The sequence below is a fragment of the Tursiops truncatus genome, chromosome 1, assembly GCF_011762595.2.
Source record: "Tursiops truncatus isolate mTurTru1 chromosome 1, mTurTru1.mat.Y, whole genome shotgun sequence".
NCBI lineage: Eukaryota > Metazoa > Chordata > Mammalia > Artiodactyla > Delphinidae > Tursiops > Tursiops truncatus.
The window spans coordinates 73,398,376-73,450,524 of record NC_047034.1 but is presented as its reverse complement, the minus strand read 5'-3'; the positions used below and the strand labels follow the sequence as shown (position 1 = coordinate 73,450,524).

At 48.0% G+C, this 52,149-nt stretch overlaps 5 protein-coding genes and 1 non-coding gene across 17 annotated transcripts; 3 read left to right on the top strand and 3 right to left on the bottom strand.

Moving 5' to 3' along the window:
* The first annotated feature begins 14,502 nt into the window (after window positions 1-14,502).
* TRNAD-AUC (transfer RNA aspartic acid (anticodon AUC)) lies at window positions 14,503-14,575 on the top strand. The gene has a single exon. It is a non-coding gene; the product is annotated as a tRNA-Asp (tRNA).
* A 2,806-nt stretch (window positions 14,576-17,381) lies between these two features.
* Window positions 17,382-23,354, bottom strand: S100A16 (S100 calcium binding protein A16). Of its 4 annotated transcripts, none has more exons than XM_033858780.2 (3): window positions 23,197-23,352; window positions 18,428-18,605; window positions 17,382-18,113 (listed from the first exon to the last, which is right to left on the bottom strand). In XM_033858780.2, the coding sequence occupies exons 2-3, from the start codon at window positions 18,578-18,580 to the stop codon at window positions 17,955-17,957; spliced, it is 312 nt and encodes a 103-aa protein (XP_033714671.1). In that variant the 5' UTR covers window positions 18,581-18,605; window positions 23,197-23,352; the 3' UTR covers window positions 17,382-17,954. The 4 variants fall into 4 exon arrangements, with proteins under 4 accessions (XP_033714671.1, XP_033714681.1, XP_073663505.1 ...); XM_033858790.2 differs by having other exon boundaries at window positions 23,193-23,333; XM_073807404.1 differs by lacking the exon at window positions 23,197-23,352 and adding an exon at window positions 19,281-19,463.
* A 1,029-nt stretch (window positions 23,355-24,383) lies between these two features.
* On the bottom strand, window positions 24,384-26,095 carry S100A14 (S100 calcium binding protein A14). The gene is made up of 3 exons (XM_033858764.2): window positions 25,997-26,095; window positions 25,410-25,556; window positions 24,384-25,186 (listed from the first exon to the last, which is right to left on the bottom strand). Exons 1-3 carry the CDS (start codon window positions 26,024-26,026, stop codon window positions 25,049-25,051), a joined length of 315 nt encoding a protein of 104 aa, XP_033714655.1. The 5' UTR covers window positions 26,027-26,095; the 3' UTR covers window positions 24,384-25,048.
* Window positions 24,947-36,716, bottom strand: S100A13 (S100 calcium binding protein A13). 2 transcript variants are annotated; one of them, XM_033858736.2, is made up of 5 exons: window positions 36,565-36,716; window positions 35,364-35,557; window positions 26,494-28,948; window positions 25,997-26,095; window positions 24,947-25,186 (listed from the first exon to the last, which is right to left on the bottom strand). In XM_033858736.2, the coding sequence occupies exons 2-3, from the start codon at window positions 35,514-35,516 to the stop codon at window positions 28,805-28,807; spliced, it is 297 nt and encodes a 98-aa protein (XP_033714627.1). In that variant the 5' UTR covers window positions 35,517-35,557; window positions 36,565-36,716; the 3' UTR covers window positions 24,947-25,186; window positions 25,997-26,095; window positions 26,494-28,804. The 2 variants fall into 2 exon arrangements, with proteins under 2 accessions (XP_033714627.1, XP_019775682.1); XM_019920123.3 differs by lacking the exon at window positions 36,565-36,716 and adding an exon at window positions 35,722-36,014.
* S100A1 (S100 calcium binding protein A1) lies at window positions 36,289-40,969 on the top strand. 4 transcript variants are annotated; one of them, XM_073807416.1, is made up of 5 exons: window positions 36,289-36,305; window positions 36,436-36,546; window positions 37,558-37,616; window positions 39,554-39,706; window positions 40,664-40,969. In XM_073807416.1, the coding sequence occupies exons 4-5, from the start codon at window positions 39,566-39,568 to the stop codon at window positions 40,805-40,807; spliced, it is 285 nt and encodes a 94-aa protein (XP_073663517.1). In that variant the 5' UTR covers window positions 36,289-36,305; window positions 36,436-36,546; window positions 37,558-37,616; window positions 39,554-39,565; the 3' UTR covers window positions 40,808-40,969. The 4 variants fall into 4 exon arrangements, with proteins under 4 accessions (XP_073663517.1, XP_073663529.1, XP_033714641.1 ...); XM_073807428.1 differs by lacking the exon at window positions 36,289-36,305 and adding an exon at window positions 38,891-38,935 and having other exon boundaries at window positions 36,411-36,546; XM_033858750.2 differs by lacking the exon at window positions 36,289-36,305 and having other exon boundaries at window positions 36,417-36,546.
* A 1,747-nt stretch (window positions 40,970-42,716) lies between these two features.
* On the top strand, window positions 42,717-51,348 carry CHTOP (chromatin target of PRMT1). Of its 5 annotated transcripts, XM_019919755.3 has the most exons (8): window positions 42,717-42,995; window positions 43,477-43,518; window positions 43,983-44,064; window positions 45,411-45,564; window positions 46,182-46,265; window positions 48,105-48,291; window positions 49,116-49,253; window positions 50,942-51,348. In XM_019919755.3, exons 3-8 carry the CDS (start codon window positions 44,000-44,002, stop codon window positions 51,145-51,147), a joined length of 834 nt encoding a protein of 277 aa, XP_019775314.1. In that variant the 5' UTR covers window positions 42,717-42,995; window positions 43,477-43,518; window positions 43,983-43,999; the 3' UTR covers window positions 51,148-51,348. The 5 variants fall into 5 exon arrangements, with proteins under 5 accessions (XP_019775314.1, XP_019775315.1, XP_019775313.1 ...); XM_019919756.3 differs by lacking the exon at window positions 43,477-43,518 and having other exon boundaries at window positions 48,108-48,291; XM_019919754.3 differs by lacking the exon at window positions 43,477-43,518.
* The last annotated feature ends 801 nt before the right edge of the window (window positions 51,349-52,149 follow it).

Genomic DNA, 52,149 nt, shown 5'->3' with positions numbered 1-52,149 from the left:
CCTGTCCTTAAATAGGAACTGAGGCCAGGACCGTGCCCATCAAGGGGCCATATTCCTGAGACTGATGAAAATCACATAATTTGCCACTAACTTGCTGTGTGATCTAGAGCAATTCCCTCCCCCTCCTGGCAGAACAGGAGGGTTAGATAGACCGACCCCTAGATTCCAATCCCGCTCTACATTCTCCACTTCTCCATGAAGGCAGAGAAGCCAGGACACAGGCAGGCAGTGGGCACATCCTGGCAGTGACTGTGCCCATGCCCAGACTGGGAAACTGGGTGTCTGCTTTCCGTCCATTCCCTCGCCCCAGCTCCAGGTGCCAGAGGTTTCCTACCAGCGGCTCCTGGGCTTTGCCTGTCTTGTTTATGCCTCCTGGTGGTTGCGACGTGGCATTGCAGGCTGGTCTCTGGGCTCTCCTTTCCCTCCCTCCTATCCGGCCGGGTCTGCCTGTTCTTGCCCTGCCCTGCTCCTGACTCAGGCAGGAGTAGGCAGTGCTGATTCATCTCCAGCGAGCCTTCCCACACCCACACCTCTCACACCTGCCTGATGTATGAAGTTTTTCCAGCCCAGGTGAACTTCTAAGATGGAAACTGTACGCCTGTAAACGGTTTAAAAGCCACAGGGAGGAGTCAGGAGGGAACTAGGTGGCAGAAGTGAGGGGCTGAACACTGCCAAGCTCTGCCAACCCACCAACTATCCCGGGGGCAACTTGGCGGGAAGAGAAATGGTCTTGCTATTGGGACCCCAGATTTAAGCCCTGGCTTTCTCCTGACTTACTGTGTGACTTTGGGGGAGTTGCACCAACCTCTGAGCTTAAACTTTTTCACTACAAAGACCCCTTTTATTCTTCTTCTCCCCCCCCAGCCCCCCGCAAATATGCTTTTAAATATTTTCTCTTAACAAACTTTATGAAATAATTTATCTACTATCCCCTGACAGCCTGCTCAGCATGAGAGAACCTGCATTATCACACTGGGTGTGGGTCATTCTGGATCTGCCGTGTGTAATGCATTTGTCATTCCCTTTGCTGGAGGGGTGCAGACTGACATTATGGGGCACCTGCTGTGTGCTGGGTAACTGTCCGTATATCATCCCATTTAATTTACAGAACAATCCCAGGAAATTAGTACAGTCTTACCCCACTTTATAAAGGAGAAAAATGAGGTTCAGGGAAGTTTCCCCAAGCTCACACAATAAATGAGGCATGACTTAAACACAGGTGATCACAATGGTAAACCTCCCCTATAATGTCCAATCACCAAGAATCTCCAAGAGGGGCTTCCCTGGTGGCGCAGTGGTTAAGAATCCACCTGTCAATGCAGGGGACACGGGTTCGAGCCCTGGTCCGGGAGGATCCCACATGCCACAGAGCAACTAAGCCTGTGAGCCACAACTACCGAGCCTGCACTCTAGAGCCGGCGAGCCACAACTACTGAGCCCGTGCGCCTAGAGCCCGTGCTCTGCAACAAGAGAAGCCACCGCAATGAGAAGCCCGCACAGCAAAGAAGACCCAACACAGCTAATCAATCAATCAATCAATCTTAAAAAAACAACTGAGAGTGAAATTTGAAAAATTACATAAAATAGGCAGCTTTGCAGGGGGAATATATATATTTTTAATATATATATATATATAATTCACCAAAATTGACTAAGAGAGAGGAAATCTGAAGACCTATAACTATTAAAGAAATTGATCCATAGTATAAATCCACACAATAATGATAAAAATTAAAAATAAAACAGATCCGGGCTTCCCTGGTGGCGCAGTGGTTTAGAGTCTGCCTGCCGATGCAGGGGACACGGGTTCGTGCCCCGGTCCGGGAAGATCCCACATACCGCGGAGTGGCTGGGCCCGTGAGCCATGGCCGCTGAGCCTGCGCGTCCAGAGCCTGTGCTCTGCAATGGGAGAGGTCACAACAGTGAGAGGCCCGCGTACCGCAAAAAAATCAATTAATAAATAAATAAATAAAACCGATCCAAATGATTTTTGCAGGCAAGTTTATCAAATAGCCAAGAAAAAAAATCTTATACAAACTTATATTTCTAGAAAAAAAGGAAAGAGTGCCCAGCTTATTTTATGTGGCAGATACGAAATAAGCTTTGCAGTAAAGACTGCTGGTTGCGCCATTACCTATTCTCTTGTCTCTCATAGCAAAAGAACCTGTACTTTTAAGTTCAAATAAAGGCCACACTCCCCAGCCTTCCTTGCATCTAGGAGTAGCCACATGACTGAGCTCTGGCCTAGAGAAGTAAACAGAAGTGATGTTACTGAGCAGGACATTATGGACACTTCCCCGGACAGACCTCCCCCACACCACCATGTCCTCCTCCTGCCTCTTATTTGTAGAAAAGCTTTGGTCTCCAAGGCCTCCCATGAGTCACAAAATGCAGGCTCAAGAGTCAAGGACTGAAAGAATGGGAACATATAGTAACAAAAGATAACAGTTTGGCCAGGAGAACTGGTAACAATTTAAACAGGTCAGCCACATGGCAGTCACAGAATCGCTCACTCCTCCCTGAAGGACTTAGAGAACAGAGTCTGATGCACATTCCTGAGTTGTTTTGCAGTTACTAAAACCACCACCAGAGGGAAAAAGCTAACTACATGGTAACCAGACTATAGCCATGATACAAGCGGCTCCATCCTGAGCAGTACTAAATCTATGGCTTGCCTAATTCCAGAAACTGGCCTCAAGGAAATGCGAACAAAGCAACCCTGGAGCTATAGATTGACTGTTCTTAAAACAATCAAGATGATGCTGACCAGATCACTGCATGACCAGTTCTGAGATGATTGTCAGAGTTGACTGTTACTGTTCGGCACATAGCCCCTGCCTGCACACCCCTGAATCTTCCCAGTTTTTTCCTATAAAATCCTTTTCCCTCTAACTGGCAACTTGGAGATGGTTTGGGGGGCACTAGTCCACCATCTTCCCAGGTTGCCAGCTTCCTGTATAAAGCATCTTTTTCCACCAACCCTTGTCTCTCGAACATTGACTTTTGAGCCAAATCTGAGTTTGATTCCAACTCTGGCCAGTAACAGCGATAGATGCAACTTCTGATTCATGCCCTTAATGGCAGAGAACATGCTGTTCTTTCACTGCTGTTTAGAATACAGATGAGCCATTTGGACCATACAAACCAGGGATAGCTGGGCAGAACCCCCAAACTAGCCCTAGAGCACAAACCTCCAGACAGTACGTGACAAAGCAGTCAACTTCTTCCTACTTGCCTCTGCTATTTTTGGTATTTGTTATACACAGCCAAATCTGTGTACTAAGTAAATCACCCTGCATGTGAACACCAGAAATGTACCATACGAGAAAGGAAAGTTAGAAAACAATCTCAATTATGCTTACAGATACAAAATCCTCAGTAAACTATTAGCAAATGGAATCCATCATTTTACTTAAGAAAAATACATCATGCCTAAGTTGGGTCAACATCATGGATGCAGAGATGGTTTTAACATTAGCAAATGTATTAATGTAAGTCACCCCGCTAACAGATTAAAAATTAAAATTATATGATTATCTCAAGAGATGCCAGAATAAATTCAATACCCATTCATAGTGAAACTCTTAGTAATCTAGGAATGGAAAAGAAATATCTTGACCAACAAAGGGCATCTATCAAAAACTTAGTTCAATTTCATTCTCAATAGTAAATGATTTAAATTATTTTTTTAAAAAATGTAAATTTATTTATTTATTTATTTTTGGCTGCATTGGGTCTTCGTTGCCGCACGCGGGCTTTCTCTGGTTGCGGCGAGCAGGGGCTACTCTTTGTTGTGGTGCGCAGGCTTCTCACTGTTGTGGCTCCTCTTTTTGCGGAGCATGGAATCTAGGTGTGCAGGCTTCAGTAGTTGTGGCATGTGGGCTCAGTCGTTGTGGCACACGGGCTCTAGAGAGCATGCTTAGTAGTTGTGGCGCACGGGCTTAGCTGCTCCGCGGCATGTGGGATCTTCCCTGACCAGGGCTCGAACCTGTGTCCACTACATTAGCAGGCAGATTCTTAACCACTGCGCCACCAGCGAAGTCCCTAAATCATTCTTATTAAAGTCAAGAACAAGGAAATGATTCCCACTATTATCACTTCACTCAACGTTAAACTGAAGTGTATGGCCATTTTTCTTAAGGTCTAAGGATTAGGAAAAAATAACAAGATGATATGATTGTCTCCATGGAAAAACAAGAACCCTGACAGCTGAGTACAAACAGTGCAGCATAAAAGCCCTGTTGGGATAAGAAGCAGATGAACATAGGTGTGGGCTGACCTGGGGCAGCAAAACCCCCTCCTGCAAATCCCCAGAGCTGGAGGATTACGACCTAAAGGGACTGCCTCTTCCCAGAGCTGTGTTTTAGAGTTTGAAGGCATAGCCCTTCCCAGAATGTTGCCTAGTAGAGTGACAGCAAAGAGAATAGTGACCCTAGTTCTCTGGTGTCTTTGGCTGTCCACACTGAGGGCCCCAATACCCATCACCAGACACAATAACTGAGAACAAACCCCACCCCAGCCCAGGAAACATGTACTTACAAGCCAAAATAATCAGAACCTGAGGTATATAGCTATTATAATGACATAATAAGAGCAAGCTAAACCATTTGAAGTAGAATTGTTGAAACTGATGAACCAAGAAATTAAAATAAGATAATAAATATCCTCAAAAAGATAAAGAACAACTGATAGAAATAAGAACAAGAGGTCATAAAAAAAGAACCGAGTAGACATATCGAATATAAAAAATGTATTTGTTGATATTAAGAACACAACAAGTGGAAAAAATAAAGGATGGATACAGCTGGAGAACAAATGAGTGAACTGGGAGATCAGACTGAGAAAATCTCCCAGAGGGCAGAAGAAAAGATTAAAGAGAGAATACTTCAAAGGGAGCTAAATGACATAGAGAATAAAAGTGTGAGATCGGGATAATAGGATTCCCCAAAGAGAGGAAGAAAAAAAGGTAGGGGGGAATAGCTGAAGAAATATGGTAATACATTTCTGAGAGTTAGAGTAAGGTGAAAGTTCTCAGCTTGAAATGGCTCACAGAGTGCTAACTGGGGTGACTAAGGAGGGGAAAAAACACATTTAGACTCATACTGAAATTTAAGTGTATCAAATCAGATAAAATTCTAAACATCTCCAAAAGAAATACAAAGGAACAAAAATCAAACTGCATCAGACTTCTCAACAGAAACACTAGATGCAAGAAGACAAAGTAGCAATGTTTTTAAACGTTGAAAGAAATCTTACATATAGCCAAATAGTCATTCAAATGTGAGGGTATTAAACCCTGGTGGTCCAGGGGTTGGGACTGCTCTTCCGCTGCCTGGGGCCGGGTTCAATCCCTGGTGGGGGAAATAGGATCCCACAAGCAGCCTGGCACAGCCAAAAAAAAAAAAAAAATTCCTCAGGCATAGTAGGCCTCAGGAAAAAGACCAACATTAAAAACACTCTTCGGGGGCTTCCCTGGTGGCACAGTGGTTGATAGTCTGCCTGCCGATGCAGGGAACACGGGTTCATGCCCCGGTCCGGGAAGATCCCACATGCCGCGGAGCAGCTGGGCCCGTGAGCCATGGCCGCTGAGCCTGTGCGTCTGGAGCCTGTGCTCCGCAACGGGAGAGGCCACAACTGTGAGAGGCCTGCATACCGCAAAAAAAAAAAAAAAAAAAACACTCTTCGGGACTTCCCTGGTGACACAGTGGTTAAGAATCCGCCTGTCAATGCAGGGGACACGGGTTCGAGCCCTGGTCCGGGAAGATCCCACATGCCATGGAGCAACTAATCCCGTGCACCACAACTACTGAGCCTGCACTGTAGAGCCTGCAAGCCACAACTACTGAGACCTCGTGCCACAACTACTGAAGCCTGCGCACCTAGAGCCCATGCTCTGCAACAAGAGAAGCCACCACAATGAGAAGCCTGCGCACTGCAACAAAGAGTAGCCCCTGCTCACCACAACTAGAGAAAGCCCGCGTGCAGCAACAAAGACCCAACACAGCCAAAAATAATAAATAAATTTATTTTTTTAAAGAAAACAACACTCTTAGAGAAAGTACTCAAATAAGAAGAGAGAAATGAGTATGATGCCTGAGACATGGGGAGTAAAACTGGTTAAATAATATAATAAAACTGATTATTTTTAAAAGCCAAAGGGCAAGGGAGAGAGAGAGAGAGAGAATGAAATGGTTGGGTGGAGAGCAGCGTCTCCAGTTGCTGCAGGTTATATTTGCAAAAAAAGGACTTGGCACAAAATTTTATTAGCGGCTTGAGGAAAAGTACTTGAGGGACAAGACAGCTAGCCTTTGGTTGGGGAATTACACAAAACAAGAATCAACCTGAATTTTAAGAACTGTCAAGATGATGAGAGAAGAGAGAGGAAAGGGCAAGACTAAAAGGATATGAGGGTGTGAAAAAGTACTTTTGCTATTAAGGGAAATATAAAATGAATGATACATTTAGAAATTATTCTAAGGAGGAACTGGAGTTAAATTAAAGCAATCACAACATTGTAAAAATATAGAATATATAACTTTTAAAATATAAGAAGAAAGTTGGCTCCATCCGTTGGAAAGCAAGAAAGAAAAAAACGACAAAAAAGGCACAGTATACAGAAAATTAAAATGTCAGAATAAGTCCTAATACTATAAAGGAATCTGTAATAAAGATGAACAAAATAAACATACTTGTTAAAAGACAAAGATTCCCAAGTTGGGTTTAAAATTTTTTTCAGCAATATGTTGCATACAAGAGAAACATTTAAAAGAAAAATGTATTAAATGTTTAAATTTTAAATATTTTAAATAAAAGAACAGGAGAAAATACACCAGGGAAATACAAAGCATAAGAAATATCAGGGAAGTAATTTTGATATTTGATAAAAGAGAATTCAAGATGAAAAACTATGAGATAAGAGGAACATAATACAAGAAAATACAAACATCATGAACATTAAAACACCAATAATATAGCCTCAAAATATATAAAGCAACAGCTAACAAAACTTCTGGAAGAAATAAATAAATTATGGTTAGAAATTGTAATGCACTCTTCTCAGAAACTGATCAAGGAGACAAAAAAAAAGCAGAAATATAAAATAGCTGAATAATGTTATTGGTAAATTCAAACTATTTGGTATATATAGAGAATCCCACACCCAACAAAGAGAACATAAACATTTTTTTCTAGCACATGTGGATCATGTAATATTGAATAAGCTCTAGGACACAAAAGAAGTATCAATAAATTTCAAAGAATCATTATTACACAGATTATGTTTTCTTACTATAATACAATAATAATTTTAATTAATAGATAATAAAATAGTTTTAAAAGAAACAGAAAAAAAGTGAAAACAACCCTACTGTTCATCAACAGTATAGAGAAATAAATTAGAGCTTTTTTTTTTTTTTGCGATACGCGGGCCTCTCACTGTTGTGGCCTCTCCCATTGCGGAGCACAGGCTCCGGATGTGCAGGCTCAGCGGCCATGGCTCATGGGCCCAGCCGCTCTGCGGCATGTGGGATCTTCCCGGACCGGGGGCACAAACCCATGTCCCCTGCATCGGCAGGCAGACTCTCAACCACTGCGCCACCAGGGATGCCCTAGAGCATATTTAAACAATGAAATATGACACAGTAATGTAAATGAGTGAACTTCATCAATATGGATAAAACAAGAGAGGAAGTTGCAGAAGAATCCATGCATTATGGTACTATTTATGTAAAGTGCAAAAACATGCAATACTAAATAACATATTGCTTAGGAATATGTACACATGTGATCAAAATTATTTTTTTAATCAAGGGAATCATAAACGCATAATTCAGGATAGCGGTAAAAAACTATAAACTCATAATTCAGGAGCAAAATTTGCCACCCCAAAATGTGTCTCTTTGGCTTGAAGATTAATTTAATTTTAAGAAACATAAGACTCAGGAAGTCTTTCTATTAACGTCCCCTTTGCTGCCTAAAGAATTTGGATAAAAGCCAGAATAAAGCTATCACCAGAGCTACCTGCAAAGAATATAGGCTAGGTGTGGTAGGGAGAGATCAGAGTCCACTAGTGTCCGATTGTCTCTGCATGGCCCAGCAAATATTTATTTACAAAATATTTGCTTCTCTCTCTCTTACTGAATTGTCTTCCTCTCCTTTGAAGCTCCAAACAACTACCCCCAAATTCCTTTTGTCTTTAGCTGAAGATGGTATTTAAGGTGAGGGTTTTGACCATTTTGGTGAGTTACTTAGTTTTCCTAGGTCTCGCCCATGTATACATCTCATTAACCTTCTGTTTGATTTTCTCCTGTTAATCTGTCTCATGTCAATTTAATTCTTAGACCAGCCAGAAGAACCTAGAAGGGCAGAGGAAAATTTCCTCCTCCCAACAGTGGCTACAGCTGTGGAGAGGGCCAGTGCAATATAGGATTGCATGTGGAGGCCTTCACCTAGATCTGTAAATTTTGTTTGTTTTAAGGGATCTAAAGCAAATATTTCTTAAATTCAACAAAGCTTATGACTGGATAATGTGCTATTTTCTATACTCTTCTGTATGCTTGAAATATTTCAACATTAAAATAGTAGGAAAAGAAAAAGAAAGAAAAGAAGAGAGAGCATCCATGGAAGGAAAGCCAGCCACAGACAAGGTAGGAAAATCCAGTTAGCCTGAGATTTTCCCATGGAACTCACAATGGCAGCAAACAGAGGAGCCATGTCTACAGGGCACAGAGAGAAAGAATGTATGACCTGAGAATTTTATGCCCTGCCAAGCAGCAACAGTCTCAAGCTGAAAGAACTCAGGGAATACAGAAGCCAAGAGCCCTTTGAAATCCAACCAACCAAATAATGACTCAAATAAAGGATGCCGGAATGAAGAAGCCAGGCTAAAAGGTCTGTTTGTGAGAGCTGAATTCACAGAACTAGAACTAAGACCAAACTTGCATTGGAAATCATGTTTACAAAACAGAATGTGAATACGGTATACGTCGACATTTTAAAATTAACTAATATAACTATCAGAAATTGGTAGATTGGGGCAGGGGAAATGGGAATAAGTGTAAATATACTGTTTTCCTCATCCTTCTGGTAGGTGGTGAGGAGTTGTTTTTTATCTCTGACTCTTTTACAAGCTAATATTTCTCATGATGAAACATAATTTATTTTTCACCACGAGATTTATTTTATTTCATAAAATTTAGTAATTTGTTCATTTTCCATTTTCCCTTTTGTTATCTACAAGTAAAACCTAAAGAGTACTTTTTATTATAAATAACATGTATTGTGGTCCCATTTTTGTCACTGTTTTTTCTGTAAGTCTATCTATCAGTCTCTCTAGCTATCTATACTGATAGAGAGCCAAATGGTATTCAACAAATGTTAATGCTTATTTCTGGGTGGTGGGATAGTGATTAATTTTTTTCTTTCTTCTCTGTATTTTGCTGCTTAATTTGTTGCTGTTGTGGCTGCTGCTAATGGATATGGGTCATGGGCATTCTTTTAGAAGAAACAGAAAAGATGACCTTGGCAGTAATTTCAGGAATGGATCAAGGCAGGACTTGTGGGAAGCAGAGAAGATTGGCCCCTTGCAGTGGGGGGAGATGGTGATGGTTTTGAAATGATGGGAAGGGCATCAGAGAGGAAAAGAAGTGAAAAGATTTGAGGTTTATTTTTGAGGTAGAACCAATAGAACTTGCTGATCAGTTAGGTATGGTGAGTGAGAGGTAAGGAAGACCCCAAGAAAACTTCTGGATTTGACTTGTACGGCTGTAGTGCCGTTAATATGGGAAGGTGGGGTGGAGGATGTGGATTTGGAGGGAAAACCAGGAGTTTGTTTTTGGACTTGGTCAGTTTCATATACTGTGAGACATCCATGTGGAAGTTCATTTATTCAACAAATATTGAGTACTTACTGTTAGGTGAGCCAACACGGGTTGTGAAAGAATTCACAGAAGTATTAACAAGGGAAAAAGAGAAAGTTATTCACTTTCTGAGGGAGGAAAGAGGCCAGACGCATAGAGTGGCATTAGCCCCAAAGGCTGGGGGTTTGAGTCTTTCACTGGGCTTCAAAGGGCAAGGTGCAGGAAAGAGGGGGTGGGTTCATATCTATTTTGGTCCAGAGTTGTATCGAAATTGGATGTGCTTCTACGGGGTGTGTTTTCTCTGAGAATCTGTAACTTTTTGTCTTCAGAAGTTTTCCAGTCCTTGGGTGTCTGAAAGAGACTTGATAGTGGCCCTTGACAGGCATGACTCTATTTTGAACAATGTTATATGGATTTACACTTACTATGTGCTAGGCACTGTGGGATGCTACGGTGAACAAGAGAGACAATGAAATCTTCCCTCGTGGTGCTTGCAATAAACAATAAGTAGGGACTTACCTGGTGGTGCAGTGGTTAAGAATCCGCCTGCCAATGCAGGGGACACGGGTTCGAGCCCTGGTCTAGGAAGATCCCACCTGCCGCAGAGTGACTAAGCCTGTGTGCCACAACTACTGAGCCTGTGCTCTAGAGCCCACAAGCCACAACTACTGAGCCTGCATGCCACAACTACTGAAGCCCACACACCTAGAGCCCATGCTCCGCAACAAAAGAAAGCCCGTGCACAGCAACAAAGACCAAAGCACAGCCAAAAATAAATAAAATAAAATAAAATTTTTTTAATAATAAAAATTTAAAAAAATTAAAAATAAAAAAAAAACAATAAGTAAAACACATAGTATTTTAGAGGTCACAAGTGCCATGAGGAAAAATAAAGCAGGAAGTAGGAATAGGGTATAACAGCCTGTGGAGAGGTTCAATTTTTTTTTTTAATATTTATTTTTTTAATTTATTTATTTGGCTGCACCAGGTCTTAGCTGCGGTACGCGGGATCTGTGTTGCGGCACACAGGCTCTTAGTTGCAGCATGCGGCATCTAGTTCCCTGACCAGGGATCGAACCCAGGTCCCCTGCATTGGGAGCGTGTGGTCTTAACCACTGGACCACCAGGGAAGTCTCAAGAGGTTCAATTTTAAATAAAGTGGTCAAGGAAGTTTCCACTGAGAGAGAGACATTTGATCAAAGACCCGAAGCAGATGAGGGAGAGGCCATGTGACTATCTGGGGAAGAGAGCTCTTCTCTAGCACCCAAAGAGGAGATAGTGGGAACCTCTGATTTATAGGCAGAAGTTCAATTGGTATCTGAAATGGGGGGGGGGGATTCGGGGGGACATTTTGTAGGACTGAGCCCTTAACCTGTAGGTCTGATGCTGTCTCCAGGTAGATAATTTCAGAATTGAGCTGAATTATAAGAGACCCAGCTGGTGTCAGAGAATTGCTTGGTGGCGTGGGGAAAAATCTCACACATTGAATTGGAATTGGTGTCAGAATTGCAGATGCTTTTCAGACACAACCTCTTCTCTTCTCACTCCATGCTCTATCCCTTGGCATGCTCATCCATGCCCAATGCTTAGGTTTCCATCTATGTTTCTGCCTCCCAAACTGCCAATCCAGCCCTCCTCTCTGAACTCTGGATGTGTATATCCAACTACTTCTTTGACATTACCATGTGACTATCACAAGAAGATGTCTAAAACTAAAATTGCAATATCCACACACCTACTGCCCCAAATCTGGGCCTCCTCCAGTTTTCCCTGTGGCAATAAATGGCACCACCATGTATTTGGTTTCACAAGCCAGAAATATGGGAGTCACATGCACACCTGCCGCTCCCTGATCCATCATGTCCAGCCCATCAAGGCCTGACTATTTTACCCCCTAAATCTCTCACGAACGCATCCACTTCTCACATTTCCCCACCACACCACTCCCCAGAACTCACTGTTCTTCATCTCTGCTTTATTTTTCTTTACACATCATATGATTTCTTTGTTTGTTTGCTGCTCACGTATCTCCACCTGACTAGACTCCAAGCTCCATAGAGATAGAATAGTGCCTGGCATGTAGTGAGCACTAAATAAGCACGTGTTGACTGGATGAATGAACCTGCGCTCTCTCCACCCGAGTTCAGGAGATAATCGTAGTTAAGAACAGCAGCTCCCAAATCAGACTGCCTGGGTTCCACCACTTGCCAGTTCTATGATCTCTGGCAAGTTATGTAACTTCTCTGTGCCTCAGTTTCCTCTCCTGTAAAATGGAGATAACAAAAGTACTTACTTCATTGGGTTGTGGGGATTAGGGAGTTAATATCTGTGAAATAGAACAATGCCTGGTATAGAGTAAGTACTCAGTAACGATGAGCAATTATTTGCTGTTATTTGTTAAATTACCTCTCCACTGGTCTCCCTGTCCCAACTCTACCCCCTCTCTTAATCTTTTCCATTATTGCAAAATGGAATTTTAAGTGAAATTTTTCAAAGTGCAACTCTGATCATGTCGCACACCCAAGCGCACACAAACACACACACACTCACATTGCTGAAAAAACCATTCAGCGGCTACCAATCCTTAACATGTCCCTCAGGGTCTTGCCCACGCCTCCAGCCTCACCTTGTATCTCTCTCCACCTTGTTCTTGGGTTTTAGCCACACTTAACTTTCCCTCGGTAACTCATCATGCCCCCTTCCTGCCACAGAGCCTTTGCATATAATGGTCCTTCTTTCTAGGTAGCACTTCCTCCCCTCAACTTCACTCTCACCCTCCCTCCTCCCTTTGCCTGGATAACTTTTGCTCATCTTTCAGATTTCAACTCAAGAGTCACTTCCATAATGACATTCCCCACTCCCAGACTAAAATTCAAGTTTCTTTGTTTAAAATTACCATAGGGAATTCCCTGGTGGTCCAGTGGTTAGGACTCAGCACTTTCAGTGCCGTGGCCTGGGTTCAATCTGTGGTCAAGGAACTAAGAGTCCTCAAGCCATGTGGTGTGGCCAAAAAGAAAAAAAAGTTACTGTAAATGTGATCCCTTAGCAGTTGACCTCAATTTGTAATTATCCACTTGTTGGTGTTTTCACGTGCTTATTTATTGTCTTCTCTAAACTGAAAGCCCCATAAAATCAGGAAACATATTTTTCCTCCTCTTTTTATTGCAGTATCTACTGTGCCTGGCACATGCAAAGTACTACCTTCTGAATGAGTGAATGAATAAATGAATGAATGGGTCCTCAGCAGAAGCAACCACAACCACCATACAGGGCCTGTAAAGGGCTTAACCCTTCATAGTTCTCGGGACCAAGACACAGACAACAGCCTCTGCCCTTTGGGCAGTTCACAGAGTTAGTAAGAGGGGGTCTGAGTGGCAGGTCTGCTGGTCACCAGCAGTGTGTCTTTGACTAAGTCACGTCCCCTCTCTGAGCCTCCATGTCTTCACCTGTAAAATGTGGATCATGATTCTTATCTCACAGGGTTAAGGAGGACCAAATGAGCCTTGGATGAGAACGTGTTTTTTAAAACTTTTAACATTGAACAAACAGAAAGAATTGTTTTATTTTCCAAAAGGGAACTTTACTAGGAATTGAAATGGAAAGAAAAGCCAAATATACAGGAAGTACAAAAGCTGACCCAGGTGGCTTTAGTTTCCTTACCCTAATGTGGCAAGGTAAGCCAGGTTCTCATCCCATAGAATGACAAGCCTGGCTACACCTCAGTCCCAATAGTTTAGACACTAGGCCAGGCCAGTGTGAGACACAAGACAGAGAGACCCTTCTCAGCTCCACTGTGGGACCCCCACAGGAGCCTGTTCTGGCCCCCTATCCCCTGCTCTGCTCGGGCCCTGCTCAGGCCATCTGGTCCCTGGACTCCTGGGTGAAGGAGGAAGGCCCACCCTTCTCTGGCCCCAACACTCCCCAGAGAGGCCTCCAGATGAGCTGCCTGACCTCAAAGTAGCTGCTTTTGCTCCTTTAGGGCCTCTCTGGCTCCAGGCCCTGGAGCCCAATCCTTGATTTTTGTTAAGTTTCTCTGACCTCCACTGAAGCTCAGCATCCTCCCCAGTGCTCTAGGCTTACACTTAGACCCCTCTAGAAACAGGCCTGTAACTGGGGTCACACACCAGCTCATTTCCTGCCAGCTGCTCTGAAGTCCTGACCAGTGAAGTGTTTATTTCCAGACACAAACCAGGGGCAGTGAAGGGAGCTCTATTCTGAGTTGCCTCCGGGATCTCTCATGCCATCCCCACACCTTAGGCTTCACATCAAGTCCTTGGCAAAAGACTTGTACACTGAAAATGACAAACCATTGCTGAAAGAAATTGAAGAAGGCACAAATAGAGGGAAAGACATCCCATGTTCATGTATTGGAAGACTTAATATCATTAAATAGCCATACTATCCAAAGTGACCTACAGATTAAATACAATCCCTATCAAAATCCCAGTGGCATTTTTTTTAGAAATAGACAAAACTATCCTAAAAGTTATATGGAATCTCAAAGGACCCCAAATAGCCAAAACAATCTTGAGAGAGAAGAGTAAAGCTGGAAGTGTCACACTTCCTGATTTCAAAACATATTATAAAGCTACAGTAATCAAAGCAGTATGGAACTGGCAAAAAGACAGACAGACATACAGGGACTTCACTGGTGGTCCAGTGGGTAAGACACTGCGCTATCAACGCAGGGGGCCCAGGTTCGATCCCTGGTCAGGGAACTAGATCCCACATGCATGCCACAACTAAGAGTTTGCATGCTGCAACTAAGAGGCCCGCATGCCACAACTAAAAGATCCCACATGCCACAACTAAATATCCCGCATGCCGCAATGAAAATCCTGCGTGCCACAACTAAGACCCAGTGCAACCAAAATCAATTAATTAATTAAAAAGATAGACATACAGACCAATGGACCAGAATGGAGAGCCCAAAAATACACCCTCACATATTTGATTGAATGATTTTCAACAAGGATATCAAGAACACACAATGGGGAAAGGATAGTCTCTTCAACAAATGGTGTTAGGAAAACTGTATATGCATATACAAAAGAATGAATTTGGACCCTTACCTTATACCATATACAAAAATTAACTCAAAATGGAAACCTAAAATTAAGACCTGAAACTATAAAACTCCTAGAAGAAAACATCAAGGAAAATCCTCATGACATTGTAACAAGCAAAGATTCTTTGAATATGACACCAAAAAAAGATAACAAAAGCAAAAATAGACAAATAGGACTACATTAAACTTAAAAACTTCTGGGGAACAAAGGAAATAATCAACAAAGTAAAAAGATAACTTACAGAATGGGGGAAAATATTTGCAAGCCATATGTCAGATAACAGGTTAATTAATATCCAGGATATATGAAGAACTACAACTCAACAAAATAAAACAAAAAATAACCCACTTAAAAATGAGCAAAGGATTTCAATAGACATTTCTCCAAAGTAGATTACACAAATGGTCAAGAAGCATATGAAAAGATGCTCAACATCACTAATTATCAGTGAAATGCAAATTAAAAAGAAAAAGACACAAGATTTCACCTCATTTTCATTAGGATGGTCACTATCAAAAAAAATTAAAACAGAAAATAACAAGTATTGGTGAGAATGTGGAGAAATTGGAACCCTTGTGCACTGTTGGTGGGAATGTAAAATGGTGCATACACTATGGAATAGTATGGAGGTTCCTCAAAATTTTTTAAATAGAACTGCCATATAACCCAGCAATCCCGCTTCTGGGTATACATCGAAAATAATTGAGGGGACTTCCCTGGCTGTCCAGTGGTTAAGACTCCGTGCTTCCACTGCAGGGGACATGAATGAGTTCGATCCCTGGCCGGGGAATTAAGATCCCACATGCCATGCTGTGCGGCCAAAAAATTCTTTAAAAAGAGAAAAGAAAAAAAATTAAAAATAGGATCTTGAAGAGATAGTATCACTCCCACGTTCATTACAGCTTTATTCACATTAGCCAAGATCTAGAAGCAACCTAAATGCCCATTGACAGATGAAAGGATAAAGAAAATGTTGTATATACATACAACGGAATATTATTCAGCCTTCCAAAAAAAGGAAATTCTGTCATATGCTACAACATGGATGAACCTTGAGGATATTATGTTAAGTGAAATTAGCCAGTCACAAAAGGGCAAGTACTGCATGATTCCACTTAATATGAGGTAACTAAAGTAATCAAACTCATAGAAACAGAAAGTAGAACGGTGGTTGCCAGGGCCTGAGAGGTGGGGAATGGGGGGTTGCTGTTCAGTGACTATAGAGGTTCAGTCCTGTAAGATGAAAAAGCTCTAGAGATCGGCTGTACAACAATGTGCATGTAGCTAACAATACTGCAGTGTGCACTTAAAATTTATGAAGAGAGTAAATTGATGTGTGTGTTTTATCACAATTATATATATATAATGTGAATGAGTTCTTCACCATTCAGCCAAGGTAGCATTGTGACTCCCCAGGACAGGCAAAGGGTGTTCTTTACTCTTTTTTTGGCTATATTGGGTCTTCTCTCCGCGGGCTTCTCCTTGCGGTGGCTTCTCTTGCTGCAGAGCACAGGCTCTAGGCACGCGGGCTTCAGTAGTTGTGGCATGTGGGCTCAGTATTTGTAGCTCACAGGCTCCAGAGCGCAGGCTCAGTAGTTGTGGCGCACTGGCTTAGTTGCTCCGCGGCATGTGGGATCTTCCCAGACCAGGTCTCGAACCCGGGTCCCCTGCATTGGCAGGCGGATTCTTAACCACTGTGCCACCAGGGAAGTCCCTGTTCTTTACATTTTTAACTAGAGAAGGGTTGCTGTGAAGGAGAGATGGTAAAGAAGACTAGTGTGCTACCTTGACTGCAAGCCCATTCTGAGGCAGGTCACTTTTAGAAGGTTGAGGATCTGTAATGGATTCCAATAAAACTGTCTATGCCTGTGCATCTTTAGAGAAACCTTAAACCTTAGGGGTAAGCTGCCCTGGGTTGAAAACCATTGATCCAGAGCGCACAGGCTGGATTTCCTGCCCCGTTTCTCTTGGGGGCATGTGCTGTCTTTCCATGGCAGGGGAGAAACATAGAAGCTGTCATTGTCCCCTACACCAGGCACAAGTCCCAACTCTGGCCTTCCACACCCCTCTTTCTTTGCAACCCACTTTCTCATCCCATAAACTTCTCTGTGTATTAGAACAATCTGTACATGAGAATTCAGTATCTCTGTGCTATTCATGACTCAAGACTGAGGGTTGCAGCGCCTCTCTCATGGAATTTCAGTGAGGACAAAATGGGATACACTGTGTGCCCAGAAGTTGAATGTGAGTTGAGCTTGGTCTATGAGGGCCCAGAGGTGATGACACGTGTGGCCTTTGGCCCTTCATGGAGGAGGGAAGTAGCTGCTGACCCAGGGCTGACAGCACCAGCTGGGATCCCAGAGTTCTACTTCTTTTTTGCTCTGCCCTCTCGGTGAGATTTCCCCTTGCCACCCCCTTGCACCGGGGCCCATGGCAAAGATCACCAAGGCATGAGGAAGTTCCAAGGAGTGGAAAGGTTTTAATGAACATTACAAAGGGACTTGGTGAGGGGGACACAAACTCCAAATCCAGCCTTTGTTGCCCATTTCAGTGGCTCAGGAGGGAGGGGGCTCAACCCTGTTCCCAGACCCAGAGGCAGCTGGAGGGCAATCCCTGGAAGTCTCCTCTACCCAGCAGAGGGGCTGAGGGAAAGGGGAGAGAGGAGTCTCTACTGGTGTTGCCAGGAACAGGGAGACCTGAAGCAGCAAGCTGACCTCTAAGGTCAGGAGAGACCCGGAATCAGGCAGGAACATCAGAGGTCAGAAGGGTAGATAACAGGTGGGGAAACTCTTGGGTCCCCATACAGCACTGTCACAGAGGGGCCCCAGGGTCTGCTGGCTCCAGGGACTGAGACCCTCAGGGAGACACCCCCAGACTGAGACACTCACAAAGGGGCCCTGACGTCCCCCCTTGCCCTGTTCAGCAATTGTCAGGAGAAGGTCTAGAGGAAGAAGAGAGGACAGGGGTCTGGGTGGGCAGAGGAGGGAGCCTAGGAAGAGCATGGGGGAGGGGACGGTGGGAGGGTCCTCTAGCTGCTGCTCTGCTGCTCCTGCTGGCGGATAAGGTTGGCGATGGGACTAGTGATGCCGCCTATCAAGATCCAGTACTCGTCGAAGCTGATGCGCCCGTCGTGGTTGGCGTCCAGGTTCTGGATGAGCTTATCAGCAGCCCTTCGGTTCCCGGTGTCCTGGCGAGGAACTGAGGGTCAGCAATACTGAGGTGGCAGCTCTACAGAGGCCCCAGCAAGGACCCTAGGCAGAGTCCAGGGTCTGGCCTGGGCTGCTGCTGCCCTTGGAAGATGGGAACAGAGCCCTCACTGGCTCAGGCCTGGGCACCCTGAGGGCAGAGGGCTGGGCGGGGTGGAGATCCCTGGTTTTGGGGGGATAACTCTGAAAGGACAGAAGCGGCGGTGGGGAAGGAAACCCAGAGAGGGCAAGAGCTTCAGGAGCTGGGTGGGGTAGGGGCGTGGAGAGGCCAGGCCCTTGGGTGGGGGGACCTCACCATCAGCATATGGTTGAGCTCCTTCTGAAGCATCTTCCGGAAGCTGCTTTTGCTGATCTTGTCCTTGGCCAGGCTGTGCTTGGACACGTATTTGTAGAAGTTTTCCACCAGGACGACCACCGCCTTCTCCAGCTCCGTGTAGGAGTCCGCCATCTCACCGCCTCACACCTCACAGGGCCTGGGTGCCAGGATGAGGGGAGGTGAGGAGACGCCACAGGCCACACCTGCTCCTTCGCCTCTCTGCCCCTGTCCACCTGCTGGGCCCACTCCCGGGCCTCTGGCCCCCCAGGCTGGCTGGTCCTCAGGAGGAAGTAAGCAGGGAAAGGGGAACCCAGGGTGGGCCTGGAATGAGAACTATGTGTCTCCTCTCATCCAGGTGCTCTCCAGCCCAACAGCCTCAACAGGTTTTCCAGGCGCTTCCCCAGCCCCAGGCACTGAGCTTGTCAGAGCCCCAGAGAGAACAAGAGGCTCCTGGGAAGAGGATGAGAGCCAGTGCCCATCCTTCCGCCTTCTCCATACCTGGCCCACCCAGAGGCCCTGGCCCGGGGACAAGCACAGCTAGAAACTGCTAGGATGGGCCACATCCCCCACCCCCAGGGCTGGCCGAGACCCCTGCCCCAGGCAACAAAGCAGGAGGTGGGGACCTAGGCTCTCCTCAGTCCTTTCCGCCAGGCTCCAGGACAGTGCGTCGCGGGTCTCAGGCCATGGCTGCCCTTCTCTGATAAAGGACGATGTCCCGATCCATCAAGTGAGGCTTTGTGCAGGCCCCCAGCCAGCCCCGGCTAGCCTAACCTCCCTCATACCCACCCCGAAATATACAGCAGGATACAAGGGCCCCTCCCCACCCCATTACCTAAGGAGGAGCCCGGAGGTTCAGCCCCAGCTGGAGACAGCTGGAGATGGAGCCTCCACAGCCAGCCAGAGGCTACACACAACAGCCCCTCGCTCCAGGACAAAAGGCACTCACACTGCAAGCGGATACAGCCTACTGAATAACAGGATATGAGGGCAACAGGCGGATCTGTGATCTGTGAGTCGCCGCCCATGCCCAGAGCCCCCCCAAGTGAACCCTGGCAAATAAGCCTCCCTTCCCGCCCCCAAGCCCAGGAATGAGTTGCAGCTGCCTTGCCCACTGGGTCTTGGCAAGGGAAGGTGGACACCGCCACCAGGGCATCCCATGGTTCGATAATGGAAGGGAAGTCTGCTTCTCCGAGCCCCACCGCAGCCCCTGCCCCTGCCACCCGCTTTCTAATCCTCCTCTTGGCCATCCATCCCTCCTCCTGTGCCCATTGCCCTGCCCTCTCCACCTAGCTGAAGCCTGCCCAAACCGCACCTCCAGGGAAGACTGCCCTGCCCTCTGGTCCTCCTCCCCTGACTCCCACAGACTCTCAGCCAGCCTTGGCTGGGCCCACTAGCTGCTGTGACTGCAGTCTCTTCCTGGATCATCTCTCCCCAGACACCAGAACTCCCTGAAGCAAGGATAGTGTTTCTTATATGCAGCCATTGTGTTAGGACTGGGAGACTTTGGGACCAAGTGAGTCCCAAAAATCCTGGATATACAACCTCCCTGCTTTTAATCTCTGCATCTCCTCTCGCCCACGTGGCCTGGCCCAATGCTTTGCTCAAGGTAGATGCTCTATAAATATTCCACCTCCTGCCAGCCCTGATACCAGGTATCCAAGGCCCCTGACCACTCTTCGAAGATTTTTCTTTCACTAAACTTCTTCTGGAGGAAGGGTGAGACCCAGAAGGACTAAGCCAGGATGGAGGAAGGAAGGAGAGTTGAGAGGGAGAGGGGTCAGTTTAGGGCAACTCTAACCAGGAATCCTACCCTTCTCTCCCCTGCCTCGTCCACCTGACCGCTCTGGTCTGTGGCCGAAAGAATGAAGTATGGAACCAGGACTGTAGGAAACCATTTTTTTTTTCCAGTACTCTTTATTTATTGTGTGTAATTGTGTGGTTCAATGTTTATACCTTTGTAAGACTTTCATACAAATGCTCTAACATTCACAAATGAGGACAAAAATGTTTCAATCCATGAACTGTCTGCCCTGCTGCCCTTGGGTGGGCAGTTGCCCAGGCCTACGACCAGTATTCCTGGGGATTCCGAAAGCTGCACCCATGTCAGCAAGGACTGTGTCATGCCCTACTCCCAACCAGCCTTGGGAGTGGGGAGAAAGATCAGAGAATCCCCCACTTTCACCATCCCAGACCTTGTTCCCCAAGTGAGGAATCCTGTGGGAAATAGTCAGGGAGAGGAAAGGATAAGAAATGGGTTTGGGGGGCAGTGTGTCTCTGTCCCTCTCGCCACTGGCCGAGCACTCCCCTCCCACCACCTGCCATCTTGGAGCCCAGTCCTGCCCTTCCTTGATACCATGCCTCAGCCTCTACCTGGCAAGACACAGGTGAGCTCCCAGGAGACATCTCAGCACCTGCTGTCAGGTACACAGTCACCCCAGAGAGCTGCGCTTCAGCTCCCAGCCCTCCCAATAGTCCCCACCCCACCTTCTTCTGGTCAATTGGACAATGCTGGAGTTAACAATTTGGACAAATGCTTTTCTGAAGCTTCTTCTGAAGGAAAAGAAGAGTCAGGTGTCATTACCCTCTTTCTCCCTCCCTTCCCTGGGGATCAGGAGACAGGCTCTGCCACCACACCCATGCCAAGGTCACCTGCCCCTCCTGCCTGCCCAGTCCTCCCACCAAACCAGGCCAGAGGGTCCCCAGGCATGTGGTTGCGGGGAGGGGAGGTGGTGGGCCATCCCGTCAGCCCCTCCCTGGGAAGGGCGGGGCAGGAGGTAACTCCTGCATTGACTTTGCCACAGGTTGATCCTGGCCTGAGGGGGAGGGGGGAGGTGGACAGTACACTGGAGCCTTCCAAAACAGTGAGAATGGAGGGACTCATCCTCCAAAGGACCCTCTCACCTGGGCCCCCAACCCTCCTGCAATGTCCACTGTCTCCACCTTGGCTGATTCATCACTGAGCAACCAAGGGGCCCCCACCCTGCCCACCTCAGCCCAGCTTGCTGACTTCTCCAAAAGCCCAAATTGCCCTGACACCATGCTTCTGGGTCTCAGCCACTCCAGCCTCACCCTCCCACCCCCAGGTGCTGGGCCCCACCCCTCCAAGTGCCTCCTCTTCACCCTCCATCTCTTCAACTCCCCAGTCCCTTTCCGTGTGGAGCCCTGAACATCCACCACACCCTCTAAAACTCACCTCCTCTTTCCACCTCCACACACACTTCTTGAGTCTTAAATTGTTCCCAAGTGTTGGGATATGTCCCTGGACTCCTATCCCTCCTAGTCACCTCTCCTCTAGAGCCTAGGCCACTCTCAAGCCTCAATTTGGCATTCTCTGCATTCCTTTCATCTACCTTGAATTTGTTCACTCATTTATCCACCATTCACTTGCTTACTCTCTCCTTCATTTCCTACTTAATTCACTCATTTGCCCCAGCTGCCTGCAATACACAGGGAAGGCTGCAATCTACACTGGGCTGGTAATGCTTTACTCAATTTGCAAGGTTGTTTCAAATTAACCTCTCCAGCCTCTCCAGCTCCATTCTCTGTTCCCTCTTCTCCTGCTCTTTTCCCAGTTCCAGAGGCTACTATCTCACACAAGTGTCCCTGCCTACCCCCCAGCCCCACCCTCACAGGACTCACTGCATCTAATCCACACAAATGTACACAATCACAATGAGCAAGGAATTCTGCCATTTCTGATCCCCTCTGCTTGGGTGACCCATCGACCTTCCAAACTCTTCTGCTTTCAGAATACGTAGCTGGAGGAAGAAGAGTGTTCCTCGGAAATTTCTTTCCAAACAAGTGAAGTTGGAGGAGTTTGGTGTGGATACACACACACACACACACACACACACACACACACACACACACACAGCTGCCCCTGGCCTCACCAACACCCAGAGAGCTCTTTTCTAGTCGACGGGGAAAGTCTGAGCTCCTGCTCCCCGGCACTCCAGGGCTCCGTCGTGGGTCTCCAAGCACACCAGCCCTCATTCCCTCCGACCTGGGCCAGGCAGGGCAAATGCTCTACAGGGCAGGGGACTCCACCAAGCAAAGCAAGTCAAGTCAGAACCTGCCTGGGTCTTGAGGTAGAGGAGAAGCTGCCCAGTTTCTGGGCCCCTCTCCTGGAGTTCAGGCTCCAGGGGGGCCTCACCCAGGTTCCTCCTGGGCCCCATCGCTCCTCCCAAGAAACAGCTCCCAGAGCACTTGGGGCCAGTGTCCGGCACCTGCCTGAGTCGAGAGAAGCAACCCAGGCCCCTGCCTCCCCTCTTCGGGCTGCTCTCAGGCTCCCTGGGCCCTCCCTGGCTTCTCCCGGACCCCATCACCTCTCCCAGACACAGCGCCCAGCGAGGCTTGTGTCCAGGGTCTGGCTACTCCCCAACCTCCACCAAACACATCTGCCCTTTTTCTGTTGGGGAAAATCGGAGCAGCTGAGAGCAAAGCTTCTGAACACTCTGCCCGGTGGCCCAGCCCTGGGAGAGGAACCCGGTCAGCTGCTGGGCTGGGGAGGGGGTCTTTCCACCCCATCCACTCATCTGAAGGCCTCTCCAACCCCCAAGCCCACCGGAACGCCCCATTCCCGTACTGGTCTTTTGGGAAAGTTAACAATTGACGAAACCTTCCTGCTCAGTCTCTGCAGGCCCCCCTCCTCAGGCCCCCTTCACTGCCCCTTGTCCGGGCCTCCCAAGCCTGCAGGGCCCCTCCGGCAGCCCCAGACCTCCCAGGACGGGCCTGGGGTGCTCACCTACCTTCTTGGTCCACCTCCTCTCCTGCGGGGCTCTGGGACCTGGGCTCTGGCACTGCCAAGTAGCTACGAGCTCAGCCAGCCAGGACTCCTCCCCGCTGCACTCCCAGAATCTGTCCCACTCCCTCCCGGCCCTGCCTGGCGCAGCTGGCTCAGTGGGGAGGTAAGGTCTGAGCTCCCTCTTGACTTGGCCCTGGGGTTGGGCCCATGTTAAAGGGATACACACCTTTTTTAACACCCTTCTGCCCCCACCCCAGAGGGAGTGGTGCAAGCTGGCGCTCCCCCAACCCCACCCTTCTAACCCTGCAGGGCCTGAACAGAATTTACAACTTTGAGAAAGGAAGGGAAAGACTGTCACCTGCCCTTCTCACCTGGGTCACTGGGAGCCCCGTTTCAGGGACCCCTAACAGACAAGTTCAGTTAGTATTCCAGGCCAGCCTGGCTGGCCGCTTAAATCTCCTTGCTGTTGGGATTTCCGTGGGCTACAGTTAAAAGGGCCCAGAGCGTGGTTCCTTGCCTTCCACCTCCAGTGCACCCGTCCCTAGGACCTCTGTGTGCAGCAGAGGATTCCTCTGGAAACACCCCTCCACCCCTTCTCCAAGATACCCAAGGAAATTGGCCAGTTTGATGTCCCAGAGGCAACAGCTGACGCCAGAAGTGACCCATCACCCCCACTCCAGTGACTTCTGCTCACTGGCCTCTCACTCTGTGTCAGGCTCTCTGCTAAGTACTTTACATCTTGTGTCCCATCCCCATTTTACAGATGAGGAAACTGATACTCTGAGAATACGCCCCAAGTTCCAAAGATAGTACGTGGCAGAGCTGGGATTCAAACCCAGGTTGGTCAGCCTGTTTCTCGGCCTCACATTTCCCCTGCTACCAGTCAGCCAGGCTCACCTGGGTTCATATTCTTCTCCCCACATGTGCACACACGCCCTCCTCTCCCGTCAGAGGGCCAGGTCACTGGCAAAGTACAGCCTGTCCCTCAGAGAGAACCAGGTCTCCCACCTTTTAGGCCTTTTGCCATCCTCAACCCAAATCCACGGGGGAAAGTGAGGCCCCTATTTGCCTCCACTGCCGACCACTGCAGTCCCACAGGTACCGTGCCACCCAATGACTCTGCCATTCACCCCAACACCTCCTCACCCACGGACACTTGGGGTGGGGATGGAGTTCAGTCAAGACAACGTCTTTCATTTTTTCCATCTTCTTTATTAATCAAATGATACAAAACAACCATCATTCTGTAAATGCCCAAGCACCCAGCTGGTCCTCTCACTCCCAAAACTCACCCTCCTCAGCCTCTCCCCCAACCTGCTCTGTCTCTTCCCCTGCCCTAAGCCAGGGAGACAGGGTCCTGAGAGGAGGCTGGGGCAGAGCTGGGGGCAGGGAGGGACAGCACTGGACAGACGGTTGGGGTTGGGGAAGAGATTAGGAGGGGTAGGTTCGTAGAGGCCCTTTTTAGTACCGAATATCCATTCCTCCTTCCACCCCCTTCAAATCAGTTCCCATAGCTCAGCTCCTCTCTGCCCTTCTACCACTACTAAATGACTGGGCCCTTACAGCATCCTCAACCCTCCAGCAGCCCTCCAATACATCCCTGGCCCCAGCCACCCCCTGAACCTCCCCCAGGTGGGGACCCCTGGACCCATTAGCCCCACAGAGCTCCCAGGGATGAAGTACACAGAGGTCCCAGGAAGGGCCATAATGAACCTGAACGTTGCAGAGGTGAGACAGGTGGGGCTGGGGAATAGTGCGGGGGTGGTGGAGAGAGGAGTTTTATTTCCAGGCCCCCCAGGCTCTGGAGGCCCCCTTTCCCCAATATCCCCCCGCCGCCGAATTCCAGGGGAAGGTTTTCAACTCCCCCGGACAGGGCTCTCCAGCTTCACACTCTTGGCTGCTTCTCCAATCAGCTCCCAGAAAGTCCCGAACTCCAGTTTAGAGTCTTTACAGCTGCCCAAGTTGGCAATTTTCTCTTCCAGCCCACAGTTGTTCTGAAAGGAGGGAAGACACCACAGCTCAGCCAGGCAGCACTTTCCAATCTTCCCACTCCGCCCTACCCAGGGGCAGAAAGCAGGTCCTGAGCCTACCTGGCGCTGACAAGGGGAAGGGCTGGGGTTTGCCAGTGCCAGGGGCCTTGGCAGTGTGGGTGGGGTCTTGGAGTACTTGCTTGGGAAGTCAGGGTACTGTCTGGGGCGGGGTCCACTCCCTCAGTACCGGCATGAGGTGGGGCAGCTGCTGGGTGACCAGGTCCCGTAGCTCGGAGGGGGTCAGCGTCTCCTTCCCACCCGCCACCGAATACTGGTGGAAGTTCTTGATCAGGGTCTCGATGGCCCTCTCCACGTCACTGAATTCCTGGGCACCCTGAAGGCAAGGGACATGGCCCATGTTGCAGAGGTCCCACCCATCCTATGACACCCTGTTTCCCCAGGAGCCCGGCAGAGCCAACAGGGCAGAAGACAGCTGGCAGGAACGTGGGCCCTCGCCCGCTCCAAAGCCCAGCATCCAGCCCCTTTGCCCCCACTGTCCTCTGCCCTGAGCCATGTGTTGGGCAAGGCTTCCTCCCCACCTCCCCCCAGCCTCCAGGCAGGGCAGGTCCCAGCATGAGACCCAGGCATCCTCTTCCAGGGAGGGCTCATCTACATCACCCTATGTAGGCACCAGAGAGGGTTCAGGTCTCACAGGCAGGGTCTGGAGTGCAGAGCAAGGCCAAGGTGAGGGGGCAGAAGTCAGTGAGGGACACAGACGCTCAGGGTGAAGGAGGGGAGAGTGGGAACAGAAAGGCCAGGAATGAATGGGCCCACCTGCACGTTGGCTGACCCACACTGTCCCATGGTGCTTGGTCCTTTGGTGAGAGTGTTGTCGTCCTACAGCCGGCCCCAGAGGAGCTGATGTCTCATGATCTGCTCAGAGGAGGGGGGAGGCTGAGCTAAGGACAGAACTCAGCATTTCTTTCTCAACTATCCCCTTTGGCTGCACCCCAGATATTCTGTGCCTCACCCAGGGGGTCAGAGCCAACTCCACACAAGCCCCATCCCTGCCCAGGCTCCCAGAGCTAAGGTCACAGCCCCCAAGCCAACCTATTTAGAGGGAATCCCTTGAGCCTCACCTTAGCCTCCTTCCTCCCATCCCTTCCAACCCCCCACCCCTGTTCCATACACACACACACACACACATACACACCAGCCTCCAGGGCCTGGTCCCCCAGACCCTCCCCTGGCAGACTAGGGTAGGATAGGTTAAGCATGCCCTCTGGACCGGGGACAGCCCATTTTGGGTGAAAAGCCCTGGGACTCCTTACCTGCTGGCAGCCGCTGAGACAGGACTGGAAGAGCCAGTGCACCTGAGCTCAGCTCTTATACCTGGGGGAAGGGAGGGGAGGCAGGGGGCTGGGCCTCATCCCGAAGCCAGCCCTGCTCCTGCAGCCGCCTGGGCTGTGAGCCAGCCCAGCAGGGGCCCCACCTCCATTGGCCGCAGCTCCGAGAGCCCGCCCCGCACCCGGGCCACGAGGACGGAACCATGGAGAGCTGGGTCTGGGATGCCCCTGGCCCCAGACCAGCAGGCAGAGTCCAGGGAAGATAGGGAGGGGAAGCTGGGGGTGGGGGGTGGGGCGGGGGTGGGGGAGGACTTGGAAACGCTGTGGCGTGGAGCCTGGGAGGAAAGGCCTGGAGGAAATGTAGGACAGGAAAGGGTTCTGAGGGGGCTCTGAGTCAGTCACCAGGAAAGAAGGAGAAGCAGAGGCTGGTCAAGGAGGGTTCTGTGGCCTTGAAGGAATGAGGGACACGTGGGTTGAAGTACTTTAATGTGTCACACACACACATTCCTCCCCTCAAGACCGATTTAGATAGTGACACTCAAGCCTGCCCAGCCTTGCCGAGTCCTAATGGCAGAAATTGGGGTCTGGAGGAAGGAGCCAGAGAAGGGTAGCCTGGTGAAGGGGGCAGACTGAGTGTTGTCCTGATGTCCTTTCAGCTCCCCGCAGCCAGCATGCACGTATGGGAGGCCCAGATGGGTTATCTGTCAGCTAACAACCTCTCCAAACTGGTTGGGCTACCTGCTCCTCCCTCCCTCAGAATCCCATGCCTTCCCTAACCCAGAGACTCCACAGCAAACCACCCTCCCCGCCCCGCCCAATCCAGCACCTGGGATAACATCCCAGGGATCCTGGACTGTAGGTCTGGGGGGAACTCAGCCCAACCCTAGTGGCCTTCCCCACCTGAGGGAAGTGAAAGGGAGAAGGCAGGGGAGTCTGTGTGGGTCAGGAAAGAAGGGGGCAGTGCTGAGAGCCAGAGTTCCTGGACTCCTTTCCTAAACTCTGAGATCAAAGCATACCTCCCAGTGCCCCTCCGCGGGTCTCCTTCTAGGCCTCCTATGTACTTTTGGCCTCCACTGGGGTGTCTGTAAGTGTCTCAATCTGGGGACCCCTCTGAGGCTATCTCGATTTCAGGGTTTCTCCAAGACGGAGGTCTCTAATGTCTCAGTCTGGGGGTCCCTCTGGAATGTCTCAGTCTCTCACTGTGAGGGAGCCCCTCTGGAATGTCTCAAATGGACCCTCAGAGTCCCAGCCTGGCAGTCCCTCTGAGGTCTCTCAGTCCAGGGGCCCTTAGATGGAAGGTCTCAATCTAGGACCCTTTCATGGTGTGTGATGGGGAGATTGTCTCAGCCTAAATGTTCCTCTGGACTCATAGCTGCCTCAAATGATGGACACCTGACAGTAAGGCAGTGACAGTCCTTGGAAGGCAGTGCCTGCTGGGCTGCCCCACCCCTGCTCCCTCTGGTGGCAGACAGTTCAAACCACATGCCCCTCTAGCCAAGAAGGATGGGGAGAGCAGCACTTGGGGGCCCTAAAGTTCTGCTTCCTGCAGCACGACCGCCACCCTCACCCCAGTCCTCGAACCAGAACACTGTGTTCATCCTTCTGCTTCACCCCTGCCATGGTAGGAGGGAGGAGAGGAGGGTCCAGGGTTCCCAAGCACCCGTCCAGAGAGGATCCTGATTCATTACAGAGGCTCTGGAATTTCAACCCAGTTCTACCTATTCTTGTCTTTGTGACTTAACCTCTCTAAAATCTGTTTCCTCATCTTTAATACAAGACTTAAAAACAGTACCTACCTCAACAGGCTGTGATCATTAACTAAAATAATACAAGAAAATGTTCAGCCCTGTTCCTGGCACAGAGCAAGCCCTCAACACCTGTTCACTGCTATCATTACCATCCAATGACACAAACCCCAGGAATAAGAAAGTGGGAACCAAGACCAAGCCCCTGAGACCTGGTGGGATATAAGTCACCTCACCTGCCCCAGAGATCTGTCTCTACCTTTCAGATATTCATTCATCAACCATGTATTTATTGAGCACCTGTCCTGTACAAGATCTGATGCTGCAGAGTATCTGAAGATGAATAACATTCCTGGTCCTCAAGGAGCTCGTAATTTTTGGACCCAACCTCAGGTGGGGACAGAGCTTTCCCACCCCCTAGTCTCAAGAGAAGAAATCATCAGGGTGGGTGTGAGTAAGCAACATCTTTGTTTCAAGGAGAAAGCTTTATTTGTGGGGAGTGGGGTACTGCCCAGCCCTGCCATGCCCACCCCCATCCCGGCCAGCCGGCTTTACTTCTTTCGGATCTGCAGGGCCTTCTCCTTCCTGATCTCCTTGGCCAGCTCCCCAATCAGTCTCCAGTACTCGTTGAACTTGAGCTCTGAGTCCTGATTCACATCCAAGCTCTTCATCTTCTCCTCTAAGGAGCCCACATCCTGAAGAGACACCACAGGGAAGAGTGGGGTTAGAAACGAGGGTTCTGACACAGGGAGGGAAGAATTGCCAGTCGCCACTCCCTTCCCTCAGAGAGCACTAGGATCTGCCCCAAACCTTCAGGACGAAGCTGCAGCCCCAACACAGCATCGCCCTGGTGCCCAACTCCAGGGGGAAGCAGAGGAGGGAAGTGGGGAGCCTGGTTATAGGGTTTGCTGTGGTCTAAATATACACACCATGGCGGATCATGTACCATAAGCATGATGTCACTGAACGCAGAGAGGGGAAGAGCTGCACACAACGGGCCTTCAACGGCAGGTATGGGTGGGCTCCAGCATGCCGCTGTGCCAGCCCTGGGATAAGCCCAAAGACACTCGGGGAGCCCTTGTAGGCATTGACTCACTCTGACCACCCACAGAGTCTTCTCAGGCCACACTCCTCCTTTACAGAAAGCTGGAGAAGTTCACAGCACTTGGCTGTCCATTTGCATAATCCTAGTGTCTTCGCATTCTTCCAGTTGGGTCACTAGCCTGGTAGATCAGAGGAATGGCGAGGACACAAGGTATGTGGTTTCCCAGGGGGCCCTTGGCAAAGTCTCTCCCAGCAGACCTGTGAAATCTAAGGATATTCTAAGTTGGACCATCGTGATCAAAGGATTGGTTGCCAGGTAAGTAACCACAACCAGGAAGTTGACTGTAGAACAACGGATCCATGTCAAACCAGACAAGGGTGCCTCAGGAGGAGCTCATGCTAAACATTTGAATCAACATTTGGAGGAAGGCAGAGAAGGCTTGCCAAACCTATAGATGGCACAAAGCTAATTTATAGAAGAGCTAAACAAGACGTTTTTTAAAGCTACAATCATGCTTATTTATAAAATACTATAAGCATTGCCAGTGGAAGGCAACGATGCCCAGTGTAACACACAGATGGCGGGGGAAAACATACAATTAGTCAAGAGAAAGAAATAAAAGGTAAAATTGTTGGGAAAGAAGATGCAAATTCACCTCTTATATTAGCAATTATATAATTGTATACCTAGAAAAAAACGAAAGAGTGATAAAGGTTAACATTTCAACCAGTGTAAGCACTTAATAGTGCTGACCGTTCTGAGCATATGCTGAACACCCTACATGCTTTACATCATTTAATCTTCATAATCTGCTAGGATGAAAGTCTCCTGAGCACAGGGACCTTGTCCGTCTTGTTCACCACCATAATGCCAGTGCCTGGGAGAATGTCTGGCACATAGCGGAGGCTTGTTCACCACTATAACCCAAAGCCTAGGACAGTGTCAGCACAGAACGTAGTAGGCACTCAATAAATACTGACTGAATAAATGCAAGACCAATCCAACAAGAACAGTATTACTATGAGTCCATTTCACAGATGAGAAATGAAGGCTCAGAAAGATTAAATAACTAACCCGGGATGACAAGCTAGACCCTGCATTTGAACCTAGATTGTCTGACTCAGAGCTTATGCTCTTACCCACTAATCTGTATTTCTTCCCCCAAAAAACTATTAGAAATGATAAAGTATCAGGTGACAATATTAATACACAAAAACAAATACCAGTTTGAAAATATAATATGAAAGATCCCACTTAAAATAGTAAAAAATAAAATAAAGCACTCAGGAAAAAATGTAGGACTCTATTAAGCTTTTGTGAAGAAAACTGAACTGAAGGATATGAAAGAAAACAAGAATAAATAGAAAAACATACTTTTTTTTACAGAGAAAGATTCAATAGTGTAAAGATGTCAATTTTCCCTAAAATAACATTTTTATATAATCCCAATTAAAATATTTACAGGATTCTTTTTAATATGATTAAATGTTACTAAAATTCTTCTTGAAAAATCAACATGTGGGATCTACTGGTAAAATTCTGAAAAAAAAACAATAATGAGGGAGAACCAACCCTACAGGTTATCAAAGCATATTTTAAAACCACAGTAATTAAATGAGAATGTTTCTAAATAATAAACAGATCAATGAAACAGAATAAAGAGCCCCAAAATATACATGGGAATTGAATAAATAATAAGTGGGGTATTTAACATCAATAAGAAAATTTTAATAATAAAATAAAGTCTGGGAGTTTTTTTAATAAGTTAAACTGAGGAAGACCTTTCTAAACATGGCATAAAACACAGAAGCCATTCAGGAAAAGTTTGACAGATTTGACTACATAAAATTTTTTATATTCTGTGTGGCAAAAAAGACCAAAAACAAACTCAAAGGACGAAAAGGCAAATTAGGGGGAAATGTTTGCAATGCACATAATAGACAAAGGTTATTTTCTTTATTTATAAAGAGCTATAATAAATCAATATGAAAAGAAAAACACTGATAAAAGAAACAGGCAGTTCACAGAAAAGGCAATATATATGCCTATCAAAAATATTTTTTAAAGTTCTATTTCACTCAGAATTAAAGAAGTGTAAATCAGAAAAAGACACCATTTCCACATATTAGATTGGCAAAATTTAAAAGCTCAGTAAGGGTTTCCCTGGTGGTGCAGTGGTTAAGAATCCGCCTGCCAATGCAGGGGGCGCGGGTTCGAGCCCCGGTCAGGGAAGATCCCACATGCCACGTGTGCCACAACTACTGAGCCTGCGCTCTAGAGCCCGCGAGCCACAACTACCGAGCCCACAGGCCACAACTACTGATGCCCGCGCGCCTAGAGCCCGTGCTCCAAGAGAAGCCACTGCAATGAGAAGCCCGCGCACCGCAACAAAGAGTAGCCCCTGCTCGCTGCAACTAGAGAAAGCCCGCGCCCAGCAAGAAGAACCAATGCAGCCAAAAATAAAATAAATAAATAAATTTATAAAAACAAAAAAATTAAATTAAAAAAAAAACTCTCAGTTAGACCCATTTGGGGCAAGGATGTGGGAAACAGGCAGTCGCATGCATTGCTGTTGGCCATGAAAACAAGTGCAAACTTGTTGGGAGGCAAACTAATAATATCCATAAAAATTAAGAACAAACCTTTTGACCTAATATTTATACTGCCAGACATTTACTCTATAAACATTTTCCCTTTAGTATGTAAAGATATATCAATATAAACAACGTTTGCAAAAGGGAAAAGTGAACACAAGGGAAATGTTCATCAATAGAGGATTGACTACATAAATTTGTGTTAAGCTACATATTAGAATACAGTACATCATTTTTTAAACTGGGAAAACAGCCTATATGCATTGTTACATTTTTAAAAAGCTATTTGTAGAACCGTAGGTAAGATGCATTTATTCATTCACTCACTCAACAATTTTTACTTCTTTTAAACTTTTTTACTATCTCACTTATTCCCTCAGTATTTTTTTTTTTTTTGCCGTACGCGGACCTCTCACTGTTGTGGCCTCTCCCGTTGTGGAGCACAGGCTCCGGACGCGCAGGCTCAGCGGCCATGGCTCACAGGCCCAGCCACTCCGCGGCATGTGGGATCTTCCCGGACCGGGGCACGAACCCATGTCCCCTGCACTGGCAGGCGGACTCTCAACCACTGCGCGACCAGGGAAGCCCTCTCTCAGTATTTTATTGAGCACCTAACTAGGAGTCAGACACTAAGTGCTGGGGATAAAACAGTGAGCAGATTCCTTTCCTTTATAGAACAAGAATGTTTCCTACATGGAAAGGAAGAAAATTATGTTACTTCTTGGTAACGTAAAATTGTATAATGGAAGTTAAGTTGTGAAGGAAGTGCTCTGAAAGAAAATAGCCCAAGGTAAAGGAACAGAACACAAGGAGGTGATCTCTGTACTCAGTGGTGAAGGAAGGTCATGCTGAGGATTTGCCATCTGAGCAGAAATCTGTCAAACGAGGAATAAGCCTAGCAGATACCTGGGGTATGAGCATTCTGAACCAGGAGAGGAAAAGTAGAGACAGCATAAAGTGGAGAGTATAAATAACTCTCACTGCTTTTGAGGAGTTTTACTACAAAGGGGAACAGAGATGTAAGGCATAGCTGGAGGGAATTATAGGGTCAAGGGAGGTTTTCTTTTAAGACAGGAGATAGTACAGCATATTTGTAAACTGATCAGAACAACCTAGTAGAGACAGAAATTTTGATGATGCAAGAGAGAAGAGGAAGAATTGAGGGCTTCCCTGGTAGCCAAAATAAATTTAATTAATTAATTAATTTTAAGAAAAAAAGGAGGAAGAATTGAAAGAGTAACGTCTTTAAGTAGGTGAGAAGGGATGGGATTTAGTGCAGCAGTGGAGGGGCTGGCCTTAGCAGCAGAGACAGATCATTCGTGTTAACAGGAAGGAAGGCAGGAAATGTGCTGATCGGTTGGTAGTTTTGGGGAGGAAGCACATAGAAGTTTCCCGATGGCTTTTATTTTTCTCAGTGAGAGGGAGACTATGAAAAGAGGTACTGGAGTTTAAGGAGAAAGGAAAAGTTGTGAAATAATCACCTGAAAGAGCTGGTAAATGAATTAATAGGGAAATGTAGAAGAATTTCCAGGTATTGCTAAGGGTCCTATTGGGGGCTGTGGTTATAGATTTAAAGTGAGACAAATCAACAACATGGCAGTGCATTTTTCTCTAGCCAGATTCAGCTGTACAAGCGCAGACACAGAACGGTGGGTTTCACCAACAAGCTAATGAAGCTGAATGTTGGATTTAACCTGGGTTGGGATTTTGCCAAATAACTAGGACAGAGAGAAGGAGAATCAAGGGAGTTGAGCAAGTGATTATAGTGGTGAGCCTTAGAACCCAGCTGAGTAAGAAGGGAAATGAGGTCTCAAGGGATGGTGATGGAAGATGAAAAAGTGATAGGGTCAAGAGACTGAAGTTCCCAGTGGAGTCAGGAAGTCATGGAGTGGAGGAACTAGATAGAGGAATAGAACTGGAATGACAGGAGGCGGCAGACAGAGAAAGAGAGGCCTGAAATTGAGATTTTGGAGATGGCGCATTGGTAATGACAAGACCTAAAGAATGGACAGGGCAGCAGAGTGGAGGGGCAGGGATGCTGAGGTGCAGGAAGACAGAACCTTTGAAAGTAAGGAGTTGAAGACATTGAAAGGCCCAGGGACTTCCATGGTGGTCCAGTGGTTACGATGCCGTGCTCCCAATGCAGTGGGCGTGGGTTCGACCCCTGGTCTGGGAACTAAGATTCCACACGCCGCGCAGCGCGGCCAAAAAAAAAAAGAAACTGAAAGGCCCAGGTGTTGAATAAGTTGCCTGTGTGGATACTGAAGGTAATGACAGTGGCAGTGATGAGAAGAAAAACAGTAAAAGCCAGAAGCTGAAGCGCTATAAGGTGTGCGATTAGAAGGGTGGCACGTGGTACATACGAGCTTCCAAGGAGTCGGGTGTCTTGGGAAGGAGAAGAGGGAATTCCCTGGCAGTCCAGTGGTTAGGACTGTGCGCTCTCACTGCTGAGGGCCCGGGTTTTAACCCCTGGTCGGGGAACTAAAATCTCACAAGCTGCACGGGTGCAGCCAAAAAAAAAAAGAAGAAGAAACGAAGATCTGGAAGTTGCAATGAAAAGCAAAGGGGTCACTATCTGCATTTCCAGGCCCAGAGGGAGTCGGATTTGGAAGAAAAACCAGTCATTATTTGACAAGGCTACAGGGAATGCTGTACTTTCAGGGCACAGCCTGAAGTTTCCTGTGAGAAGAGGAAGGGAAAAGTCTAAGGATGTAGGAGATATTGCAAATGATAGACTATGAATTTCAGAGACTAGTTTGTGTCGTTTTTTTTTTTTAATCCATGTTCACACACTTTTATGTGCCTTTGAATTTTTAGAAAGGATGTAAAAGAAACTGTTAACAGCCTGGGATGATGTGCCAACCCAGAGCGGATGAAATGTAAATCCCTCCTCCATCCTGTGAACAGGAGAGAAAGAATAATTCTGTCAGTTGCATTATTGAGGGGATTCCCAGAGCGGGTGGGGAATAATCACAGACCACTTACAGGAACCTCCTATACTGAGATTCTATGACTCCATTAATTTGGCTGTGTTTTGATTTTTGACAAACCCTTTCCCATAGCTGGGCCTCGGTTTCTGTATACGTGAAGTGAGGAATTTGGACCGTGTTTTCTCTTGGCCTCCTTCTAGCTCTGATGGCCTATGAATCTCCTGGAAGCCAGCTCTGGGTCCAGTCCTGTGCTGGGGAAATGAGACCAGAGAGGCACAGAGAGACACCACGAGAACCCAACAGCATCCTCTGATGGGAGCACAAAGCCCCAATACAACACTCGCATTCACACAGACATAATATTACCTAACTATACACACACCAGGCAAGAACACCCAGAGCCATTTACATGTGCAGTCATCACACCTTCCTCCACAGTACACCTGTGGTCACCTTATCATGCTCAGTAATATCTCCTTATATACACAGGGTCCCACAGCCACTGGCTCCCAAAACCTCACACCCAGAGACCCCCACCTACCTTGAGCAGGTGAGGCAACTGCTGAGTGACCAGTTCCTTAAACTCATTGATGCTGAGGCTGCCCTTCCGGCCCTCCTGCCCTGCAAAGGTGAAGAAGGTGGTGACCACAGTCTCAATGGCCGCCTCCAGCTCAGTCAGTGGTTCGGCTGCCATTAGGACCCTGGGGCTGGAGCTGATGTCCTCACAGGGCTGACCTGCAGGAGGGGGAAGAAGAGAGCGTCAGGACAGGCCAGAGCGCCCCTGCCCTGGCGCTGCCGCTGCCGCCTCAAGCCTCTGCCTGGAGGAGGCCTCAAGGGGAAGTAGGGAAGGGACAGGGATGCAGGGATGGAGCTTGGGGCAGGGGACCAGGCAATGGTACCTCAGTGTAGGTGGGGGAAGAAATGTTCACTTCCAGAAACCCCTTCCTCTCTAGGTCTCACAGTCTGGGGGTCCTTTTGAAGTGTCCGTGTCTCAGGGACCCGTGTGTGGTGGTCCCTCAGTCTGGAGACCCCTCTGTCTGGGAGCAGGCTTTCAGTCTGGGGTCCTTCTTTGAAGTCCTCTCAGTCTGGTGGCCCCTCTGTGGGGTTCAGTCCCAAGGGTCCTTTCTTGGAGCTTAACCGGCCTCAAAGGGTCATGGGGTTGTTTGTCTCCAAAGCTTGTTTGTGCAAGGACCTGGGTCTCCACCCGCCTGCATTGCACCCGCCCCGCCCCCCCCCCCCCCCCCCCCACACACACTGGCTGCTCTTCCCAGCAGAGAGGCCGGGGTCTGGCAAATGCCCAGCTGTGGTCAGGGCTGGCTTGGTCTGGGCAGACCCCGCCTCTCTGTCGTCCCGCTCGCCCCTCCCCTCGGGGGCAGCTGGGCAGAGTGCGGAGCCCAGGACCCCATAGCCCTGCCCGCCCCCGTCTCCCAGCAACAGGTCCTGGATGGGGCTCCGCTGACTGCCCGCGCCCAGGAGGGATTTGGTACTGGCACTCACTCACAGCGCCCGGAGTGGAGGGGCTCGGCGGGGGAGGGAGGGGACGGGTACGGCTGGGGCAAGGGGGCATGCCCAATCATCCTCCCTTTTCCCACCCACCCCCTGCCCTCTGCAAGGACTGCTGCTGGATTTCCCAAAGCCACTTCCTGAATCCCAGTCTGAGCCGGCTCCAGCGTAGGAACCTGGGAGGCCAGGGCGGAAAAAGGCTCCCCAGGAACCCTCCAGGGGTAAGGGTTGCGACTCACCGGGGCAAGGAGATGGGATGCAGCGAGGCAGGAGCCCTAGGGCTGAGGTTTATAAGCTTCCCTGGAGGGAGGAAAGAGCCCCTCCCAAGCCCGGAGGTGTCAAGTTTCTGTCGTGCATTCTGAAGAGAGGAGCGCGCCCAGTCACGCCTCCCGCCCGGCCCTCCCCACCCCAAGCAATCAGGCCTGGAACCCTGGCCCCACCCAACGCAGCCCACCGCAGCCTCCACTTGGTGAGGGGGAGGGCCCGCCTGGAGCTGCCTGGCCAGATTCCACTCAGCAGGCATCCTGGGGTCCCATCCCTCCCAACACGGGGAGCCTGCTGCCCCACTACACCCGCCCCGTCTGATCTGGAGTATGTATGTTGGGGCGTGTGGAGGCCACTGTAAATTCAAAGAATCAACTGAGGGAGCTCGGCACTGAAAGGTCCCATCTAAGAAACACCGCAAGAGGGCCCCTCAGAATGGGATCCCACCAAGGACCCTGCAGCCCTAGACCCCTACAGAGGGCCCAGACTGAGACCCCACAAACAGAGGGGGACACAGGCCGAGCCCCCAGTAGAGGAGACCCTGGATTGAAATCCCACAGTGGGGTCTCAGGCTGAAACCCCTCGGGGAGACTACCAAGACTAAATTATTCACTGAGAAGTTCCCTCGCTGAGCCCCTCAGCCAGGTGCGTGTACCTCTTCCTAGCCTAGCAGCATACCCAGTACTGCGGGAGGCCGGGGGAGCCGAGAAGGCCTCTGAGTGTTCCTTCTTCCCAGGACCTTTCCCACCTCCCTTCCTCCTGGGCCCTGCCTTTTGGGACCCAGCGTGGGGGCAGGCAGGGGAGGCTGGAGAAGAGGACACAGGCCAGCCTGTTCCAGCCCAGGAGACAGAGGGCGCCTCTGTCCACTCCTGGCCCCTTGCCCCACTGGGTGTCTGTCTGTGAAGGGGTGGAGCCAGTGGGGGGTGTCGGCGGGGGAAGGACGACTGAAGACAGGTCTCCCCACACAGCTCCGGTAGCCACATTTGCAGCCTCGTCTGTCTGTCCAGAACCTGCTCCCAGGCTGACAGTGAGTATCCTGCCCCATCTGCCCTGGGTCCCTGCCCTGGCCAGCCTTGTGGAAAGGGGACTTCAGCAGGGCTCCAAAAGTCTGGGGAGGAGCTCGGGATTTGGGGGAGACAGTGTTTGGAAGGTGGTGAGGGGAGGCAAGTGAAGGTCAGAGGGAGATCTGGGAGCTCAGTGAATAAGGAAGCCAGTGGGGAACGCAGCCACTGAGTTTCCAGGAGACCAGGCCCTCCTCCCACAGAGCTCTCACGTGCCCCCGCAAGGCTCCCTCCATCTCCCAGGTGCTGGGGAGGAGACCCAGCTCTCGCCTTGCTTCCAGCGGTGTAAGAATAAGAAAGCAGATGGACCAGCTCCTTCTGCCCACCCACCCCCCGCCAGCCGTGGTCTCTCTGCCACCCCACCCAGCCTTGCCAAGAGCTCAGGTCCCAGCGAAGTTGGGGGGCGGGGGTGGCAGAGCATGAATCATGTGATACCAGGAAGGGGGCACTAGGGTACTATACCCACTCCCACTGTCCCTTCATGTGACCTCCCCTTTCTCCTCCTCCTCTTTCTTGGCCCAGTTTCTCCATTCTTCTTTCCTCTCATTCTTTCCCTTTGTTTTTCTGTCTGCCCCCTCCCTGCCAAGAATGGCCCCTACGCAAAATCCCAGGCTGCTTGAGGTCTCCGGGAAACCTCTATGTGCCTCTCCTGGATGGGGCTGATAACTGAGCCACCAGCACCCCTCCCTCTGCCCCCCACCCACCCCCCAGCTTATCCCCTCCATCAGCCCCGGCTTGGGTTCCATCTCCCCCGTGTCTCTGTGACAACCGCTTCTCACGTCCGGAGTTCAGGTGACATTCACAAGGGCCCCATTGAAGAGCTAGGATGTCATCCGATCAGGGCCCATTGTCCAGCCCCTCAGGTCTGGGGAAGGATGGGGACACCTGATCTGAGACACCTGAGCTGCCCCCTGAGGCTGTGGAGGGGCCAACCGTCCCAAGGCCAAGGGAAAGAGACCCCCTGGCTTGGCAGTCCCCTCTCCTCAACAGACCCCTCCATTTTTCCCCTCCTCTCTCCCAGCCCCTTGGATTCAGAGGACCTCATGCACTCAGCCTTTATCTCCCCTAACACATACCAGCCCCATTCTCCCTGCTGCCATGTCCCCACATCACCCAAGTTGGGCCTGGGGGTGGGAGTGGCAGGGACAAGATCCCACAAGTGTCCTCTCCCCCTCCCTGGGAGCCCTGGCTCCAAGGAAAAGGCTCAGACATTCCTCTTTCCTTTCCCACCACCACACAGTAGAAGGGCTGAATCTGCAGAGAAGCAAGACGAACCAAACTAGAGGTAACAGAGGGAAGCCAAAGTGACATGTTCAGGAGAGAACAGTGTAGAAGGACCAAGAGAGGCCCCCAGTCTGCTGACAAGAAACTCAGAGGCAGTGAGACGCCCCCGTCCCCATGAACCTTGGGCCACCCACTCAGACTGCCACCCTATCCACCAGGCCGACTAAGGGCACCAGATTGACTCCTTGCTCAGGGTGGGCAGCAGAGTCAAGGCTATACAGGGGAGCCCAGCCCACCATCCCCAACAGCAGATCTTGGCCGTGCTGGGCAGGCAAGTCCAGGGTAAAAATAGAGCCAGAGGAAGCCAGGCCGGGTCCTGTGACCACCCCTACCTGCCTGCCCCACCCTCCTCGGTGTGCAGGCAGCCAGGAGCAACTGCGGAGTCCACTGCAGGCCTCTAGAGCCAGCCCAGCTCCGGCTGTTCTACCTCCATGCCCAAAGCCCTGCTTCCCTCTGGCTGGGGTGTGGACTGAAGGGCACAGAGAATGAGGCTAGACTTAGGTCTGATCAGTTGTGGGGGGGCTTCGATCTCATGGCTCTTTGAGCTGTGGGCCCCTACCCCAACCCCAGCTACCCCAGGCATGGTCCCCAGCTCACTTCCATGGTGGGACGTGGGTAGGTGAGCTACAAGATGGGCTCTGAGCTGGAGACGGCAATGGAGACTCTCATCAATGTGTTCCACGCCCACTCGGGCAAGGAGGGGGACAAGTACAAGCTGAGCAAGAAGGAGCTGAAAGAGCTGCTGCAGACGGAGCTCTCCGGCTTCCTGGACGTGAGCACAGGGTGGGGGTACAGGGTGGAGTGGGCGAGGGGTGGGGGAACAGAGTGGGCCCCTCCCTGCCACCTCCCCATCCCACCCCAGCTCAGCCCAACCATCTCCTTCCTCTCCCAGGCTCCCCTACTCTTCTGGGTTAGGGTCAAAATGCCCTGATTTACTGATCACCTGCTAAGGGCTAGGCCTTGTGTAGATGCATCAATAACAAAACACACCGTCTAGCAGGGAAGGACTGACACTTGCAAGTAAACCTTGAACACCAGGAAGCACCCGGGGCCTTAACAGAGGTGCCAGAAAGGATTATGGGAGAATATTAACCTGACTGAAGTGGACGGCTTCTCCAAAGAGGTGGCACTCAGGCCCCTGGAAGATCATTAGGGTAAACGTAGACATTTTAGGAGGAGGTATAGTATCTGAACAAGAGCGTGTGAGAAAGCAGATGGAGCGTGCTCGGTAGTTTTGACTGGACTGAAGGATGCAAAAGAGAAGCCAGTAGAAAGTGTACCAGCTTTGAGATTTTATGAGACCTGGGTTCAAATTCTGGTGCTGCCACTTAATAGCTGTGTGACTTTGGGCGTGTTCCTTAACCGTCGACTGTCAATTTGTTTCTTCTCTAGAATGGGACTAATGAAAGCTACTTCATACTATTTGTGCTAGAATTAAATGAGACAGTGCTTGTAAAGCTCCTAGTGTAGTGCTTCTCACATTGTAGGCACTCAACATATGGTAATTGTTTTTATTATTCTGCCTTGTTAAGGAGCTGATTCTGTAGGCAACAGGAAGCCATAAGTATTTTGTTAGTTTTGAGGACAGCAGCGAGAGTCCCATAATTAGAAGTAGTTCTCTCTCTTGCTCATCTCTGCCTCCTTCTCCCCAATCAACCAGCCCCCATGCCCCTGACTCAGTGCTGTTCATTTCCCTATACGCCTACCTCTCCGTCTCCTCCCTCCACAGGCCCAGAAGGATGCGGATGCTGTGGACAAGGTGATGAAGGAGTTAGATGAGAATGGAGATGGAGAGGTGGACTTCCAGGAGTATGTGGTGCTGGTGGCTGCCCTCACAGTGGCCTGTAACAACTTCTTCTGGGAGAACAGTTGAGCAGACGGCCCCAGTGGGCAGCGCCCTTCGCCTCCACCCTGCCATACCTGCCCCTTCACCCTGCTTCCCCCTCACCCCACTTTTCCCTCCCCACCAACAAGGGCGCAAGAGTAGTGGGCCAGGCCTGCAACTCATCTTTCATTAAAGGCTCCTCTCTCACAAGCCGCCAGCTGCTGTCTGTCTCCTTTGGGGTATGGAAGTGGGTGGGGAAGTGAAGGCTGCTCACTCCCAACTTGCCTTATTTGGGGAGGGATCTTATTTTGAGAGAGGTCAAGGGGCCATTACATCTTCCTACTTAAGGAGTGCTCAAGGCCCAGGAACATTGGGGTTCAATGTCCCAGCTGGAAGTGGAGGAGACATCAGCTTCTCAGATATAAAGCCAGAAGAATTTCCCTTCAACCTTCAAAGAATATTTACTGAAGACCTACCATGCGCTAGACATCCTATGGGAACTGGGGACACAGCAGTGAGCAAAACAAACACGACTCTCAACATCACATAGGTAAAGTCCAGTAAGGATGCCAAAACATACACACATACATGCTAGGAAGGAAAATGAAAGGATCTGATGCACGTGATTGGGGTGGGGGGGGGTGTTGAAGACGTGTTCGTACACTCATTCTTCAAACATGCGAGCCTTTTATTGTGTGTCCAGCCATAATGAAAATCCCGCATAGGTCTATATCAAAATCCACATGGATGGCAGATGGCGAGAGAGGACACAGAAGGGGGAGCGGGGACGCAAAGGTCCCCCCCCAAATAACTATTTAACGATGTTCAGGCCAAGTTGGGGAGGGAAGTGAAGAGGAAAATATGGACGGGTGGTGATGAGTGGTGCAGGATCTAGCAGAGGTGTGCTCCCAGCACTGGCCCCCAGGCCTTGGCTGGGGCGTTTGCAGCAATCTGCAACTCTCTGACCGGGGCCAAGGCAAATGATGAGGGGAGAGCCAGTGCAAATTACCTGGGCCCAGTGGTCCACAAGAGAGACTGAGGAGGGACTTCCCTGGTGGCACAGTGGTTAAGAATCCACCTGCCAATGCAGGGGACACGGGTTCCATCCCTGGAATCCCACATGCTGCGGAGCAACTAAGTCTGTGTGCCACAACTATTGAGCCTGCGTGCCACAACTACTGAAGCCCGCGTGCCTAGAGCCCGTGCTCTGAAATGAGAAGCCACTGCAGTGAGAAGCCCACGCACCGCAAGGAAGAATAGCCTCCATTCGACACAGCTAGAGAAAGCCCACGCACAGCAACAAAGACCCAACGCAGCCAAAAATAAATAATAAAATTAATTAATTTTTTGAAAACAAAAGGGGAGAGAGAGACCGAGGAACATCCGCATAAAGAATTGTAGTCCGTCTGCCTTAGCTTGAGGGGCAGAGGGATGTGCCAGGAAATATGAACATCTTTTTCAGGGGGACCGAATCAGCCCCAGCGACCCAAATTACTAAACTGCAGCCCCCTTAAAACCCGGGAGCAGGGACTTCCCTGGCAGTCCAGTGGCTAAGACTCTGCACTCTCAATGCAAGGGGACCAGGTTCAATCCCTGGTCAGGGAACTAGATCCCACATGCTGCAACTAAGAGTTCACATGCCACAACTAAAGATCCCGCATGCTGCACCTAAGACCCAATGCTGCCAAATAAATACATATTTTTTAAAAGCTTTAAAAAATAATCCATTTTCCAAAAATAAACAGAGCTATGCCACTTGGTCACGCCCCTTCCTAGGCGGGGGGCTGAGTTTAATACAGACCAGGACTTTGCTAAAGCCCCGCCTTCTCCCTAGGGCTCCGCCCTAATCCCGCGCAGGCGTGGCACAAATTTTCCCGCCCCTTAGTGGTGCGGCGGATCTGACGCCTAACGTAACTGCGTCGACGCCATTTTAGCCGGTCCCTCTCCGCACTGGGTGTGGCGGCCATTTTGTTTTCGACACCGAGCGGGAGTTGACGGCAGCCGCTGTGGTGAAAGGCAGGAAAGGGCAGGCCGGTTAGCAAGCGGACGGGCCAACCGGACAGCTAGCCAACAGCAAAGAACTAACCTAGCAATCTACCGCTTAACACATCTAACTAACCGCCCACCAAGTTAACCCGAGCCCCTCCACCGTCAACTCAGGTTCGGCCGGCCCCCGGCCCGCCTGCCGCAGCCGTGGTGGCAGCCCCGGGAGGAGCACTGGCGTCCGTTTCCTTCGGTACGTGTCTGTGGTGAGGAGGGCAAGAGTCCTGGGGAACGGAGGGGTCCGGCGGACGCGGAACGGGAGCTGGCGGCATGTGGAGGCAGACAGGGTGTCCGAGATGGAGGCCCCGGAGGGGGCGGAGCCCCTGAGAGGGAGGCGGGGGAGACCCCGAACTGGAAACTCGCCGCGGGATTGATGGAAAAGTTGGGGATTTGATAGAGTTAAAGAATGTTGTTTGGTGGGTTGAGCAATGTCGGCGGTCCTGACAGGGCTTTGAGAGGGAAGGGCAATCAAAGGAGGACTGCACGACCTTAGGGAACGTTGGAAAGTAATGGCGGCTTCAGGGTTAAATTTGGTGGAGCGCTCCCGGGAGCGAACTCCCAGGTGAATGCCCATTTAGGGAAACCTTGCCTACTCCCTCCCTCCCCCAGCTCCGCAGGCCCTTGCTAAGTCTCCTACTTGATTTTGAAACTGGAATGCTTGTGTCATCCTCTAGATCAGTGGTTCTCAGTTGTGGCTGCACAAGAGAAGCACCGAGGTAGACTCCCCCCCCCCCCTTCGAGGTAGACTTTTTTTTTTTCCCCCTTCAAATTGCTGATCCCCGGACCTCACCATCAGAGATTGTGCTTTAAGTAGTTTGGGCCCAGGCTTCTGTGTTTTGTTGTTGGTTTTTTTTTAAAAAAAAAAAAAAAAAGCCGCCTTGCAGCCAAGGTTGAGAAGGATCGCTCTAGATGAAAAGCCAAACTCTTAACACTTTTTTGGCTGGGTCTGAGTCTGCCATTTTGGAGGCTTGGGCAGATATTTTCTGTCCTGTGGCCTTGGAGTTTATTAGTTTGAGGTAACTAGCTTCTTAAGTTTAAGCACCTGAAATGAGTTTTGGTGTGATCGTCAATAGTCACTGATACAGGCCTTTTCATTCATTTTTGGTTTGGGCCTTTGGCACTTGTTGCAGTGAGGTGGTCATCATTCTCATTTGCTCATTCTGTCCATTGTCCTTTGTAGATTCTCGGGATTTGAAGATGGCTGCACAGTCAGCGCCGAAAGTTGTGCTAAAAAGCACCACCAAGATGTCTCTAAATGAGCGGTGAGGCAGCCAACAGCAACTTCAGCTCGTTCATAAGAAAACATTACTTAAATTGGCCCTGGGGTCCAATGCACAAAAACCGGTTTTAAACTAAATACCAACAGAAGGCTACAGACCTCTGTTTTTAGTTGCATCGTATGTGGTACACAAAACAAATTGGGGGGTTGTTTCAAAACCCCTTATCAGTAGATTTTTATGTTATGCTGTCTGAAATATTTATCTGGTGGGATGTATTTTAAAAAGACTCCTCACACCCTCCCTTTTCTTCACTTTTTTTTTTTTTTTTTTTTTTTAAATTGATACAGGGGTGGTGCAGCTCGGTAGCATGGTACCCTAGCTGCAGTAGGCTTGCTGCCCAGTCCAAGGCCAGCAGTGTTGTGTCTGGCCTGTAAGAGGCGGGTAGCAAGCTATGAATATGTCCAAAGGCCCTTGAATGTCATTCTTGGGCCTTGTAAGAGGCACTCGCTTTGCTCCATTTCACTTTCTTTCCATTCTGCTTTTAGTTTGTTTTTGTTTTCAATTCTTTTACAATTGAATGTTCTTCTCTTTCATTCCATTAAACTTACCTTGACAGGAATAATAGAAGAGTGTCTTCACAAGCTCTTAAATGATTAAACTAATCTTAACTTTTTCAGAAGTAATCACTTAGAGTCAGAAAAAGTAATCATTTGACACTAAGAAAAGTTAAGGCATTTAAAGGCACTTTCTGTCTCTGAGAGCTTTGTTCATTGAGTGCCTTCGACCAGTGACTTTATTAAGTTAATGTTAGACCACTAAAAAATTTACTTATGTTTGTTTGCCTTTTCTGAAGCATATGTACTTCTCTTTATCCCTTAGTGATACACTAATTCTCCATATTCACATTACTACGTGAACAAATACATGAGAGAATGTGATATGCTCCTATAATTTATGTGGGTGTATCATTTCCATGGGCTTTGAAGGTGCCCTAGTCCTTCCTTATATTTGCCCTTAAAATGCACCCTCAGGTCCCCGAAGGTTTTGGCTTGCTTTGTCTGTCTTTGAAACTACATCTTCTGTCTCTTGTCATCACATCTGCTTATTGCATGCTTTTCATACTTTCTACCTCTCTAAAAGCCGTTACCTGAGCCCTTGTTATCACTTTTGATTGAATGTGCTACACTTAGCTGCATTTCTAAGTTTCTGATTCTTGCAAGTTTGTGGAAGCAGAGGAGTCTTTAACCCACATCAGCCTTGATCTAAGTGTACCACTTTACTTAAAGTTCGTGGGATCTGGAGCTCCTGGTCTAGCAAGCCATGAAAATGCCAATAAATGTTTTGTAATAAAGCGTTTATTTAAACATCCATTTTGTTCGACCTTGAAGCTTTACTAATATGCTGAAGAACAAACAGCCGATGCCAGTGAATATTCGGGCTTCGATGCAGCAACAACAGCAGCTAGCCAGTGCCAGAAACAGAAGACTGGCCCAGCAGATGGAGAATAGACCCTCTGTCCAGGCAGCATTAAAACTTAAGCAGGTGAGAGAATGGGTCTTAATGCGCCAGAAGCAGCTGGTGATCCCTGTCAGGTAGTCCACTGAGGCTGTCAGGACGCCATGGATAATTACGAGGTGGCTCAGGGCAAAAGCTGAACTTTTCTGGAGGAAAGAGAAGTTCAGAGAATTCCCATTTTGGCAGGTACCAATAAGTAACTTTTTGTTGTCTTTCTCTTTTAGGGAGTGTGCCATCAAGGTGGCCTGTTTCTTTGTTATCAATGAGTATTAATCTCTTTTGTTCTCTGATCCTTTGCCCTTAAAATAAATTCACTGGCTTTTTCCACAAAGAAATTTTGGTTTCTGTTTTAGATGATCTTCAAAAAATCCTTTATTTCTCACTAAATGGTTTACAAATTAGGGAAATGATTTTATTCTTTCTTCCCTAATACAGGGAGTCTGAAAGGCCTCTTAGTCAAAGGTTTTCAATGCTAAACAGTAGAAAGAGTGGGGTGACCCTCATCTCCACAGCACCTAAAGTTTTGTCAGTGAAGTAGAGCGAGAACACTGAGTAATTTAAGAGTTAGCGGTTCTCTTTCAAATTTCCAGTAAGAGATAATCCTATTCAGATCTGAAATAAAACCTGCTCTTTATTATTCATAGACTTTATATGCAAGTCCGGACAGTGGCTGTGGAAGGATATGTCCAAGCTGTGGCTGGGCGTCTGGAGGGCGGTGCCATGCAACTGTAAGGACTTTAACTGGTAGCACTGCATGGCTGTGCATAAAATCAGCAGTTAAATATAACACCCTTCCACCCCCACCCTGAACCATTGGGCTCACTGACCAAAAATAAACAAGGCCTTCTGCTTCAGCTACCTTAAGCCCTGGAGTGGCTGCATTCATCCTAGACTCAGGAAAGCAGTAAAAGGTGCCACTGTTTTCTAAGAGGAAATACTAAAAATTGTTGAAGACAGGTCTCTGACATATTATTCCGAAGGACCTTTTAACAAGAAGCTTGGGACAGAGGCTGTGCCGAAGAAAGTAGCCTCTAGAGCACTGCTGTCCAATAGAACTTTCCACGGTGTTGGAAGTGTTCTATATCTGTGCTCTCCAACACAGTAGCCATTAGCCACATTGACTGTTGAGTGCTCAAAATGTGGCTAGTGCCATTGAGGAGCTTAAATTTTTATTTTTGTTTATTTTTTAACTTGTAATTTAAATTAGCCACATGTGGCTAGTGGTTACCTTAGCATATAGCACAGCTCTAGAGTGGAAACTGAATGATACAGTTGACATCCTTCAGCTTCTTTTCAATATTAGAGACTAGTATCGGTGGCAAGTAAGGGATGGGAAGGGAGAAGAACTTCTAAGTACTATGCATTCTCCCCTTAAAGCACAGATCTTGGGAGAATGTACTAGGAATGACTAAACACAAGAGACTTGTAGAAAGAAGTCCTGACCTCATGTTGTTCAGAGCCTGCCCCTCTGATTAGAAGCAGTTTATGATCTCATGCTAGAAAGCTAATAATAACAACTCGCAGCATATGGTTGCAGAGAAAGTCGTTTGTAGTCGTTTGTGGGTGAAGCCTGAGGACGCATAATTTACTTTCGTTCATAACGGCGTTATAGGAGAACAGGTTTGCTAGGGCTTTGGTGGTGTTCAAGGCTACACAGTCACCCTCTCCTCTGAAGGAATTTAATTGTCTGAGATGTGGTCTTTGTAGTTTCTCTTTGAGGGACAGATTATTGAAAAATTTCTATCTATGGTATGTCCTTGTTCTCAAATGTGGCCCTGAGTTTTATGATTATAGCTGAACTGTCTTAATTCTAATGCAGGTTTGGCTGGCTTTCTGTGGAGATACGTTTGAGTTATGTGTTTATTTTGAATTTAAAGTCATTATACTGAATTAATGGATCTGTTTGCAAAGGTGGACATGGAATTACATCTATTTAAGATATGTAAGGAAAGGAGATTTGACTTTTTTGTGTTTATTTACATCTTAAGGTAAAAAGTGGACCGTCTGGAGATAGATACTCAGAGGAAAAATGGAACACACTGACCTCTTTGACTGAGAAATCAAACTTGTTCTTAAGTCACAAGAACTCAAATGAAATTGTAATTTAAACTTTGCCCAGAGTGTGATGAACTTCCTATGGTGTTTGAGTAAGCCTTTGAAGACAGTGGTAGTCCTTGGGCAGGTATGAATCCAGTCCTGTCATTGTCAACTGGTGGTTCAAAAGCAGCAGAATCCAGGATTTGAAATACAGTGTTCTTATTAAAACTTACGTTCCAAGTAGTGGTATATGACTTCTGTAGCCAAACTAGTGAGGTAATTTGTGGTGATGCCAGTTTCATGGGACCATACTCAAGCTTCTTAGAAGCTCTGGATCAGAATTCTGCTTGTTTTCTACCATGTTCTGAGGCAAAGGTTTGGTTCTGGTTTGGGATCCTTAGGACACCCCATGCAGGTTTATCTCCCGCCACACAGACATCTCACTTGCTTCTTTTTCTCTGCACTTTGAGTTGCTAAATCCCATTGGATTGCTTTTTTTGATCTCAATTCCCTAACACCTTTTCTTCCAGAAGAGCTTAAAGCAGCGCCTGGGTAAGAGTAACATCCAGGCACGGTTAGGCCGACCAATAGGGGCCCTGGCCAGGGGAGCAATCGGAGGACGAGGCCTGCCCATTATCCAGAGAGGCTTGTCCAGAGGAGGACTTCGTGGGGGACGTGCCACAAGAACCCTACTTAGGGGCGGGATGTCGCTCCGAGGTCAGTGCTCTGTACCTGATAATTGTCGGGCCCCACCCCCTTCCCTTTTCTCTTGGGCTGCTTATGGACACATTTGTTTAACATCTTTAAGCCTGAATTTGTATTAATATAATTAATAACTTTTGAAATGACGTGTTTTTAATAGTGCTGCATGTCTTTTATCGATACCATTCCTTTTCTGATAATGTGCAATGGTGAGAGGCTAGGACCTGCGTTACAACAGGTAATTCATGTCATCTCCATTCCATTTTAAAACACCCTGCTGCTGCTTGAATCAAAGCACATTCGAGTTCTAGAAATAAGTCAAATCTAAGAAACTTCTTGGCCTGTTGGCCTATATCTTAATTAATCATCTCTGTTCCTGGTTCTAGTGAAATACTCTATTACATCTGGAAAAAAGAGGACAAGTTGACCAATAGCACTTAGCTATATGTTACATTTTAGGCACTGTTATTCTGTTCTCTGTATAGTTCTTGTCCCCTACAAAAATGTATTGAGAGCAGGAACCATATCATTTATTTTTAAATCTGCCATAATGCTAGGCACCTACCTGTAATTATTCAATAGATATTCATTAAATGTATGTACTTAACTAATTGACTTAACTCCCAGCTTCTTCCAAAAGTGGATTTGTGGTCAGACTTGTTGAATTGATTGAATAAAGAGCAGCTTAATCTTTTCACACTCAGTGTGCAGCTTGCCCCACCCAACCTAAAAATTAACTGAATTAACTCTCATTTAACCCTCACCGCCTTCCTTTGGTTAGAATCTACTTTGTCTCTCTTGGATTTACCTGCATATACATTGTATGCCTCCTCTCCAAGGTCAAAACCTGCTCCGAGGTGGACGAGCCGTAGCTCCCCGAATGGGCTTAAGAAGAGGTGGTGTTCGAGGTCGTGGAGGTCCTGGGAGAGGGGGCCTAGGGCGTGGAGCTATGGGTCGTGGCGGAATCGGTGGTAGAGGTTAGTCAGCTACCAACTTCAGAGACTAGCTTCCCCTTATTTCTCTCCCTTCAAAACTCAGAGCCACCTTTCTGCACAGCTTCAAGTCACAGGCAGGCTTATTTGTTTGTCTTGTTTGTTTTATGAAACTGGCTTATTTTCTAAATTCACATGCTGGTAATGTGGAGGTCTGTCATGGGTTTTCCAAGAACAGTCAGGTATGTGTTACAGAGCCAGATTATATTCAGACTTCTTTCAGGCTCTTGCAAATTTAAATTGTATTGTTAAAAATGACAGAATGGTCAGTTTGGCGTTTTATCTTTTTCTGTCCCTGACCCACCACCACACACCCCACCCCATAGCTCAAAACCCACTTTGAGTCTAAGAAGAGAGAAGAGGGAGATGTACAAAAATGAAGCAGAGTTAAAGAGGATGGTGAGACTTGGAGCTAGGTATTGACTCTGAAACCAAGTAAATTCAAGATAAAGTTTGTGTCTATGCGAAACCAGAGATGACTCTTTTTGATCAAAGTAGAAAAAGCAAGATGGTATTGTGTCAGTTAACTAACTGACTCTTGTTGATAATCTTACCTTGAGACTTAGTGATATTTGTCCTGTGACCTCATGGCCCAGACTGGAAGAGAGTTTTTAATGGTGTTGCTGTTAATGCCAAATCTCATGGGAGTTTTCTGGCTTAGAGTTTAGTGGAAAACTCCCAGCAACACCTGTCCAGGAAAAATAATATATATTCTTTTAGCCCCTGGGTATATTTGCTTTGGTCTTTTTAAAGTGTGTGGTGGGTCTTCCATAATTTATGACCTTGAAGTTGCCAGGGGATAATAACTATTGGGAAAAGAAATTTGATAACAGAGGGCTTGTTTTCTTCTCTCGCATTATATGTTGCTTGGCTTATTGAGTGAAGTACAAGCTAGTTTGGGTTTCAGGATGAAATAGCATGTTTCCAAATTATCTTGACTTGGTTTCTGAGAGAGACATCACAGGGATTGGGCGGGGAGGAGTCTGAAGTAGCTTTTCAGAAAGCTGGGTATGTTCTGTTAAGTGAATTGAAACCACCTCTCAGATAACCATAATTGTTAAAATGTGAATAGAATCGGGAGATAGAAATGGCTGGGACTACTCAAAATGTTTTTCCCCAATTCCCTTCATTGTTCCTATGTCAGAATAACTCCTCAGTCTCCTGACATAGGATCAGTTCATTAGGTTTGATAAATTTGAGGAGACGAGCTAATCTTTCAGAAGGATCTCCAGTAAAGTTTAATTTGAAAACTGTCTAGCTTCACACCCCTGTTTCTCTGTGCCCTTGTTACTTCCTCCCTATCTTGCTAAATGGGGTTATCTTTAATGTACTTGTATTTTAATTGTAAACTTATAGCGAGTCTCAAATTTTAGTTTCTCTGTCTTAGGAGAGATTAAGAAATTTTTAATTATCAGTTAACTATATTCCCTTACTTTGTTGGTAGAATAAAAAAAATTTAAATAGCATTTAGAGATGAGCATGTAATAAGGGATTCATTATGTGTGCTTTCCATGTGTTGCTTTCTACCCAGTGTGTTTCCTGTTTTTCCAGATTTCTCCTCTTGCCCTGCCCTTCAGCCTTTCTCAGCTAGGCCCCACTGCTCTAAGGGGCATTTACCATAGCACCAATTAAACTTACTTGTAACTGTTTTTCTTGTTTTTCCCTTGGGCCAGGTCGGGGTATGATAGGTCGGGGAAGAGGGGGCTTTGGAGGCAGAGGACGAGGCCGTGGACGAGGGAGAGGTGCCCTTGCTCGCCCTGTACTGACCAAGGAGCAGCTGGACAACCAACTGGATGCATACATGTCAAAAACGAAAGGACACCTGGATGCTGAGTTGGATGCCTACATGGCTCAGACAGATCCCGAAACCAATGATTGAAGCCTGCCCACCCTCCTGTGAGACTCTTGTTAAAGTCACACATCTGTAAATAACCTTGAGATAACAGATGAGAAGAAACTTGATTGATGCTGGAAGGACCTACCATAATAGGCTATGGACTGACTCGCCACCAGTTTGTGCATTTAGTGTGTTCCTTTTACTTTTTGATACTGTGTTGTATGAAACCCTTTTTTCCTCTGACTTGGGTTTTGTTTTGTTGTCGTTTGGGGTTTTTTTTCCTTCGCCCAGACTTCTCTTTGAACATGAATGTGTTGGCCTTGTGGCTAGTACACCCTCTTCCCCGCTCTGCCTTCCCTCACTTGTCATATGCTTTGGCATTCTGACATTTCCTCTGTTCATCTCCCGTGAAAAAGTCCCAGAAAGAGCCCATCAATGTCCCTCCTTAATATCTAGGTTTCTGAGATACAGTTCTGTTCTGCATCATCTTTAAAGAGCCTCTTAAAAGTGTTTAGAAAATGTGGAGCTCAAAAATGCATTCTGCCACGCTGATGTTTTAGTAAAGTAAATTAGGAACTTTGACATAGCTACAGGGCCACCTAACAAGTTACACACGGTAGCAGCTCTGATTTGATTAAAGTTATTACCATGTACATTTACACCACATAACCAGTGTACTGGGTCAGGTATGTGCACTTTCTACCCTGGAATGAGATTTATAAACTTTTCCTCTTGGCTTTGCATCGTGCCCAAAGAGGGTATTTTTGGATTGGCTTACACCTGCAAAAGAGTGGGGAAAGCCATTTGGTTTGGCAGATGCTTCAGAAGGGAAAGGGCTGGAAATTGATGGCAGATATCTGGTGGGAGGGGTCAGAAGATATCCATGCTGAAATGCTGTTATGTTTATACCAGGCCGATCTTGGGCTTCATTCATTGACTTTGACCCTTATTCCCCTTGAAGGTTTAATTAAGTTCAACCATTTTCTGTCAACTGTTCCAGTTTCAGTAGAATCTTTTGTTTCTGGTTCATTATAACAAATTGTT

What these genes read in the sequence shown, in the direction of transcription:
- S100A16 (XM_033858780.2), bottom strand. Translation starts at nt 18,580, where the DNA reads ATGGCGGACTCCTACACGGAGCTGGAGAAGGCGGTGGTCGTCCTGGTG. An exon ending in AGCTCAACCATATGCTGATG is followed by an intron (nt 18,114 to 18,427) that starts GTGAGGTCCCCC and finishes GTTCCTCGCCAG; the next exon opens with GACACCGGGAACCGAAGGGC.
- S100A14 (XM_033858764.2), bottom strand. Translation starts at nt 26,026, where the DNA reads ATGGGACAGTGTGGGTCAGCCAACGTGCAG. An exon ending in GTGGGTCAGCCAACGTGCAG is followed by an intron (nt 25,557 to 25,996) that starts GTGGGCCCATTC and finishes CCTTGCCTTCAG; the next exon opens with GGTGCCCAGGAATTCAGTGA. An exon ending in AGCTGCCCCACCTCATGCCG is followed by an intron (nt 25,187 to 25,409) that starts GTACTGAGGGAG and finishes CCCTCCTTTCAG; the next exon opens with AACAACTGTGGGCTGGAAGA.
- S100A13 (XM_033858736.2), bottom strand. Translation starts at nt 35,516, where the DNA reads ATGGCAGCCGAACCACTGACTGAGCTGGAGGCGGCCATTGAGACTGTG. An exon ending in AGTTGCCTCACCTGCTCAAG is followed by an intron (nt 28,949 to 35,363) that starts GTAGGTGGGGGT and finishes GTGTCTCTTCAG; the next exon opens with GATGTGGGCTCCTTAGAGGA.
- S100A1 (XM_073807416.1), top strand. Translation starts at nt 39,566, where the DNA reads ATGGGCTCTGAGCTGGAGACGGCAATGGAGACTCTCATCAATGTGTTC. An exon ending in AGCTCTCCGGCTTCCTGGAC is followed by an intron (nt 39,707 to 40,663) that starts GTGAGCACAGGG and finishes CTCCCTCCACAG; the next exon opens with GCCCAGAAGGATGCGGATGC.
- CHTOP (XM_019919754.3), top strand. Translation starts at nt 44,000, where the DNA reads ATGGCTGCACAGTCAGCGCCGAAAGTTGTGCTAAAAAGCACCACCAAG. An exon ending in GAGGGCGGTGCCATGCAACT is followed by an intron (nt 46,266 to 48,104) that starts GTAAGGACTTTA and finishes CTTTTCTTCCAG; the next exon opens with AAGAGCTTAAAGCAGCGCCT. An exon ending in TGGCGGAATCGGTGGTAGAG is followed by an intron (nt 49,254 to 50,941) that starts GTTAGTCAGCTA and finishes CCCTTGGGCCAG; the next exon opens with GTCGGGGTATGATAGGTCGG.